This window comes from Dermacentor variabilis, chromosome 3 (assembly GCF_050947875.1).
Source record: "Dermacentor variabilis isolate Ectoservices chromosome 3, ASM5094787v1, whole genome shotgun sequence".
NCBI lineage: Eukaryota > Metazoa > Arthropoda > Arachnida > Ixodida > Ixodidae > Dermacentor > Dermacentor variabilis.
In genome coordinates this window covers 169,973,427-170,045,515 of record NC_134570.1, presented here as the reverse complement: position 1 = coordinate 170,045,515, position 72,089 = coordinate 169,973,427, and positions in this window count along the sequence as shown.

Here is a 72,089-nt window from a genome sequence, read left to right as displayed (position 1 = left end):
CTACCAGGCGCGCTTTTATGCATGGCTGTGGCGCTCGTTGAGCGCAGAGATGCGGCAGCTACGACAACTCCGAGCTCGTACGTCGCTAGTCGCAAGCAGCAGTCGTCTTGTAGGAGGGCGTCAGCGATTGCCTTTGCGAGGTAAGAAAGGTTAATGCAATTAGGCTTGATGCAAAGCAACTTTCATTTCATGAGCGATAGACGACGCCAGTTTAGTGGGAGCCCCGACGATGCACTTACTGAAACACATGCCCCCATAACAGGAGCTCTGTTCTCTATTAGGCCAAAATCTCGCGTATGCTGCTCGTGGGCCAACTCCAATTAGCTCGTTGAGATGACCCGCCGCATGTTCCTGACGATAATGATCTGTAATAAGATACACAACCAGATCGGTAGACTGCAGAAGAACTGTGCAGTACATTAATGAAAAAAAATCGCAGTTCCGCCCGCAAGGCGAAGCACCCATTGCGATAGCAAATTAGTAGATAGTAGATAGTAGTTTTATATGCCGTATAAACTTGTAAACCTTCACTTACGAATTAAATTAAGAATGATATAATGTGTAAGCACGACTGAACGTGGGCGTAGAGAGTAACAGTCACGTCTGCGTGTCCGTGTTTTTCTACGTTCTCGTTCAGTAGCACTTACACATCATATCATGAATTCAAACCGACTAGCCTGCCAACCTGTTTTAACTAAATTAACAAGCACGGTGTCACGCGCACACAGGTAAACATGAACACATCTGTCTCAATGAGCGCAGAAACTCCTTTCCAGAATGCTGGAAGGAGCAATCGCCGCAGCAGCAGCGATCGACTTGACCGTCGTGCATCTCTCGCTTCAACACGAGCTAAATGTAGAAAGCAGAGCGCATACGAAGCTACCGGCACTACGCGCACTATGCAAACATCGAAAAACGCTTTGACGATGAGGCCAGTGCGGGCGCACACTTTGGCCAAGTCGCAGGTCGCTTTCAAGACCCCTCTCCCTTGCCTCACCCCCGTGCCTCGCGCGCGAAAATAGAGGGCGCGCTTCTGGCCCACCTTCGTCGCTCGCAGACGCCAAATTCAGCCGCGTTCGCCAGCTCACCCTTGCACGCTTTCACTCTCACATACAGCATACGGCGCGCGGCGACTTTATCACCCTTGAACGTTATACGGAACCTCACGGCGACGGCAACGGTAAAGACTAGGCTGACGGCAGAAATGCTCCTGGAGGGTCCATATAATTGCTGTCGCAATAAATGTTCCAGTTTAGCCCGAAAGGTGAAACATCGATAGCGAATTCGTAGACAGTTACACGAAGTAAGGATAGCAGCTTTATCAGCCGTATAAGCATGGAAAAATTTTCGAACTAAATCAACAAACACTGCTTCAGCGCGCAGATGCAAACATGAACACATTACACTCTATGACCGCGGACTCACTGTCAAAACGCTGGCGTAAGGAAGCGCTGCCGCAGCAGAGCGCGAAGTGACCTTCGTGTTGTCTATCGGGGGAGAGGGGGATCAACGCAAACTGAGCAGAAAGAGCACTGCCCTCACAAAGGTATGGGCCGTATGCAGATAGCTGTCAAAATAGATGGCGCGCCACCGCGCGTGCCTGCGCACAGCACGCACTTGCGGCCGGAGTAGAACGCGCCCTGCTCCACTCCCTGCTGCGCAGCCTCTCCGCTTACCTCCCTTGCGCGCGCGAGGTTGAGCCGCGAACGTCGCTTCCCCTTGCGCACGGTAGCGAAATACGCCGTTGCTGCCGTATAACAACGCCGCCCCCTACCGCCCCTTCCCTCCCTTCCATCCGCCTCGGTCTTTCACGCGACGGAAGACAGCGCGCTTCCTCTCAGCTTTCCTCTCATGTAGAGCCACGATCGTCAGCTCTGCGGACGCGCTTTCTCCCGCACATACTGCATACGGCGTGGAGTGACGGTGTTATCGTCCTTGGATTTTATACGGATCATCGCGAGGATGGTGACGCCGACGGCAAGAACGCCCATGGAGTGTTCACTTAATCGCTATCGCACTGAAATTCGCAATTACGCGCTCACGGTGAAGCGCTAATAGCAATAACAACATATCCCGTTGCTCTTGAACTCTTCGGCAGTGTTCTAAGCATACGTGGGCGCGACAACACACAGATGTCACATACGTGTATTCGCCGGGTTTTCTGGTGCCCTTAAAGTCTTTATGACGCCAAGCAAAGCACGGAATGACATCGCTAAGGCGCCACTTTGATGCCCCTAAAGAGCGGCGCCAGTGAAATTACATCACTTTCAGATTTAGAGCACTGCAATTTTTTTGCCCTGTTTAGTAGTCGGAGAAGATTTAAGATAAAAGGAATGCGCTGTAAATTGAATGTTATATGCGTATTCCTCACTCCCAGAAAACGTCGAAAATGCTGAGAAATATCGGCCAAGGATCTGTTTGAGCAACTTTGGTGATTCAACTTTGCATAAAATATATAAACGTAGCACACATATTCCTAAATATTTGCGGAATATCACGACGACGGAGAAAATCCGACGGGAATTCAAGATATGTTTGCGTTCGCGATACGTCTCGGAACCTTGGTCAAGCGGTACTGCTACGTCTGTTGAGAAACGCCGTCATTGTTTAAAGGGCCCCTCACCAGGCCCCATAGCGAATTTCCGTTATACACTGTAAGTTGTTACGTGTACTCTAGGCAGCATTCTGCTACAGGAATTTTTGAAATCGGCCCCTTCAATGGCCGAGATAGAAATATTTCTTTGCCACGAACCCATCATTTCAGCAGCCGGGCTACATGCCAAGCAAGACGCTTGGCAGTGGAGCCCGGCTGCGTTCCTTCCCTGCGTTCCTTCCTTCCCTGCCTTTTTGTCCCTGCGTTCTCCCATACCGGACCTCGAGGATGGCGTGACGCGTACGTCAGTGGCCTAGACTTCTTTTTTTTCCCTCCTCGCTGCGTTTTTTTTTTTCGGTGCTACGTACTCCGCCGACGGCGTCGTGCGCGAGCTGTTGTATTGTTCGCGAAGCGCCATTTTGCACGCTGTGAACAAGGAAGATGACTACCGGTATGATTCAGTGCTACACGAATACTGAGGCAGAACAAGCGGATTGCAGAGCATGATCACGCGCTGGAAAACGGTAGAGAATGGCGTAATTTTGGTACCTGCGCACGTGACCGCACGACCATGGGAACAAGCAGGCGAAGCGGAAGTCCATCTCTCTTGCTTCGGTGCGAAGTGAGTGAGTGAGTGAAGAAACTTTGTTATGAATGCCTGCAGAACGGTTAGCCTTCCCCTGTTAGGGAGGCGTCACCGTGACGCGGCCATGACGTCATCGCGGCGTGTGGCGCCTCTACTTCGGCCGCGGCCGCACTACTTCCTTTGGTCGACCGCGCCTGCCCCTCTTTTAGGGTGGCAGCCTCCCTCCGGTTTCGCTCGGTCGTTGCCTTTCGAGGGCCGCCGAGATCTGCTGGACGGCCTGGGCTTGGACATCTTGATCATAGCACCTCGTTGCGGCCTCGAGCCGCGGCGGGATCGTTGTTATCGTTGCAGCTTCGTGCGGATTCTTAGCACAGTCCCAAAGGATGTGAGCTGCAATGGCTCTTTCCTTTTGGCACACACAGCACAGGTCATTTACATAAACACTTGGACACACGTGCCTCATCAGCACCGGGGTGAATAACGACCCCGTTTGAAGCTGTCGATATAAAGCCGCTTCCTTACGGGTCAAGCCCGGATGAGGTGACGGCATAGTCCTTCTCTATTCTGTACCACTTCACAATTTACTTGTAGGAAGTCATTTCGTCCTTCGTTTCCCAGCCCCACGGCGGGTCGACCGCAGTGGCAGCGGCGCGGTTGGCTAGTCCTCGCGCCGCCGCGTTGGCCGTCTCGTTGTGGTTTGCGTTGCCGCGATCCGACACATCACTGCCCATGTGGGCCGGAAACCACTTTATCACGACACACCGATTTTCACTCGCTAGATCGACCGCACGCAACACACGCGCGGCTTCACCACACACCCTTGCTCTGGAGTAATTTCTCGCTGCCGTCCTAGAATCACAGAGCGCAGTCGTGCACTTGGGATCGGCGATGGCCAGGGCAATGGTGCGAAGTAAAACAAAAACACGCAACAGACATTACGTTTGTGTGTTTTATTATTTCTCTAAACTTCTATTCGTCAATTCAAGCAACAGATCGCACAGATAACAGATGTTGCCTCGAATAATTCTCGAGGTCACATGTCACCACGAGCGACGTCACACTGCGGACACCAGTACGTAGGCGCAGGTGTCATCCTTCTGCTTACGTCGTACTCCTGTTGGAGCGCGGCGGCCGCGAGGAGAAGGAAAAACGGCGTTAGGTTTCAAATTTTAGATCTTGCCGCGGCGCGTAGCGATGTAATACTTTGCAGACACGATCGTTATCGCGCAATGTATGCTCTGCGCGTGTCAGCTCAACATGACCAGACTTAGTGAGAGGCCCTTTAAGAATGCATTTTCGCGGTCGCGTCGCCACTCCGCTCTACGGTGTCTATACAGCAGCGCGTCTGCTCCGCTCTATGGTAGTGATAATGATCTGAAGAAAGGAAGGACGTTTGATTCTGCAATCCGTGATCGCGCAGTGTGCGCGCTCTCTCTCTCTTTCGTTGCCTGCGGGGCACAATCCCGTTGTGCGCGCTTCCTCTCGTAGCTCGTGGTGTTCGCGCTACATGTGCTGGCCTGTTCCTCGTGACGCTGGATCTGCGCATGCGCTCTCTCTCCTTTCTGGCGCGCCACTCGCGCTACGCGTGCTCTCTCTCCCGTTACTTGCGACGCTAACGTTCTACAACAGGAGTGCGTGGACTGTCTGGGAAATGGCAACGATACTATTTGTCAACCATAGCCAACAACGATACCTTTTGTCGGAAACTGTCGGACGTTGAATGCCAGTTTTGCGGAGGCAAGACCAAAAATACGCGGGCGTCTCAACTGCTTCTCATTTTAGGACGTTAAATAAGATGTGCACATAAGACGGAATTCAAAACAACCAGCCACATAAGGACGTCAAAGTAAGCAGTCCGACGGTGTGGCCGGCCCTAATAACTACCAGCTTGGAACGCCAATTTTACAATGACTAAAAAGAAAGCGAGAAAAAACAATAAAAAGAAGATTACACGCGCGGTTTCACTCTATAATGTGGTTGAGAACAACAGCCTGCGCGCATGCAAGCAGGTGACGTCCTATTGTTAGCAATTATTTACAACCTCAGGTTTGTAATGTGTACTGAATAACTGAATATTTTTTAACACGCAAACTTGAATTTGTGGCTGATCTCTGGCTGTGGAAGGAATGGAAGAATCGGATTCTGCAGTTAATCAGCTTCTGCGGAATAAATTGTTGCGAACAGCAAGTACAAGCCCTCAACTCCTCTATACGTCTGTAGAAGCCCGCGGGATCTTAGGTAGAGTTCCTAAGCATTCCTGGAAAGCACGGTAACCAGGAAAATAAAAGAACGCATATCTCGTTAGTCGCTGAGTATTAAATATGAGCTCACTTTCACATAGAATGGTAGGAAAAGGACTGATGCATTCTTTTTTTTTAGAAGGTTATGCTTTGGGAAAATGTACTTCTTTCGAATGTCATCGGCAATATAGAATACGAAGAATGCCGTCGGACTGATGCAGTGTTTAGCAGTTTGGTTAGGTACTGAGAGAGAAAGAGTTAAGATGTAATGAACTTTCTGGGCTTGGACCGACGCTTGACCACGGTCCTGTGAGAGCGCGCTAAGAAAATTGCACAAATGATTGCTCTTGTTTTCATACGGTTTGCGTCCGCGAACTTCAGAGGTATATGTTCTTGGCATCCAGCATTTCGTCTGTGACAACGGCATCGATTCCACCATGCTAAATTAGCGCTCTTCAAAGGTAGCGCCGTTTGGCAATGTGGGGCAAGAAAAGTAAAGCGGCCAGAGAACCTTCCGAAGCGTTATTGTTAAGCAAGTCATGTGATTACCACAGAAGGAGTAAAATATATTTTGCGGTTGGACACTAAAGTGAAACGCTTTCGAAAGTTGGACACTGCTATGGACGTTTTTAGTTGTCATTTGGAAATATTCGGTCCCTGTAGTTCAACTAGGCAAGGGGCAGCACTTGTTAAAAGAACAAGTTATGGCGCTCACTACGTGCATACCGATCATTATAATAATTTTCAAGCATTAGTGATGCGCGAATGTGTCGTAATAAGCTACAGCCATGTCTGCTTTCGGCTATCGCTTTTGGTTGTTTCCAGGGTCAAGACGACGGTCTCATTGGCAGGGAATGTGGCGCAACCGACGCAGGCGACGAAGAGCAAGCAGACGAAGTCGATTCGGGACTTTTGCGTGGGGCCGGAGGTTTCGGGCACGAAATGTAATGCGATACTGAGGTACAACGGCCGTAAGGCCAAACGAAACACCTGGAAAATAGAAAAGCAGCGACCAGCAGATGCCAATGCCAGTTCTAGAGCACTAGAGGCTCATTAATCCAGCACCCTCAATAATGCGAAGGGCATAGACGCTCAACCTATGCGCACCAGAAGTCGTGTTCGGTAATAGTTGTGGCAGCAGGAAATGCCATACGTGTTTCTCAATACGTGTTTTCAGGATACTCTTACTTGCTCGTTGCGTCGTCATGTTGCTACATTGTGAAGGCTCGATGTATTTAGGAATCTGTTATGTTCTTTGTTGAGCCGCTTTGTGAGGCTTTGTTTTCACGGCTTAATGATGCAGTCTTTATCTTGTTAATTTAATTGTTAGCTGCTGTACCTAAACTATGTTCTCCAAAGCAGATCGAATCAGCTCTATCCTCTTGCGCATATTGTGCCGCTTTAAAAGGATTCTCGTCGATTCCCTAACTATTATCCCAGTGTTTTTATCGAAACGCTTTCAATAACAGTTCCAGGTAGCTATCCTTCTACTAGTAACTACTTGATATCAGTACATAAGTACTGTAATATTCAAGTTCTATCCAGCGCAAGCAGCGGACACGTAAGTGTCATTTTCATTATTGTTCACCTTTTTAATAATAAGCAAACTACACACGTGCACACTCACGACTTATATGTTTATGGAAATTAAACAATGTACCCCAAAGTCTAGAAAGACTTGCTTCATGATAAGGATAATTTTTCAGCTAAGAAATTTATGACGTCGATTGCCAAAAATAAGGGCTAATTAAGGTAGACAGTGCCCAAATTACTTTATCGGTACTTTTTTAAATGATAACAAACGTACTGAAAATGAAATTTGTCAAGCAAAGTTCTGTGCCACTTCAGAAAAGTTACTTTATTCAAATGTCTTCATGGGTCAATCGTCATCTTAGAATTTTTTTTACCACGGCGTTGCAATGCAAAACTGGTCGCAGTGACCTCTTATACTTCTATTTTGATGCCAGGGGTCATTTACTCCTGTGCTAAGCTTACGCAAAAACATATAGTGGGTGTTGTTTGCCTAATTGGTCATAAAATCTTGTTTAATTAAGCGATGTCTCTGGAACTACTCTTTTTACCTCTTGTTAAAGGCATTTTGTGTTTGTGTTGTGTGTACTTCTTGTCGAGATATTTGAGTTGATTTTGCTTCAGTAAGTAAAACTTATATTCACTATCGTATTTCTCAAATTTGCACCGCGATGACATTATGTTACTAATTTTGCTCCAGTGTACAAAATATTGGAGATAGGGAACTAGTCAGGGGCAGAAAAGAGCGGTTAATCCCTGTTTTACTCGGTTTCTTTTTCCTTTCACTTATTTTTTTCTGTGCTCTACGTGAATTTAAAACGAATAAACAAACTAAAAATAAAAAGAAAGCAGAAGAGAAGAACCTGACGTTCTCTACATTCTTCTTTTCGTGTTCAGGGAGCGTCACGAAAAAAAAAGAAAATTATTACGCTAGATGAACTCTTTCTATGAGCAGGCGCATTGTAATCGTGACGTTCGTCAAACGATTAGCATACGCGTCCCACCGATTTCAAACAACACTTACGAAGAGCAAACATTTCGCTTCAGTCGTTTTCCCAAATTCCAATAAATGCATATATCATCACATAATGTGATGCTTAGTAGTAGTATAATCCTCTCACCAACCACGTCTCACCTTTCGTCACTTTGTCATCAGAATACATTTAGCCTTCAATCACTTTCTTCTGGTTCTTCTCTTCGGACATTAATGATTTTCTATAGGTAACGATATAAAAATCTCTCTGCATTTATCCTTCTTAATAACGCTTCTGTTCCTTTTTGTCAAAGAGGGTAGCCTGATTACATCTCCAGTCCAAAAAATATATATAGCTGCCGATGGTTGTTCTTCGCATACAAGAAAATTACCTCAATGAATACTGCCACGCATGTTTTCTCACATCAACCTCCTGAAAACCTGTTTCCTTAATATTGCACAACGGGTAATTCAATATTCCTTTTAAATGTTAACTCGAGAATGACTGTGCATAAAATATTCATTCCGCATGCGAAATCCGACGCCACGTCGAACTACGAACACTGGTGTTCTTACATTTTGGCCACAAGCTTTGCAGAAAGTCAACAGCAATTTGACCTGGAAGCGTTTTCCTGCTGCCAGTAACGACGAAGCGCACCCGTGAACTGCGTTTCGAATACCACGAGATCACGTGAAAGTTACAAGGGAGCGTCAGCAAGCCAACCCTCCACGCACTGTTACGTATTTATCTCTGCGCTTAGTCTGCGAGAGAAAGAGAGAGTGAGATATATTAGTCGACAGAGAAAAGGAAAGCCTGCTGGCCGCACCATCAATGCTTAGCGCGCGGCTGGCACCAATACCAGAACACCAGAATCAGCAATGCGGATAACAAGAGGAGATATGGAAAGCTGGCCGACCGCGGTAGCCCAGTGACTATAGCATTGCGCTTGAGTTTGAGGTCATTGGTCGAACAGGAGTGGCCAAACCGTCCCGAGTTTAGCGGGACAGCCTCAGGTATTGTGCAAATGCCTTCTGTCGTGACTATCCAGTCGAGACGTCAAAGTGCCAAAAATTCTGCATTTTTCCCTACTGAATAACAATACATAGACGACATTATATTTTTATAATGCCTCACAACTGGTTTGAACTTGCTCTTTTGTCTGTGTTTTGTTACATTCTCGTAAAGATGAAAATGGTTTGACTTTCATAGTGGTACTAGTTCTGTTGTAGGCAATAACCGTTCGCAGCGTCTCTGTTCGTTAGCTGTACGTGTCAGTCAGCCAACTATACTACACCTTTGTTGTATGTCACGACACGGTTGAACTTAAAAAAAATTTCGACAGAACTCATCTCACGACGACTGTCGACGGTGATGCGTTTAGCATTGAATCAATACTCACCTTTTTCAAGGAGCAGTTTGTTCTAGAGACAAGAGATGACGCTCTCAGCGGCATGCCGCACATTGCATCAGCAAAGGCGCACGAATAAGAAACCATTACCGCTTCATCCTCATCTCAGGGTGACCAGCTGTCGGAAATGCCCCAGCTAAATTCCCTAGGTCGGCTTTTGCCATCTAGCGACAAGTTCCTCCTCTCCTACCACGCTTTCCCTTGCGGCTCGCGTCGGTCGCCATGTTCTTCCTAACGCGCTTTTTCTTCCGCGCATTCCGACGGCGGCGGCGGCTGCTGCGACTGCTGCAGCAGCAGGCAGCAAGGAGCGTCCGGGAAGGTACGCTGACTTCCAGCAAACAGTGACAGATATGTAGACATCACCTTAGCTGAAAATCTGCAGCCGACACAACTGCACAAGCAAGAAAACATGCGTGCTGGCGCCTTCGATCTCAACAGCTGGACTGGCCCAGGAAGAACATGGCGGACAGAAGCAGCTCTCAGCAGGAAGTTGGCGCTGTTCATTAAAGTGCTTCGGCGCCACCGCAAACGTTTACGGTACTTAGCTTTTTAGAGCGCAGCTCTTTGGCGTCCGTTCCTGGGTTTCGCGTCGTCGTCGGCGTTGTCGTCGGCCTCGTAACCAGCTCCGCCCCCCTTTCATCCCCCCAGCGCTAGCAGCGACCGACTGATACCGCTGGATGCCGCTGACGCCGCTAGAGAGTCAAGATAACGTGACTGCATAGAACACCGTCGCCGCCATGCAGAAAGAGGAGGAAAGGGTCCCCCCCCCCTGTTCTTGTGTGGCGGATAGGGTGCTCTTCAGTTGCCGACGCGCCGGTTATTTCACGTAGGCCCCGGCACGTCGACGAATACGTGACCACCTTCCCACGGCTAGACCTGGTTCTTAGCGCTGCGGAAGCGAGGGTATCATATTGTTTGTGTCGGCATCGGCGGCGTTGTCCCTGAAACCAACTCCGCAGCTGGGGTTGACTCACTATCGGCGTCAGCGGCATCAGTCAGTCGCTGCTATCTCTTCCCTCCTCCCTTTATCGTGTTGTCCGCTTGCTGCGCGCGCTTCTGCCCCCATCGTTTGCCGCTGGGTGTACACGCCGCCCCCCTCCCCCCTCTTCCTGCGAGTCTCCGGTTGTCAAAGCGCCGGCTCGAACTTAATTCCTTTCTTCGCTCCTCCTCCAATGCAACCCCTGTGCGGTGGCAATCAGAGAGCCAGATCGGTGGCGGCGGATCTGTATATGTGCACCGCCCGAGCCGAAATTGCCGCTGCCGTTCGCCCTGTGCGGTGGCAATCAGAGAGCCAGATCGGTGGCGGCTTGACATAAAGACAAACAGCAATTTCCCAACACTTATGCGGGAGAACATCCCGTTCCTCTCGCTCGTAACGCGTCCCACGGCTGTGACAACCTCGCGAGGCACTTGTATAGATCTCGTCTTTGAGAATCAAGCATTGGTGTACCAAGTCGAACATATATCAGTCTATTTCTCCGACCACAAAGCTTCCTTCATGACTGTCAAGAACTGTTAGTGGAGTCTTTGTTAAAGGAATACGTGTGAAAAAAAAATTCTGTGATAGCGCATACATGTGTTGCTCGATTTCTTTGCCTCAATCTATCGAAAAGGTGAAACAGCTTATTTGCTGCGCTCAAATTTCGCATTAGGAAGTAACGTAATCGTCGGTAATTTTTTTAAAGAAAAACTCATAAAGCTACTTTAGCCCCTACGTACCTTTCGAGAGCTTAGGATACAGCTTACAGACACCGGGTCGCAGAAGTTGCCTATGTTTATTTCGGAGCAACCCAAAAAGGCGCGAAATAGTGGTTTTCAGTTCGGCACGTAGAGATACAGCGCTCTCGGGGTTAACTGCTTTTTTGCGGTATTTATTTCAGCAATCACATCATCGCCATTTGTCTATATACATCATGCAATACGTGACTTGCAGTGATCTTTCGTAAGAGAATAATGTTCGTCTATTTTGTGTACGAGGGTGTTATTCTGTGTGTTGCCATATGGTCACGCTGGGCCTTTGGGCTCCCTGTATTGTCTGACAGTGACCCCGTGGGTAGGAAGAGCACGCGCTTTTCGACGACGGGAGAATCCTAGAGCGCTGGATGGACAACTCTGTTGTAAAAATTGCAAGCGCGGTACACGGCGTATAGCCTACATCGTCTGCAGACAGATATGCGTGTGCGCAGAAGAGGAGGGTGACAGGGCCTGGTCGAGATGCTGTTGCCCAATATAACTGCTTTATGGGATACACTGGACCAGAAGGATGCAAACGTAGCCGTCTACCAGATGACGATTCGTGGTAAGAAATGGTGGTTTTCAATATTCACTTGGCTTTGTGATGTTGTCATAAGCAACAGTGGGACGCTTATTCGCAGCACAGGGACCAACATCACTCAACTGGAATTCCGGTGGCAAATAGCCCCAACCTGTCTAACAAGCTAGAACAGCAAGCCGAAAGGACCTGGTCGTTGAAAAAGATGTAAGCCTGGTGACTTCGCTTTTTGTAGCGGAAAATGTGACAAAGTGACCCACTTTGCTGGAGCCGTACCTGGCAAAAGGTGCAGGTGGGTTGGAGACAATTGCAACAGCGCAGTGCCAACACAGTGCTCTAAATATGACATCGGCATGTGCATTCCGTTCTTCGAACTGTACCCCTGCTCAGTGGCTATGGTATTGGGCTGCTGAGTGCGAGGTCGTGAGATCGAATCCTCGCCACGGCGGCCATATTTCGATGGGAGGCGCAATGCGAAAACACCCGTGTGCTTTAATTTAGGTGCACGTTAAAGAACCCCAGGTGGTCAAAATTTTCGTAGTCCTCCACTACGCCGTGCTTCATAATCAGAAAGTGGTTTTGGCACGTCAATCCCCATAATTATTTTTAACTATACCATACTGAATAAATGTCCCACAACTCTCTAATTGTGTTTGTTACGATGTAGCAAAGACTGAAATAAAATTTGCCGCCTTGTGCTTTTTGCTGTAGCCTAGGGACCCAGCGTGACCATATGGTCACGGGCCATATTTTGTAAACTAAAAGCACGTTCACAATGAAAGCTTTTATGTGACTAATTAAGATGCAGATGCGATACACTATGACATTTGTTGCGGCGAAACACACACACAAAAAGAAATCGATCCTTAATGGGTTAAGGAATGGAATAATCTGGGTGACAATTTCCCGGGCCACTGCCTGTGTTGTCCGTTAGTCGCTATGCACGACTTTCCTTCACGATAAAAAAACTTCACTCATCCACGAGTGTTGTATCGCTAACGTTGACGGAAAGTACTTCGACTCCGAAACGTCGCCAAGGGTGAGTGCCGCTCGTTATGCAATGACAAAGGGAGTAGGTCCGCTTCCTAGCAGATCCGATTTCATGGACGTTATCTACACACATCTACCTCAACTCGCACGCAAGCTTACGCACGCTCTATTGCCAACGTATCAATAAGTGGACGGGGGCACACTTGAATCTATGCGCCGAATCATGTGTGACGGCGAGTACACCGACAGCACACCAATGGCCGAAGCTGAGTGTTTTGCTGCGGTACGTGGCAGTAAGCGAGGTATTAGCACTAGTACATCTTTTTCAAAGCTATTACAAAGTAGAAAACTGCCACGTTCCAAATATTGTGCGCAAGAGCGACACACTTATACCAAGTGAGTACTCCCGGGAATGATTGGGCTGAAAATAATGACATCATAAGGGCACCGAGGAAGTTTGCTGAGTCAAAAACAGGACAAGCCCCTGCTTCAGAGTATTTGCTAAATAAGGACGAAGAGACAAGCACTGATCTTGATTCAATTCGTAAACGGAATGTCAGAATAGCTTCGAAAACATTTATAGCCCCGCTTTTAGAGCAAGCATCATATACGCTGGTCACGTCGTTTGGACAAAGCTCTCAAAGCTCTTTTGCATGTTCTCTGAAGCTGTGGCTGAAGCGTCGTGTCGCCCACGTAGTCACCGTCTATGATATCCCCAGAAACCAAGGTTTGCTGAACCGCACCGCGGGTCGCCTACATCTATTGTAAGCACGAAAGGAACGGAGGCAGCCTAGGCAAGGAATGGATGCTTCACCACACGCTCAAACATTGCAGCGCCCACGGGATCGCCGCAATAAGGGCGTATAGCAACACAATGTATTGCTGCCGTCTAATCGACTCATGTATAAGGCACTGCAGAGGGGCCCCACTTTCGCGTTTCCTTAAGAACACTTGGCGCCATCCAGCGGTGCCGCCGTAAAGCCTGCGCGTGGCGTCCGAAATGCATAGCGCGCCGGAGCATGCGAACGCTGAGAAACGCGTCATGTGACAACCGGGCTCTACTCTCAAACTTCTTTCTCTACACGCATCGCTATCTAGGTGGAATGTCGATAGGTCCACGCGCGGCCTCCCAGACTAGAAGCGTGGCATGCCGCTACATGCGAACGCTGAGACTTATTCCCTCGCTTATCGCATGCTCAGTGGCACGTACTCTGTGGCCGAAGCTGGCGAAGCATTAATTGAAGAGTGGCACATATACAGCGCATTCATGGCGCAACTAGTAAAGCGCTAGTGTACACGACATTCATTGAAAAGCGGCAGATACATAGTGCATTTGTGGCACAGCTTGGAAATGCATCGGGTTGCTGAACTTGGGGAACCCTTGTGATGAGAGTGCGACTCCGCTCAGCATTGAAGAAACTTAAGAGAGCTTTTTCGTCAGTGTAGGGTACCCCGTTCCCAGTGTTACCCAAGCTGGCTTCAAAGACATTAGCTAAAGTGCGGCATGTTCTTACTGGCACATACCCAGTGATCCAAGTTGGCATCAAAGAGGTTCGTTGGAGACCAGCACAGACCGGGTGGCGCGTACCTAGTGTTATAAGTCGGCATCAAAGAGATTATTCAAACAGCGCTACCTCCCCACTGCCTCGTCAACAATGACCCATGTCGGCGTATATTAGGCTCGTTGAAGAATGGCCCATTGCCACATACCCATGTGACCCAAGTTGGTCTGATGGTTAGAGTGAAACCCTGTTAGCTCAGCCCAGCAGCCGCAAGTGCTACTTATCTAACAACGAACTATTCAGAGAACCAGGCAGGCCGGAAAACGGCTAGATACAGATAGATAGATAGATAGATAGATAGATAGATAGATAGATAGATAGATAGATAGATAGATAGATAGATAGATAGATAGATAGATAGATAGATAGATAGATAGATAGATAGATAGATAGATAGATAGATAGATAGATAGATAGATAGATAGATAGATAGATTTTGGCACGTGCCATGGGCACAGGAATATCATGCATAAAAGAGCTTCAACCGCTGACACCTCGGTGGGTTAAGTTGTGGCTCAGTGACTGCTCCACAACACAGCCATCTAAAAGGCCCCTTACCAGGCCCCATGGCAAATTTTGGTTATACGCTGGCAGTTGTTACGCGTCCTCTAGTGCGCGTTCTGCCACAAAAATTTTTCAAATCGGGCTCCAATAATGGCCGAAATAGAAATATTTCAGTGCCGCGAACCCACGATTTCAGGAGGCGGGCTCCACTGTAACGCGAGACACTCTCTCCATTCGCCCCGTCTATCCTCCGCAAGTGAAATTGCTTTCCCGGGTGCTCACATACTGGACCTCGAGGATCGCGTGACGCATACGTCACGGGCCCCGCGTTAATTTTTTTTCACATCATTTTCTTTTTTACATCGGTATTTTTCACATCGTTTTTTTTTCCGGCGCTGCGCCCTTTTGCTGACGGCCTTGCGCGCGAGCTGTCGTAATCTTCTCGCTTCGCGCAGCGCACGATTTTGCGCGCTGTGCACAAGGACACATGACTAGCGGTATAATTCACTGCTACACGAACACTGAGGCAGACTTAAGCGGATCGCGGAGCAAGATCACGCGCTGGAACACGGTAGAAAATGGCATAGTTACGGTATCTGTGCAAGTGACTGCAGAACCGTGGGGACAAGCAGATGAAGCGGAAGTTCATCTCGCTTGTTTGGTGAGGAGTACAAAAAAAACACGCATGCATTCCTGTTGTATACATTACTATTTCTGTAAACTTCAATTCTTCATTGCAAGCAACAGATCACACAACAGATGTTGCCTTGAATAATTCTCGAAGTCACCTGTCACCACGAGCGACGTCACACTGTGGACACGACTACATAAGCGCAGAGACACGAGTACGTCACCGTCCAGCTTGGAGCGCGGTCGCCACGAGGGAAAGGAAAAACGGCGTTCGGATTGAAATTTCAGACCTTTCCGCCGTGCGTAGCGATGTAATTATTTGCAAACACGATCGTTAGCGCGATTGTATGCTCTGCGCCTGCCAGCTCAAAATGGCCCGTTAATGCACTCGATGCAGATCAATGCAGATCAAAGCATGTCCACTCTGCTAAATATCAATTATTTCCTGGTGCAGTTTCCGAACACGCACTGCTGCCTTGCTATTGCTATTGAGTGTGCTCGTGTAATTCCTTTCTTACTGATATTACTATCTTACTGATATTACTTTCTTACTAACCCTGGCTCTAACGGGAATACTGCTGTACTGGTTGAGCTACAGAAGCTAAGTTCTCTACAGAATCAGTTGATTACCGAGATACAGGTCTTGACAACCCAGTTAAACACGAAGCATAAAATCATAACAGATCTAAACAAGCGAGTGGACGATCTTGACAGTCACTACCAAACACTTCTTCCCATCAGAAAGGTATCAAAATAGTGCAGACTAACACAATCGACCTGGCTAAAAAGACTAAGGAGCTATAAGCTCACCTACATGACTCTGAAAACAGGTCGCGGCGGAATAACCTCCTTTTCTGTGGCTTCCCTGACCCCGCTAGCAATGCAATGTGCAGTGAGTCTGAGAAAAAAGTCATTGATATTTGCCGCAATCATGCAGCCTAACGACAAAGAAAGAGCACTTCGTCTCGGTAATCATCCATTTGATCGAACACATCCCATAACAGTGAAATTCTTTGCTTACAAACCAAAGACGCACTTTTATCAAAAGGCCATAAATTGAAAAAGGAAGACTACATTTCAGTTCTTGTTGCGATTCATGTTGTTAACAGCGCATCCAATATCGAATCATTACGGCTCATCTGGCACGATCCCCCATAACAGTTCTGCTTTGCGTTTGATATAGGCCTCCGCAAAATAATACTGACTTCCCACGTCATCTGAATAGTACAATTCATAAATTTGTTACCACTTACCCAAATGTACGCATTCTTTCTTTTGGTAATTTTAACTATCTGGAAATTGTTTGGCAAAACATAACTAGTTTTACATTAGCACGTCATGCAAAAGCGAAAAACTTCATCGATATGTGTTTAGCTTTTAACCTCAAACAATTTGTCGTCCAACCAACCCGTGTTTCACGAGGATCAGCAAACATACTAACTAATAGTCCCAAGAACCTATCATCCATTTGTTACCTTCCTGAAATCAGTAATCACAAAGTCATACATGCTATATATTCATTTACATCCACCCAGAAACAAACATCCGCTAAAACAATACGTCTCCATGGTAAGTGCAACTATAACGCAATATCTGAAGATCTAAACACCTTTCATTTCAAAGTACGAATCCCCGCTTCACAGTCATTCAATTCATCAAAACTGGTTAATCTTCACGAACAAATGCAATCATCTCACTAACATGGCTAGCCATCCCGATGGCTACCTTTCAAACTAATTGCAATAAACCGTGATTTACCCTGCGCTTAAAGCAACTCGCAAACTAAAGAAACGATTGCTTCGTATCGCCAAATGCGACGGACCTGCTGCAGTGGAAAAATACTTCGAAGCCGAAAAATCCTACTTACTTTCCGTTCGTAATGTATATACTCGTCTCAACGTAGCGACTTACTAAACCTATTAATCACGAATCGCAAGCAATTCTGGCAAGTTTTAAATCCTACGCATTTTCCCGATATCACACTGACAAACGATTTGCACGAAGCAGTTACGGGCTTCCATTGTGCAGAAATATTTGGTAGCGCATTCGCATCTGTCCTCACTGCTGAACTTGGTGCGTCTTCAAAGTGACAATCCTTTGACTTAGACAGGGTGTGAGACCGGGCTAGTTGGTATTCCATGCTGAAGTTACTAGCACAAGAGTGGACACGCTAGTTACTTCAGCTTTTAACTTAGAAACGTTCATGCCGGCTGTCACCTTCTTCGAAGAAGGTATTTAATTCATAATTCACAATATGGAGCGTTCTTATAGGCAGCTGGTATGGACCTTATTAATCCGAAACTCCTCAAAAACGTCGAATCGATTTGCGCAGCATATTTGCTTCTCATTTTTTAGTCACATGCAGAGGAATTATGCGAGTTTACTGGAAAACGGGCAAGGTCGTTCCAGTCTACAAGTCAGGTAACAGTGACTCACCCTTGAATTACTGCCCCATTCCAATAACTAGTATGACTTGTAAAATCATGGAACACGTCATCTACTCACAAATGATCACCTTCTTGGACTCCAACGGATTTTTACATTCTTCATAACAAGGCTTTCGTAAGGGCCTCTCTTTCGAAACCGAAGTAGCGCTATTCCTTCATGACTTGCAGGGCGTCTGCAAAAGGAGGCGTTTGGTGCGTGGCGACACCACGTACCCGAGCACACGAGGGTTGGACCCTCCCGCGTGTAGCCGTGCGTGGCTTAGCCGTGTCCGGGGAAAGGGGAATCCTGGAGGTTGAGCCGATGCCGGGTGTTCGGACCGTTAAGGCTCCTCGGCGGATGCAACACACCTCTTTGGCCTCTGCTTCACGTAGACGGCATCCCCGGACTGACTCACCCGGGGGAAATCGGTAGTTGCCTTTTCTTGTCTCTCTCTCCCTACAGCCTTCGTCTTTTCCTTACTTTCCACCTTTCCTGTCTCCTTCTCATTTCTTTATTACTTCCGACCTTCCCGGCAACAAGGGTTAACCTTGTGTGAGTAGTCAACCTTGGTTATGTCATATTGGGTTATAGTGGCAACGTACAGCTGGCGTTTGCAGGCCCTCTTTTTCAGGCCCTGTAGCGTCCCCTTGTTGGACTCCATGGTGGGTGGCTGGCGTTGCTGCCGAAAACTACGCGTCCACACATGGCTGCTTCCTTCCCTCCACTACCTGATCGCCCTCAGAAAAGAGGGCGCACCGATGAAGTCTTCCAATTTTTCGGCCGCCAAAAAGAATCCTTCCCGCGTTTCCATGTCATCCATTCTGCAAAACCAGATAAACCAGTAAGAACTATCTCACCCTTCCTTGTTTCGAAGTCATTGACTGAAGTCTTTGGTCCTGGATATAAGGCGTCGAGGATGGCAAGCGGTTATCTCCTCTTGGAGCTGCGCGATCAAAAACAATATGAAAAATTGTCAACACTAGTGTCATTTGGGGAAACCCAAATAATCAAAACCCCGCACCGCACGATGAACACCACCCGTGGTGTTGCCTCTGACGATGACTTGATGGCGCTCACTGAGGCTGAACTCTTGGAGGGCTTCAGTGACCAGAATGTTATAAATGTTAAACGAATTAAGATGAGGCGAGATGCAAAAGCAATCAAGACGAAACACCTGATACTCACTTTCGGCTCAAGCGTCCTTCCCGAGTCCATCGAGGCCGGCTATATCGAACTTCGTGTTCGGCCATACGTTCCCAATCCTCTCAGATGCTTTAAGTGCCAACGTTTCGGCCACAGTTCACAGAACTGTCGAGGCCGGCTGACTTGTGCCAAGTGCAGTGACAATGAACATTCCTCCGAAACGTGCCAGAACACCCCACATTGTGTCAACTGTGATGGCGAGCATGCCGCATACTTGCGGTCCTGCCCGTCCTGGAAAAGAGAAAAAGAGATTGTGACAATCAAAGTCAAAGAAAACATATCTTTCAAGGAGGCACGTAGGCGGGTGTCATACCTGTCTAATAGCAGCTTTGCTGATGTGGCGCGTAAGGGGGCAGCGTCACAACGGCCTCCGGCGGCTGTCCGACCCACAGGCAGTGAGTCGGCAGTTACGACAACTGCCCCCGTGGCGGTTGCAGCTAGCGCTGCTCCGTCAACACAGCAGAGGGGACCATCGACCCCGAAGGTGGGCGCAGCCGAGGCTGCCCCAACCTCCCCGGCCCCTTCAGCGCTGGCAACAGCCGGCGCAGCCAAATCCCGCAGGGCGCTCCATCGACATCCGGTCTGGCGGGCGCAGGGGTCTTGCCCTCCAAGGAGGGACTCTCTCTTGTAACTCCTCGCTCGCAAGAGCACGTGTCCGGCGCCTCACACGAGGCAATGGACATTACACCTGTCCTCAAGGCGCACCAAACGCCTAAGGAGCGGCGAGGCTCCCTCGAACGCTCCAGAAAGGGCAGAACCCCCGTTACACGGCCTCGAAAGAACTCTGTAACCTAAGGCATCACTTCCGTTTCCATAAACACAGCACCAATTTTCTTTAAATATGGATACACGAATCATTCAATGGAATCTCAGAGGTCTTCTTAGGAATCTTGATGATGTGCAAGAACTCATCCATAAACACAATCCAAAAGTGCTGTGTTTACAGGGAACACACTTAAAATCAAAATACACAAACTTTCTTCGACAGTATGTTACCTTTCGCAAAGATCGCGATGATGCTGTCGCATCATCGGGCGGTGTTGCAATTGTGATTCAAAAGAGCATAGCGTGTCAACGTTTACAGCTACGAACGGCCCTTGAGGCAGTGGCGGTTCGAGTTGTTCTGCTAAACAAACTTATCACTATTTTCTCGCTTTATATACCCACCCCCCATTACAAACTAAGTAAACATAAATTTCAGTCCTTTATAGATGAATTGCCAAAACGCTATGTTGTTCTTGGCGATTTCAATGTACATAACTACCTGTGGGGCGACCATCGTATAGATGCGCGAGGTCGTCCTGTTGAACAGTTCATTCTCTCTTATGGTGCGTGTCTGCTGAATAAGAAGGCACCCACATAATATTCTCTCGCAAACAGAACATTTCTTCAATTGACCTCAGCCTAGTTTCCCCGTGTATGCTGCCCGAACTCGAATGGGAAGTTGTCAACAATCCTTACGGAAGTGAACACTTTCCCATACTGCTAAGAACACCTACAGAAAACGAATATCCACCACAGGCTCCTAGGTGGAAGATCGATACAGCTGACTCGGAGAAATTCCGAGCTCTCACTAGTATCTCATGGGCTGATATGTCTTCGCTAGAAATTGGTGCTGCTGCGGAGTATTTCACAGCCTTCATAATAGATGCCGCATCTAAATGCATATCGGAAGTAAATGGCTTGGCGTGTAAACGGCGTGTCCCGTGGTGGACCGACGAATGTAAAATCGCTAGAAAGAAACAGAACAAAGCGTGGGGGCTGCTAGGCGCCTCTCCCACTGCGGAGAATCTTGTTAACTTTAAGAAAATAAAGTCCCAAGCAGGAGAACGGGCCGACAGGCCAAAAGAGAGAGTTGGCAAAAGTTTTTATTGGGCATCAACTCTTATGCAGATGAGGCCAAAGTCTGGAATAAAGTTAATAGGATAAGAGGGCGACAAACATATTCACTCCCTTTGGTAAACACACATGGCGATACCCTGCAAGACCAGGCAGACTCACTTTTGAGAGCCTGGTTTGGGAGCATTTTGAGAGCGTGTCAAGCTCAACAAATTATTCACAATCCTTTTTCAAATTCAAACAAAGAGAAGCATGCAAGCCACTCATCGGAAAATCTCGACAGAATGAACCATACAACCGTCCTTTTAGCATTGCCGAGTTGAGAGCTGCCTTGAGTGCATGCAAGAGCTCTGCACCGGGATCTGACAGAATCATGTATGAAATAAACAAAAACTTGCACACTGACACCCACGTTACACTACTCGCACTCTTCAACACAATTTGGGCTGTGGTATACCTTCCAACCGCATGGAAAGAAGCCATTGTCGTCCCTGTTTTGAAACAAGGCAAAGTCCCTTCTTCAGCGGCAAGTTACCGCCCGATAGCCCTCACAAGTTACCTTTGTAAGGTATTTGAAAAAAAAATGATTAATCGGCGTCTCATTCATTTCCTTGAACAGAGGAAAATTCTTGATCCCTATCAGTGTGGCTTCAGGGAAGGGCGCTCCACAACTGATTACCTTGTACGTATTGAAGCAAACATCCGTGACGCATTTGTACACAAACAGCTTTTCCTATCCATATTCCTCGATATGGAGAAGGCATACGACACAACGTGGTGCTACGGAATCCTGAGAGACCTGTCAGAAATGGGAATCTATGGTAATATGCTAATCCTAATATAAAACTATTTGTCCACTCGTACCTTCCGGGTAAAAGTCGGCAATGTCCTCTCACGTCCTTTTACGCAAGAAACTGGTGTACCCCAAGGAGGCGTGCTCAGCTGCACGCTCTTTATCGTGAAGATGAACACGCTTCGCGCTTCATTACCACGGGCCGTCTTTTACTCTGTCTACGTGGACGACATTCAAACAGCTTTCAAATCTTGTAACCTCACAGTCTGCGAGAGACAGGTACAGCATGGCCTGAACAAAGTGTCAATGTGGGCCGACAAAAATGGATTTAAAATCAATCCTAACAAAAGTTCTTGTGTTCGTTTTACAAGAAAAAGAGGCCTGATCTCAGACCCTTGCTTAGAACTATGTGGACAACAGATACCTGTAAACAAAGAACACAAATTTCTAGGTATTATACTTGACTATAGACTCACTTTCGTCCCCCACATTAAACACCTTAAAGAAAAATGTCTGAAAACAATGAACCTAATAAAACTTCTATCCCAGACTACGTGGGGTAGTGACAGGAAGTGCGTAATGTATCTTTACAAGAACTTGACTCGGTCACGATTAGATTATGGCGCCGTGATCTATCATTCTGCCGCCCCGACTGCGCTAAAGATGCTAGACCCTGTTCACCATCTAGGTATCCGCTTAGCCAAGTTTATATGCACAATCGAATGAGTGGTCACTTCATCTCCAGAGAACATACATCAGCCAAACATATTTTCTGAAAGTCCTCTCTAATCCTGAACATCCGTGTTATAATACCGTTAACGAGATGACATGTGCTACAATCTTTCATAACAGTCCCTCCGTAAGACAGCCTTTATCGCTGCGTGTGAGGGAGCTTAGTCATGAAATGCATGTTCCACTCCTCGAGCTTCGCCTAATGCATCCAGCCAAGCTGCTACCTCCTTGGGAGCGGCAGCTGATACAATGCAATATATCTTTCATGCAAGTTACAAAACACGCTCCAGAGATTGAAATCCACATGCATTTCCGGGAACTCCAGCACAAACACTCCTGCACGGAGTTCTACACAGACGCATCGAAGTCACACGGCGGGGTGTCCTACGCAGCCGTCGGTCCATCCTTCTTGGAAACCGATGTACTGCACCCGGAAACTAGTATCTTTACGGCTGAGGCCTACGCACTATTGTCGGCTGTGAAGCATATCAGGAAATTAAAACTCCAGAAATAAGTCATATATACGGACTCCCTTAGTGTTGTGAAGGCCTTGATGTCATTCTGTAACCACAAAAATCGGGTAATTAATGAACTCTATACCGTTCTATGTCAAGCGTATATAGGTAACCAGCATGTCATCATATGCTGGGTGCCAGGTCATAGGGGCATCGAAGGTAATGTTCTGGCGGACCAGATGGCCACGTCAGTTGAATCGCATTCTGCTAATCCCACCGCTGCAGTTCCTGTCACAGATCTGAAGCCCTTCTTACGGAGGAAACTACGGCACCACTGGCAACGCCTATGGGACGCGGAAACAAATAATAAGCTCCACGTGATAAAGCCACCGTTAGGTTTCTGGCCCTCTGTAACAAAATCACGCCGAACAGATGTCCTATTCTGTCGTCTAAGAATAGGACACACATTTGGCACGCATAACTTTCTACTCACCGGAAGTTACCCTCCAACCTGCGGTAGATGCGGGGAGAGGCTTACCGTCCTCCACGTCCTCCTGGAGTGTCGGAAAGCCGAATCTGAAAGAAAAAAACATTTTCCCTTAGCATACCGGCAGCACATTCCCCTTCATCCAGTAATGTTACTCGGCCCAGAACCGCTATTTGACACTAACGCAGTCCTAGGTTATCTGAAAGATGTTGTGTTGCATGTTGTTAGCCCCACATGTTCGTAGCGTCTCCTCTCTTCAGAGGATGCCGCTGTGATAGTTCTTTCGTATAGCACGTGCCTCAAGGTTCTTGTGTTTCAAGGGCTCCGTCGAGGCAACAGTGCTCCAGGTATTTTTTACCATCTCATATATTTTCTATTCTTCGTCATTCCTTTACGATGGATTTTAATGTTCATAGTATTCGTCATTAGTCATCGCCATAATGTTATAGCACGTAGATTTTACGTACTTTAGAGCGATTATTTTAGGCCACTTTACAGCCAAGTCACATCTTCTTCACAGGACCCATCATTCCACCGCGAAATCACTAACACTGTCTTGGCGCTCTTTGGCCATATCTGGCCCTTGCGTCACTAAACCACACACATCATCATCATCAATCATGACTTGCACAGTAATATTGACTGTAATGTGCAAACTGACTCCATCTTTCCTGATTTTGCAAAAGCTTTTGACATGGTTCTTCATCGCAGTCGGTTATTGAAACTTCTGAACCTGAACCTACATCCTGATATTCCTAAACGGACTGAATATTTCGGAACTAATTATTCTCAGTCTGTCTATATTGAAGGCCACCTGTCACAACCCCCCACTTAGTCTCAGGCGTTCCACGAAACGTCTTCGGTGGCCTCCTATTCTTAACATATATTAACGACGTGCCATGTTTACGGCAGTATTCGAATGTCCGCTGATGATTTTGTTATTTACCGCACAATTACTAATTCTCCCCCCCCCCCATGATCAACATAACCCTCACACAAATCTTAAGAGCGTAGTAAATTGAACTTATGATTGGCTAATGTCCCTCCATTCTACCAAATATAAATTCATGTCTTTCTTTCGTCGTCACAATCCCTGTTGTTTTGATTATTCAATTTCTAACACATCGACTGAGCTAGTACAATCATATACGAGGTTGTATTACTAATGTGAATTCAGAAATAATGTCTAATCCTTTTTTATGCACTGTATGTAAATATTTCTTATGCTCTGTGTATTATTATATAGCTTTGTGTTCACTCTTGCCCATTCTGCTAGGGCCCACACTAGGCCTGTAGTATCCTTTAAGTAAATAAAAATAACATATTTGCAAAATGAGTATACTTACAAAAATAAGTATGTTTGCAAGGGAATACGCCGCACTTGGCCAAGAAGTTGTTGTTGTTGTCCTGAGTGGGCGTGGCACATACCCACAGTGGGGGATTGGCCAAGAATCGGGTGGTTCAATTAGGTGCATAAAAATAATAATGATAACAAGGGCAAGCAACAGTCCGCGCTAGCCTCCAATCGTCGTCGTCGTCTTCTCACTGCTCGCCTTTTCGTCATTGTAAACACTGTTCCGTAGCAATATAAATATCTAGGAATGACCATATCCTGCAATTTAGCATGGTGTACCAATGGTAACATAATTTTAGCAGCGAACAAATCTTGCCGACCGATTCATCCATTCCTCACATTCATACGACGTCAATATTCCTTTAAAAGCATACTCCGAACTACTACCCTTTTCCTGCCGTCGCCCCATCGCTAGCTTCGCCCATTTTCACGAGTTTTTCAAGCGAAGCTTGTATTGCCTAACTTATGTCGGCGTCGGTGTTGGCGTACGAAAAAACTTAAGCCGCGCGAAAATGAAAATTGCTTGTTGGGCTGTGGTTTTGAGCCACCGACCTCTCCATTGCGAGAACACCAGGCTAACCAATTCAGCCACTGTCAGTTCACCATATGCGACCTTTAAAGTGTTGTTTTATATTCATGGAGAAGTAGAAGCAGACGCAAGTAGAAGGCGTCCCCTCCCTCTGGAGGAGGGAAAGGGTGTGATGTGTGTTCACTCGCCTCGCGCCCTTCCTTAACCGCCAGTTCAGGCCCAGCAGTCAGATGGGGAAACCGCGTTTGGTTCGTGCTGCCGAAGAACAGGCTGTATTGAAGGAACGGCAGCGGCAGCGAGCCACGCGTCCTGCATTCGAAGAGACGGAGTTTCATTAACACCATCGGGAACTCGCTCGAGAAAGGGCTCGTCGTCGAAGTGCCGACCTCGCCTAGGGAGCGCGAAGCGGAGGCGTTACGACAACAAAGAGCCGCGGCGGATCGCGAGCTTCGCTTGCGACCCTCTTCACAGTAGTGAAAGGGCGGTCAGCTTTTAAAGCGAAAGCTTTGCTGGCAGCGAACTTGCGATTTCGCTGTGCCGGTGCTCCGAGGAGGCACACGACGTCAACACGCGTTCCTCGTCGTTGCGTTCACCTCCGCTCGCTTCGCCAGCTGCGTCGCACGCCTGATAACATGTCGGAGGATTGGAAAGGAGAGTTCGCGTGCGCCGCAACCACAGTTGAGGCGGCAGTATGGACGGAGACAATTCTGATTAGCAGGAGGAGGCCTGGAATCGACATCGGAACGAGATGAAGAGGAAGCGAATCACCCAGGAAACAGACGGAGAGCGCGCCGAATGACTGGTTAAACCCCGCAACATAGCTTGACAACCAGACTAACCTGGACTTGCAATGAAGATTAACGAAGGCTAACCATGCAATGCCTTAGCTTTCGCTACGTATATCCTGGCATAGCCGACCTAAGCCACTGCCATTTATTTTTATTCTTCTTTCAATCAAACGCCTCACATTACAGCCGTCGAACGCGTATGCTACCAAACCAGTCATCCACTTCAAGTTATACGCCTGCCATGGCACTCTACTACGTTTTCCGCTTCGTTCAATTTTAGAGCTGCTATAGAATGGAACCGCCTATCTTATGACATCGTGTCCTTCGCTTCATCATTTGCTTTCGAAGAACGCGCAACTGATCATCTTCAATGTTAAAAAATCTTCGCTATTCATTATCATATTCGCAATGCTAGGAAATACAACTGAACTGAACTAGATAGATAGATAGATAGATAGATAGATAGATAGATAGATAGATAGATAGATAGATAGATAGATAGATAGATAGATAGATAGATAGATAGATAGATAGATAGATAGATAGATAGGTAGATAGATAGATAGATAGGTAGATAGATAGATAGATAGATAGATAGATAGATAGATAGATAGATGGATAGATAGATAGATAGATAGATAGATAGATAGATAGATAGATAGATAGATAGATAGATAGATAGATTCCGAAAAGTGCGTAAACACTCAGAAAGTTATGACGCACTAAATATTTATTCAGCTTTGTTGCACGTACAAGGTGACGGCTCCTGGCACTGACAGGGGAATCGCCACCAACTCACTGCCCCTCCTCGCCTCTTACCGACTTCGCTCATTCCAGAGTTGACAAACGCAGTTCAGATCCGGCAACGTTCGGCTGCAATTCGTTGGGGCGCAATACAAAAATAATCGGGCATCGTGCATTGGGTGCCTGTTAAAGAACTCCAGACCTGTGATAAAATTAACCCTAGCCGTCATTATGGCGTGCCGTGCGAGATGCGTTCACACTATCATAGTGATCGTGTACCCCGAGTGTTGTCCCAAAGTGAAGGTCGCGGTTTCAATTCTCGCCTCCGCGGCCGCATTTCAATTGGGGTGAAATGCAAAACCGCTCACGGTACTTAGATTTGGGTGCACGCTAATGAACAGCAGGTTGTCAAAATTAGTCCCTATAGTCCCTAACTACAGCGTGCCTCGTAATCAGATCGTGGTTTCGGAACGCAAAACCCCATACTATAATTTACAGTTACTCCAGGGTAGTCTTGATGTAGATAAAGAATAATATAGCAGGATGGCGCGATAGCAGTGCCATCCGATTTGGTGACTATGGGCGCGCTTGTAGTCTTCACCGCTACTGATCTGTAGTAATTTAGGGGCACGAGTTCCCCTACCAAACGGTTTCCTTACAAGTAAGTTGTTTGCATGACTGGCTGCCGGACAGTACTCGTAACTACCATGTGGTCACACAATGCGTTTCGCTAACTCATCACAGCAATTACTGCTCTGAGAAGCAGCACCCAAATACGTCGCTCGCATCCATTCCATTATCCTATTCATCATTCAAGGCGGCAAAACGGAATTAGCCGACTGCTCGTTGGATTTCGCAACGACATACCTGCCTCTGCGATTGACATAGCACCACATGACAAGAACGAATATATTTGCGCAACCACAGTGATTGCATCCAAAGTGTTTACACTGATCGGCGTCTACTTGGAACCAGGATCGTCTTTCGGCGTGACAAGATTGGAAAACTTCTTGACAAACACTCAGTCTCCACATATTATTTGTGGCGATTTCAACGCACATAATGAGATCTGGGGTAGTTCACATACATGTGCTCGGGGTGCTAAGCTGGCGAAGCTACTTGCAAAATACAATATAGAGCCCTTGAACGATGGCAGCATAACATACCTGAAAAATCCGAAGACTGTTAGCTGCATTGACGTCACATTCCTATCAAGTCAAGTGGCCCCTATGTTCGGATGGTGTACAGATTTCGAGACTCGAGGTAGTGATCACTACCCGATCCTAATTTTCAGATCCTTCATTTTCGGACGTCGCCCAGAAAAGTGAAACAACTCGGTAGACTGGGAAGCTTACACAGCAGCCGTAGACAAAGAGATCACAGCCTCGACTATGAATACAGCAATAATACCGACAAAAGCTCATTGCCTCAAACAGAGTACCCGCTCTGCCACTAAGTATTTTAATGTACCAACTAACGACGAGGAATCTGAAAGGTTATGTGCCGTTCAAGGCGTGCCGAAGGGAAGGCTCTACGTACTAAGAATATCGAAGACCTCAGGAATTGTCGAAGGGCACAAAGACATGTACGACTTTACCTCACCAAACTGGACCGAAAAAGGTGGAACGACTTTTGTGGGACATTGGACATACGCCAACCGCTGAGCAAAATCTGGCGAGTCGTCAGAGGCATTCGCAAAGAGCAGCAACAGCTTTATCCTTTTATCGCCCTCTCATTACATGAGCGCGCATGCCTGAAAGAGGTGGCAGAGCAGTACTGCAGGCTCCTTTCCAACGGGGCACAACCTTTTCGGCAAATTGCAACTCATCAGCCTAGTCCACCTCGAGCTACCCTTCTTGACTTAGAATTACCATTCACCATCGAGGAACTCACGGCAGAAATCGGCGACGTAAACAAGCGATCATCACCTGGCCATGACGGCGTGAGTTATGAAGCGCTCGCAAATCTATGCCACACATCTCGCCTACGCCTTCTGGAGTACTACAGCGCCTCATGAGGAGGGGGGGGGGTGCATAACTGGGGAGGTTCCTACGGAATGGAAGCTTGCGAAATTTATTCCTGTATTGAAGCCAGGGAAGCAGCCAACAAATTACACTTTCTTCAGGCCCATACCTCTGCTTAGCTGCGTAGGGAAGCTATTCGAAAAAATGATCTACAAACGACTAAATTGGTTCCTGGAAACTAAAAAGGTTTACCCGGAGGAAATAAATGGCTTCCTGCAAAATAGGTCCGCAATTGATAATGTCATTGCCTTGGTCTCATCAATTGAAGAGGAATAGGTCTCTGGAAACATATCTACTGCATTATTTTTAGACATTAAGGCAGCATATGATTCGGTCTATCATAAAGCAATACTTGACGCTTTGGAAAACCTTGGTCTTGGAGGACGGCTTTACGCATGGATTGAAGACTATCTTCAAGGACGCCAACTTTTCATGTGTACCACGGATGGCCCCTAGCCGCTTTATGCCTTCGAGAAGGGAGTGCCACAAGGTGCTGTGTTAATTCCCGTCTTTTTTTATTTTGTTCTCATCCATTTGAGAAGAAACCTGCCCCGCGGCGTCAAAATCACACTGCATACGGACGACATCTGCATTTGGAGTGTGGCACGTTCCCGCAGTACCACCCAACAACGTCTCCAGATAGCGCTAGGAAATATATCTGCCTACCTAAATCAAAGGGGTCTGAAATTGTCCCCCGACAAAAGCGTTGCCATGGCTTTCAAGCGGAGGTGCACGGAAAAATACCCACTAGTGTTGGGTGGTCGTGCCCTTCCATACGTCAAGACGCAAAGGTTTCTTGGAGTGACGATCCATAGGAACCTCACATAGTTGCCCCAAGTAAAAAAACTGAGTGAGAAGATTTCCTTGGAGTCACACGTATTGAAATTTTTAGCCGGATCACAGTTGGGCAGCAAGTGTCGATCAATGGTGCTCCTCCATAAGTCATACGTCGACGGAACACTGCGATATTATTTCCCGATCCTGCACAATATGTCTCCCACAAGCAAGAAAAAACTCGTGGCAGCACGAATCAATTGCCTTCGCGTATGTCTTGGCCTTCCGAAGGGGTCATCCCGCTCAGTAACTGTAGCAGAAGTTGGATGCCTGCCTCTCGAAGGGCTATCTTCGCAGGAGACACCTCGGATTCACCTCCACCGCCACATCCTTCATAAGAAGACTCACTTTTTAAATGATATTTCTAGAACCCGTGCTACATCTAGCTTTGGGCAGGCCTTCGGAAGTATATCTATTTCGATTCCTGCTCAGGCGTCACAAATTATGCCGCGAGACATTTCACCATGGACACTGTCCCCACTGGAAATCGTGCTATATATACCTGGAATCAGTGCGAAAAAGAAAATGTCTCAAGCAGTGACTTATCAGATAGCTTTGGAATATATGCAAGAAGAATACGCAGCCGCAACTCACATTTTCACAGATGGCTCTACAACTCCACATCGTTCATCATGCGGACTTTTTGTTCCCTCTACAGGGCAACGATTCTCGTTTCGGCTTCAGCGAGCGACATCATCTACTTCAGCGCAGCTGTATGGCATTAAGGAGGCCCTTGCAGGGGCGTAGCCAGGGGGGGGCTTATGGGGCTTCAGCCCCCCCCCCCCCGAAATGTTTTTGTGCTGTCCATGCGCCACCGGCCAAAACAACCCCCGGCGACGGCAATAATGCTCGATTTTGTCTAGAATGTCCTTTTCACGCTCGAAAAAAACATTTTAGTGCGAACACTGTGAAATCGGGCTGGATTTCGCGGCAACGCCCATGCACCGGGAGTCACATATCGTAACGCGAGGAGCTCCATCCAAGCACAAAGTTCCAAAGACGTGGTAGGCGGGCTCGTCGAGGCATCTCGCTGAGGCCTCGGAATCGGGAGCGCTTGGATGTCAATTCTGAAACTTCATTGGTATAAAGTTCTAATAAACTTTTCATGCGAAAGGTGCATTGATATTTGCAAAGTAGTACTTTAGATTTTCAATTCCGGAACTTCGTGGGCTTAACGTTGTTATAAGCATTTGACACCGAAGGTGCATTGACTTTTCTAAAGTCTTATATCGGAACATACAACGAGACAAGCCAAATCAACACACTATCAGACACGTTGACAAAACACGCAGAGAGATACAATGTGACGTAGCATTGTGGTGCTTCATTTGTGCCGTCATGTCGCATGAAGAAATAGCAACATTTTTTTCATCTACGCCAAAGCATCCATATCGAAACACTAAAGCCAGCAAGGGTAACTACGTTCTTATATATTTTTTCTACTTTGACTTTTATTCATGAGGACACATTGAGCCTCTTATTTTTTTTAATTCTCGCTACCCTACCCGCGGGCTGCCAGAGCCAGCCAAAGCGCATGCGCTTTTCTTGTGTTGCCCCGAAACCACCGCGCGGCATACTTCGGTGCGCCTGTGGTTTTCTCTGGCCGAGTGAATTTTCGCCTGGCGGAGTTTTGGACGCCTTCTGGCTAGCAGACGAGAAAAATAAACAATGGCCGCTGACCGCCATCACTGTGAAGACTCGACGGATTACATCGTGCTCGCTTTAGCGCAATTTCTCTGGAAAGTCTTGTCTCGCCGGTGTAAAATACCAAGCACTATGCGTATGGTTCTCGGTGGACCAGGCGTCTCACGTTTTCTTCGATATTCATTTGGTAGCCACATTAGGTGCCCAAAGTAGGCATTGGATTGTGGGCAACATACTCTCCTTTGCGTTTTCTTTTTTTCATTTCGGTGTCCTGCCCCACAAAAGGAAAAAAAAAGATACATTGTTCCGACGTAGCGAATTGTCCCATGGTGACAGTTTGTTACTTCTTTTGTGGAAAGTAATCGGCCATGGCACGCTTTGGTTGCCGGATACTATTATTATATTATTGTGATAGCAATTATATGAAGACTCCAGGCGCATTTCCGTTGTCGCCGTCGCCCTCATGTTTCCTATGAAGTCTTAGGGCAATAACGTATGCTGTATGTGCGAGTGAAAGAGTAGGGGGGTGGAAGGAATGGGTGAGCTGACGATGGTGGCTCAGTCTTGCGTGCGCAAAGGAGAAAAGCGGGGAGCAAGCGCACCGCCTTCCGTCGCACGCGATACATTAGATGGAGTGGATGGAATAGGGATGGGATCTAGGATTCTGTGAATCTGAGATTGCGCTACATGTTTATTTGCCTTGTTTGACACATTATATACAGTGCTTTTTTCTTAGGTACGTAGATTTATTGGATACTTATTCGTAAATTTAAATATCTTGTGGCGAAGTTTTGTGTATACGTGCAGTGAACTTTCTTTCCAGTGATATTTTTTGTCCTTTATCAAGCATTTGCATATTCCATTGTATCTTAGCATTTCTAATGAACGAGGGCGAGTTAAATGAAAGTGAGCCTACCCACCCCGCGCAATATTGGTTTGGTTTATTATCTGGGAGGCATGCGTGTTGCACACAGGCATCTTTCATTTACAAAAGTGACACGCAGATGTGAGGGTAAATGTTCTTTAATGCTCTCCTACACTGGATTGAACATGGTTGCGCGACGTAATGGACACTTACGAGTTGAGCAGCGGGGTGCCGTGAGTGTTTTGACAGCTGGAGGTGTTACCAAAAGGAAATTATTCGCCGTATGGCTGCCGTGTACGTTGAACGTTGCATTTCATTGGCAACTGTGAAGCATTGGAGCAAACGGTTGAAAAAGGACGTGAAAGTTGCAAAGACGATCCATCATCATCATCATCATCATCATCATCATCATCATCATCAGCCTGGTTGCGCCCACTGCAGGGCAAAGGCCTCTCCCATGCTTCTCCAACAACCCCGGTCATGTACTAATTGTGGCCATGCCATCCCTGCAAACTTCTTAATCTCATCCGCCCACCTAACTTTCTGCCGCCCCCTGCTACGCTTCCCTTCCCTTGGGATCCAGTCCGTAACCCTTAATGACCATCGGTTATCTTCCCTCCTCATTACATGTCCTGCCCATGCCCATTTCTTTTTCTTGATTTCAACTAAGATGTCATTAACTCGCGTTTGTTCCCTCACCCAATCTGCTCTTTTCTCATCCCTTAACGTTACACCTATCATTCTTCTTTCCATAGCTCGTTGTGTCGTCCTCAATTTGAGTAGAACCCTTTTCGTAAGCCTCCAGGTTTCTGCCCCGTAGGTTAGTACTGGTAAGACACACATATTATATACTTTTCTCTTGAGGGATAATGGCAACCTGCTGTTCATGATTTGGGAATGCCTGCCAAACGCACCCCAGCCCATTCTTATTCTTCTGATTATTTCCGTCTCATAATCCGGATCCGCCGTCACTACCTGCCCTAAGTAGATGTATTCCCTTACGACTTCCAGTGCCTCGCTGCCTATTGTAAATTGCTGTTCTGTCCCGAGACTGTTAAGCATTACTTTAGTTTTCTGCAGATTAATTTTTAGACCCACTTTTCTGCTTTGCCTCTCCAGGTCAGTGAGCATGCATTGCAATTGGTCCCCAGAGTTACTAAGCAAGGCAATATCATCAGCGAATCGCAAGTTACTAAGGTATTCTCCATTAACTTTTATCCCCAATTCTTCCCAATCCAGGTCTCTGAATACCTCCTGTAAACACGCTGTGAATAGCATTGGAGATATCGTATTTCCCTGCCTGACGCCTTTCTTTATTGGGATTTCGTTGCTTGCTTTATGGAGGACTACGGTGGCTGTGGAGCCGCTATAGATATCTTCCAGTATTTTTACATATGGCTCATCTACACCCTGATTCCGTAATGCCTCCATGACTGCTGAGGTTTCGACTGAATCAAACGCTTTCTCGTAATCAATGAAAGCTATATATAAGGCTTGGTTATATTCTGCAGATTTCTCTATCACTTGATTGATAGTGTGAATATGGTCTATTGTTGAGTAGCCTTTACGGAATCCTGCCTGGTCCTTTGGTTGACAGAAGTCTAAGGTGTTCCTGATTCTATTTGCAATTACCTTAGTAAATACTTTGTAGGCAACGGACAGTAAGCTGATCGGTCTATAATTTTTCAAGTCTTTGGCGTCCCCTTTCTTATGGATTAGGATTAGGTTAGCGTTCTTCCAAGATTCCGGTACGCTCGAGGTCATGAGGCATTGCGTATACAGGGTTGCCAGTTTCTCTAGAACAATCTGCCCACCATCCTTCAACAAATCTGCTGTTACCTGATCCTCCCCAGCTGCCTTCCCCCTTTGCATATCTCCTAAGGCTTTCTTTACTTCTTCCGGCGTTACCTTCGGGATTTCGAATTCCTCTAGGCTATTTTCTCTTCCATTATCGTAGTGGGTTCCACTGGTACTGTATAAATCTCTATAGAACTCCTCAGCCACTTGAACTATCTCATCCATATTAGTAATGATATTGCCGGCTTTGTCTCTTAACGCATACATCTGATTCTTGCCAATTCCTAGTTTCTTCTTCACTGTTTTTAGGCTTCCTCCGTTCCTGAGAGCATGTTCAATTCTATCCATATTATACTTCCTTATGTCAGCTGTCTTACGCTTGTTGATTAACTTCGAAAGTTCTGCCAGTTCTATTCTAGCTGTAGGGTTAGATGCTTTCATACATTGGCGTTTCTTGATGAGATCTTTCGTCTCCTGCGATAGTTTGCTGGTATCCTGCCTAACGGAGTTACCAACGACTTCCATTGCACACTCCTTAATGATGCCCGCAAGATTGTCATTCATTGCTTCAACACTAAGGTCCTCTTCCTGAGTTAAAGCTGAATACCTGTTCTGTACGATCCAAGACGATCCAAGACGATCCAAGACCGGGCCAAAGCCATCGTGCAATCACCCCCAACACGAGTGCAAAAGTTGATGAGCTGATAAGAAAAGAACGGAGGATAAACATCGGTGAACTGGCAGAGCGTGTGAACATCAGTCGCGGTTCGGTTCACGCCATAATTCATGAGCATCTCGGTCATCATCTCTTGTGTGCGCAATGGATGCCCAAAATTTTGAACCACCACCAGAAGAAGGTTCTGCGCTGCCTTGACTGATCTGATCCGGTAACACTATGAGGGTGACGACTTCTTGTCTGCAATTGTGATTGGTGACGAACCATGTTGCCACTACTACTAGACTGAAACACAACGGCAAAACTTACAGTGGAAACATTCAAATTCACCGCCCCCAAAGAAATCAAAGGCCGTCATTTCCGCCGGAAAGGTGTTGTTTACTATTTTTTTTCGATCGTCAGGGGCCATTACCGATAGAATTTTCTAAAGCCGGAGAGACTATCAATCGTTTCCGATATTCTGAAACGCCGGATCGGCTGCGTGTCGCAATCAAGAACAAACGACGTGGAAAATTGACGAATGGGGTCATCTTGCTCCACGACCTGGCTACGATGTTGGGCTGCTGAGCACGAGATCGCAGAATCGAATCCCGGCCACGGCGGCCGCATTTCGATGGGGGCGAAATGCGAAAACACCAGTGTACTTAGATTTAGGTGGAAGTTAAAGAACCCCAGGTGATGGAAATTTCCGGAGTCCTCCACTACGGCGTGCCTCATAACCAAAAAGTGGTTTGGACACATAAAACCCCATAATTTAATTTTTAATTTTTCCACAATGCCCGTCGCCACGTTGCTGATGTGGTTAATACAAAACTGGCGAAGTTCAACTTGGAAACGCTGCAACATCAGCCATACAGCTAAGACCTGTCGCCTTACGACTTCCACGTTTTGGGGCAAATGAAAAGAAAAAAACAGCTTATGGGAAACATATTCGTGTCGGACGATGACGTGAAAGAGTGAGTTGCAGATTTGTGGAAGCAGCAACCTAAGGAGCTTTATGAGACGGTAATCACCCGACTGGTTAGTCAATGGGATAAATGTCTAAATGCTCATGGAGGCTACTTTTAAATTAAGTACCCCGTTTGTCATATATTTGCATTGACTCACTTTCATTTGACACGCCCTCGTCTATTTTGCAGAACGGCTTTATATAGGTGATCTCTGTTGGAACAATAATTTCGGTGCAATTACTCACGATACATGACCGGTGACAGCTGCTCCTGCGTAATACATTGGAATAAATGACAGCGTCATTGAAATTTTTCTATGGCCGTTGCATATGTACAAAAATGTAAACAAGGTTGTTGAATGACAAAGTTTCATTAACATGTTTGTCCTCAACTTGTTCATTTCATGGCCTTTACATTTTTCATATCAGTGGCATGCATTGCTTTGCTGGTTTCGAACTGATATATTTCTAAGGATCGTGTGATATTTCTTCTACTTATTAAATAGAAAAAGACATGGAAGCATTGATATCTGTTATTTTGAGCACAATTTCTGGCACATACGAGTATATCTTTTTTATTAAAAAATACATATATTACTTGTTTTGACAGTGCGTTGCGTTCAAGAATTCGTTTGCAGCATGTTTGGCAATGGCAATTCAGTTATTATTCATGTATTTGATCTCTCGACAAATTGTTTAAAAAGAAGCTTTAGCTCGGGCCTAACTCCGACGCGGCCTATTCAAATAAATGTAAAACGCAGGAACGCTTTTCAGAGATAACCCCTGGATAACTTTTAATAAAATTTGTTGAATTTGAGAAAGTTAACTTCTAGTATCCGTTGGAAGCGGTAGTTCGATTTAGGGCCTGAACTTTGTTTAAAATATTTTGAAAAATTTGAAAGTGCGAAAAAAAATAGAAACACGACGCTTACAAACTAAAAGCTCTTCATCAAAAACAGATATCGTTGTTCTTCAAACGGCATCGATTATAAGAGTCAAAGCGGACAAATTCGGTATGTCAATTTGTATCTTACGTGAATTAGTTACGTGATGCACAAGGGATCTGCAAAAGCCGTATTTCGATAATGCTAAATTGTTTGAGTTCATTTGCAACATATCAACTTTGTCCGCTGTAGATGCACTATTAGATGCGATTCACAGAATTGTGGTATTATTTTTCATTGTTGAGTTAGAGTTTTAAACGTAATAGTTTCGTTTTCTGAAAATTTGGGATTTGTGCCAATTTTTATAAAAAATTCACAACCTAAATGAAAAATTTGAAACCAGAAAACAGTAGAATTTAAGTTTTTCTTTTAAATGCAACAATCCTCATCAAATCTTGTGAAATGGTTGCCGAGAAAAACTACTTCACCTTCTACATGTATTTAGATAGGAGCATCCGAGATAAAGCTTCCTCTTAAGGAGGAGGCCAAGCTGCAACGTGCCCCCCTCCCCCTGAAGGAAATTTCTTGCTACGCCACTGGGCCCTTGTGTATGTATTTCAACAGCAGCCGCCAAAGACATGGGTGGTTTTCACAGATTCAAAAGCAGCCCTACAAAGTATGTGGAACCGGCACAAGCGTTGCAATAATCAACCTGTAGCATTTGACATTGCTTATCTTCACCACAGGGCTAAGATTGCTGGGCATTGCATAAAGTTCCAGTGGATACCTGGCCATGCCGGCATTTCGGGAAATGAAAGAGCGGATGAAGCTGCCAGAAATGGACTACCATACGTCAAGTTCAAAAGAACGTTTTTTACAAAAGCCGACGCTTCAAACATGGCAAAAAAATATGCCTGTCAAGAAAAAGACCGCATCTGGAATCTGCCACTTCACCAAGACAACTTCCTGCGCTACATTGACCCAGAAATGAGACCGAAAATTCCACGTCCACTTCCACGACACTTAGAGACATTGTACCATCGTCTTCGACTGAACGTGGCATACACGGACAATTATGTGTACCGCATAGGGCTTACCACTAACCCCTACTGTGATAACTGTCACAACTTAGAGACAATTGAGCACCTATTACTAGAATGCCCCGCGTACCGCGACGAGAGACAATTTTTTGAGCAACAAATGGACATGATTTGCCACGGACCGTTAACGTTAACGAGCATCTTAGGTCCAATGCCCGGCCCTTCAAAACAGCGACGGGTTTTGGATTTATTGTTCAAATACCTGACAGAAATTGGTCTAATAGGAAAGCTTGAAAAATTGCACAGCTCGTATACAAACGCCTAAATTTACCCGCCATGTCACCTGTAAATATTAGTATCAGGTCCACTCGGACATTTCATATTTATTTCTATCCTCTTTTTCTCCCACACTCTTCTGGAATCTTTTAATCCCATTCCCCATCCCTATACAGAGTAGCATGCCAGCGGTTATTTACGCGCCGGCAGAATTATCTGTTTTTATAGTAAAGAGCTCTCTCACTCTTCCTTTGTCCTAGATATAATGATAAGAGCAGTCGAATAAGGCAAAAAAATTGCCCAGGAATTTTTTAGGCCGTCCTGGAGCACCCCGTTTAATTAAGTCCAGAGGTGGCGCCGCCCTCAAATTGTTTGAATTCTGAAGGAGATCGGAATTCACGCTTCTTGTCAACAACGTAAAGGCAAGCCTAATTTATTCATTGCGCCGAAAGAAAAGGAAAGAGAAGGAACGCTGCTGACGGTTGTGATGTGTCTCCATAGAATTGCGACTATTATCCTTCTGAGGGGATCCTTCGCGAGTTTCGAGTATTTTTCCATCATTATAAAAGAAATCAATGGTAGAAATCAACCAGGTCCAACTACGTCCTACGTTGAATCAAAACAGATCATTGCCTTACTATGTCCATGGTTCCACCACTGTGAGCTCGGCTACATCAAGTGTCGACAAAAGCCTATCACCTATTAGCATGGACGAAAACTGAGTGCGATGCTGTAATGACGGTAACGTGGAAAAGTTGCCTTGCTTTGTCTTCAGAGGTCATTTGCCGCTAGTATTCTGTTTCAGTCAAAAACGTTTTGCCAATATTATTCGTATTGAAAGAAGAGGACGAGCGCGGTATACTTCGTCTTCATTTCTTTTCAAAGCGAGAGCCTTGTATCCTGCCAAGGAGCTTGCAGGACCAAGGCTGCTGAATCTTCAGGTACTATCCGGGGAACGACGGCACCGTCGAGACAACTGCGCTGCGCCTGTGAGCCGCTCTATCAGCACGCGAACCTTTCGCGTGCTCTGACGACGGCTCCGCAGCCCTAAGGGAGTCAGCGGCGTAGCTTTCACCAGGCAAGTGACCTTCGCAACCCGTATATGCTGTAATTAGGTGGTCTGTCTTTCTACTCTATAGGCATCAGTGATTCCGTAAGGCTTACCTTTTTTTTTTCTCGAAGCAGCGCGAAACGGACGAAAGATACGGGGATAAGCGCACACATGTAGGTCATAACAGTGGCAATGCGGGAAGTTGTTGAATCCTTCAATGTTTGATTTGTGTCCGCAGTTCAGGAGCATTTGCCAGAATATTTTCGTTGAACTCTTCGCAAATGCCTAAGTAGATAACGTGGGCGGAGAGTTTTCATATTGCCGGGGTTAAGGGCGGGGAGGAGGGCGGAGGGCCGGAGAATTGCCCCTCCTTTTTGTGGCTGTCTCTTTATATATATATATATATATATATATATATATATCCGTTGTGTCAGCCTGTTGTTGGGTACATCATAGCGATTAATATCAATTGTTTCTGTGGACTTCTTGTGAGGCGCATATGTATTAATGAAAAAAAAGTACAGCATGGCTTGAAAAAGGCAGTGAAATTATATGCAGCCTGCGGAACAGGTCGTGTTCCCACAGCAACTACCGTCTTTTCTGCACAGTGACAACTTTAAATATGTTCAAGCTGCAATAATGTTCAGCGCTATCGAGACTGTAGCAAAATACATTCACAATAAATGTGAAACAGAACACCAGTCCAATACGCCTCAGATTTTTAGGCCGCATGTTTAGAAGGGGTGCAAAGCATGAAATTTCCAGCAAATTTGTAAGATTTGCATACAGACAGCTTCTATGTTGCATTGCAGCTGCCAAAACGGCTATTGCGATCTTTATTAGCAAAATTTACGTAATCACGTGCTTGGTGAGTGGAGTGGTTCGCGCACGTAATGTCCCCGGCGGGAAGCATAAAACAGGCCACATAACTCGCATTCGCTTCTGTATGGAAGTGCCGAGGCTATCGTGCTATCGTTATTGATAAATGTAAATAACTGAACACTTACTTCGTGAGCCGTTAGCAAGGCCTACTCGGAGAAGAAGTAACAATGTTAAGCCACACGTTTTTCACGTCTATTTAAACGTTGTAAACGACTTCCCCGTAGGAATCACTAACGTCTCCAGGTTAATGTTTCCACAAGTAAAAAATGTAGCAGACTTCTGCACCCTTGCGGAACCACGGGCTGATCGCCAGTGATGCTGTTTCTTTCGAGCACTCGCATTACAAATTTCACTTGCTCGTCGAAAATCACACATTGTAAAACATTGTCCGGATAGGACTCATGCGTTGACACTGTTTTCCGTAGACTATAACGCTTTCTGAAGCTCAAACGCTATTTATTTCTTATTTCCGCGTTGTTATTAGAGCTGTTTCATCGTGTTATTGTAGCATCTCGCCCAGAGCTCTGTACTTTTGTTATGAAAATTTTAAGCTAAGGCTGCACTTCAACCACGTGCTTTTACCTTGGCATGACTATAGATCACGATGTTTCCTCATCCACCAAATTTGCTATCGGTGACTTCTTCCAGGACGGTGGAGGTAAATTCGACGCTGTAATTGAACTACAGACTTTGAACTTAGCCGCTAGATCACCCATAACGTTCCCCTCTATATCCACAGAAGTAAAACAAGGAGACTCGTTCATTCATCTAGGACACCACAAGCGTCCTACACAACGCATGAAAACAAGGAGAAAACCACGGTTCCGTAATTAGTCACAAAGCTGCTGCATAATTTAAAAACGCTAACGCTTCTTTAGACATGGCACGTGACACGCCCACGAATTTCAACAAATGTGATCATGTTGTGACGTAGAGTCCTGTCGGGACATTGGGAAACAACGTATTACAGCCGTGTACTGCGTTCGAGTATTGTTCAATGAATTTTGATGAAGGAATGACAAGCTCGAGACGCGAAAGCTTCCAGATGAGCTTGGCTTGTTCTCAGTTTTGCACTTCGCCTACACATTGCCTTAACATTCCCCTTATCTGCGCGGAATATAAATAAAGTATCTGAATTAATACAACGACACCATCGGGAAAACCATGAAACTTGTATAACGCATCAAAAAAAAAAAAGGAAAGAAAAGGAATCCTTTCTTTGTGCAAAACTAGTAATCAAGCCAGGGACGTAAAGTTTAGCTACATATTGCCCTCAACCTGAGCCTCTGTTCTGCAGGAAACGTAAACTCGGCGCGATGTAGAATTATCGCGCGACACTGGGAAGTAACCGATAGTTACCTTATAAATAAAGCTTTCGATTGAAGAATTTTTCGCGAAGGATGCAACCACTTTATGCTCGTTGGACATTTTCTCTGAATCACGCATAATATGCCCCCTACTGCCTCACAATGTCAACATTGTGGCACGTTCAGCTTCTTGGCGACATCGGGCAAACTCCTTGCCCGGTTCATAAAATACGCTTCTTAGGCTTTCAACGCACGTCACCCGTAACGTGGCACCCATTCTGTGCAAATATAAATCGGCATCACCTTTGCTTCTTTCAGGATGGTGGGGAACCTTTGTGAGCTTTTTGAACAACGCCCCTATACAGCCAAAAAAAAAGCGAAGGTTTAGTGAGTCATTAATTAACCAAGACATTTGAAAATTTCTCTGTGTATTAGCGCATTCAATCTATATATAGTTTAGTTATATGAGCAGCATACTTTTAAAAACACGGAGAGAAGAATATGAAACACTGAAACAATTCTGCGCTTGTTGGGTGTCCTCATTGTTTGTGTCCGTGTTGTTTTCAAGTGCGCTATTATATAATTGAGTGATTCATTACCAACTCGCTTATCAGAACCTCTTAAGCTGCGATCATCATCAGCAGCACCCTATCTTTATGTACACTGTAGGATGAAAACAAACTCCGTGAAATATCTACTTCTTCAAGGCGTCACTGTAACAAGCATATAGAGTTTTCGAGAGCTTCTAGTCTCACGATTTCGATGGCTCTGAAAAATTCCAGAGCCATGTTGTAAAGAATGTGAACATTTGCCAAAATAGTTATTATCCAGGTAGAAGCTGCCCGTATAGCATCAGAAATGAAGATTAGGGCGCTAAGTTCCTCGTTATCGCGATTTTTCCTTGAATACGAGCATTCGCAGAAATCAGGAGAAAATATTTGACATAAAGCTCAGCACGCCTGCTCGACAAATAAATTAACAAGCTTCTAGTCAATAAAAGGATGTTAAGGGAAAGTTAGCAACAACATTGAAAAATAAATAAACTCATATGTGGGCGACAGAGACCAGGCAATTACAAATTATGGCGGGGAGAGCAGGAGGGGCCGGCATCGGCAACGCCGCGAAAACTTTCGAGGGGGCTGTCGCCTCCTCTTTCCTACGTAGTCGGCCCACATACCAAAGAGTTCGATCTAAAGGGTTTGTTGCCCAATCCACTTGCTGCCTGCCGCCTGCGTCAGACAGGTCACTGCCCATGCTGCCCACGCTACAGTGAGGAATACACCCGGCTAATATATTTCAACAACGCGAGTATCACGTTTATGTAATGCAAAGTCGGAGGCCAAAATTTCGTCGCCTTTCGAAACTGTTTGCAGGTCAGGACGTTGTGCGATCCTACGATGTTTTTTTTTGCAATTCTTTCTACAGCGAAGCTCTAAATGGCTAGCCAATTCGTCCGTCCGTCCGTCTGTCTGTCACCTGTACGCCGAAAACTCCTCCGGCGCAACCCCATGTGCATGCACGAAAAAAAAAAAGAAGAGGCGCGCGCGATTGGCGGCGCCAGTATTGACGTCGTTGGTCTCCGTTGCAGCCGAGCGCGCGCGGCAGTTTTTCTTCTGCTTCGAAATGGGCAGGCACGCGTAATACGTACTCCTGAGGAGCAGGCTCCTTTCTATCAGCAAGGCCGCGAGCAGAACCGGAAACGAGCTCTTCTACGCCGTGCCGATGCTGCAGCCAGGGCACAAGAACAGGCTCGTGCAGCCGAGCGGAAGCAGCAACGGCGTACCGAGGATCCGGCAGCCTGACAAGCCCACGTTTAATGAACTGTCGCATTAACGCAATGATAAACACCGGCGACGCACGTTACGGCTTTGCTGGTTAACCATCTTGTACTGAGTGCTTGTACGGTGATTTTTTGGTTGGCCACAAGCAACCTGTTACGTGATTTCGGGTGTTCTCTTAGATTCGCATTTAATGAATGATAGTGCAAGTGGTTTCAAGCCTGAAACACTTTCATGTGCAGCCTTGATAACGTAACGCTTTTTTTCTATTCCATTTGTTGCTTTTTTTCTTTTCAGGGTTATTCAGAGGTCCGCGCAGCGCAGTGTTCATGCCTTAAATCACAAATATAGGATGGTCATGAGCGTTGGAAAATAAAGAACGAATCAGCAAAGCGAAATCAATCTTTACGTTGCACTGCCCCACATTAAACTCACTATCTGCCCTAAGTAGATGGTAAGGGAACACACCTACTTGCAATGCATGCTCACTGACCTGGAGAGGCAAAGCAGAAGTGTGGGTCTAAAAATTAATCTGCAGAAAACTAAAGTAATGTTTAACAGTCTCGGAAGGGAACAGCAGTTTACGATACGTAGCGAGGCACTGGAAGTGGTAAGGGAATACATCTACTTAGGACAGTTAGTGACCGCGGATCCGGATCATGAGACTGAAATAATCAGCAGAATAAGAATGGGCTGGGGTGCGTCTGGCAGGCGTTCTCAGATCGTGAACAGCAGGTTGCCATTAGCCCTCAAGAGAGAAGTGTATAACAGCTGTGGCTTACCAGTACTCACCAACAAGGCAGAAACCTGAAGGTTTAAGAAAAGGGTTCTACTTAAACTGAGGACGACACAACAAGCTATGCAAAGAATGATGGGTGTAAAGTTAAGGGATAAGAAGAAAGAAGATTGGGTGAGGGAACAAACGCGAGTTAATGACACCTTAGTTGAAATCAAGAAAACGAAATGGGGCGGTATGGACAGGGCATGTGATGAGGAGGGAAGATAGCCGACGATCATTAAGGCTTACGGGCTGGATTCCAAGAGAAGGGAAGCGTAGCAGGGGCGGGAGAAAGTTAGGTGGGCGGATGAGATTAAGAAGTTTCCAGGGACAAAATGGCCACAATTAGCACATGACCAGGGTAGTTGGAGAAGTATAGGAGAGGCCTTTTCCGTGCAGTGGGCGCAGCCAGGCTGATGATGATAATGATTATGGTCTCACTTTCTATATCAAATGGGAATATTTGCCTTACCTTCTATGAACTCTAGTGTGGCGCGGCAGTTTACGGCCATCCGACGCTGCATTGTCAGCTGTTCACGCGAACATGGGGAACGAGCACTCAGGGCGGCAAGATTCTTTGCTGCCTACGCATATTGCACGTCATTAATAAACCAGAGGCATGATTTCTTGAATGAAGCAATTAAGCAGTAGTAATGTTCGCGTGAGTACAGACTATTGATCAAGTGACTGTGACCTTCGTTTGGCCGTCCTTTTTCATGTGCCAAGAACAATATGTCGTTGATAGCGCTTTCAACAGCTATATATACAGGCACCTAATATTTTCCAATAATACCCTTAACGAAGGTATTTCACATGCTTGTCAGAGATGGCTTCTTAAAGATCACACATCTAGCAGAACACATTCTTATATATAAGTGCGGCAGAAACGTAACGCCAGTTACACGCACTTGCGTCATATCTAATCAAGGCTGTTCACCCGGCTTTTTGTGCAAGATGAATAAAACCTCGGAGGTGATTGGCCCTCTAATTTTGTATATTCACGTCCTGTCGCAGGAAGTAAGGCGTTCCCCAAGCCACAGCCATGGCGGAAGAGTAAGTCCACGTCTTCCTTGTACCTTGCTAGTCGAGTGGATTTTCCGTAGTTCAAGCTGCCATTGCAAAACGAGGACGCGCAAGAAGTCTTCTCGAAAGCGAACACCTAGTGGAGATACGGCACAGTGATGACAATGCGAAAATGTGGAGATTTCGCTTCGTTCGCGGCTATATTTGAAGACTTCGGTTTAGACCGCAGAACATATTCTTCAAAGTGTCTGCGCCGTTACCTCGGTAAAGGAAGAATGTGACAGCAACAGCTCTTAATGCTTATAATCTCCAGTATGAAGCAGAACAAAGTACTAATTTTGGCTCTCATCAGTACCAATTTGCATGCTCTCATCAGCTGGAGATTTGTCCTAATTTGGCGCCTTCTGATTTCAGCAAAGATGCCACCGCCGCATTATTCGCAGCTATGCAAGCGAATGTGGGGAGCAGGTTTCACATATTGCGCGTCTGCCGTAAAAGAGGCTCATGGAAGCCTTCACGGGCTTTCATAGGAGAGGTTCTGGCCGCCTCTCGTATTTACAGAGTGCGTATGCGAGTCGGAAGGATAATCGCCGTGTCGCAGTGATGCACACGTATAGAGCTCCAGGACACTCTTGATGATGCAGTGCACGAATCACCGCGCAAGTGGGTGCTCCTGTGAACGTTTCTAAAATGCTATTGAGCTGTAATACTCTAAAATCTGCATGTAAAATTAGCTCTACCTATAATCTGGTGGTAGCGGTCACGCTAGTCAGCACACATAGCTTCATATCAGAATAGTATTGCTGCACCAAGGCATGCATTTCAGCTACATCAAGCATGGCGGTGGGCATATCCTGCCCACATATTTACACTTCAAGAAACTAGTTCACTACGCGATAGTGAATCCACGCGATGAGCGCCGCACGACTTGCCTGTGAGTTTCGACTGCCAACAAACGTTTCACACTGTTCACATTTCCCGTAATGTATAGCAAGTGAAATCGTTAGCTGGCTTGCACTAGCACCGCGTTTCTGTACGCCAGCGCTTTAGACAGTAACTACCTAGAAGTTAACTCGCCTATCTGTGCAAACTTTGCGAGCATGAGCTTAACCAAGACTACTCCACAGTAAAGCGCTTGAAAGCAGAAAAGTCAGCGCTGGCTTGAGCTATAGTTACCGATTTTCTCGGTTCTATGCATGAGAGAACACAGTTATGATGATCCACAAAACTTTCAAGTATTCTTCGGTATCCCAAAGTGCTATTGAAGGACTGCGAGCGCAAAAAAAGAAAAAAAGAAGCACAGCACTGGTAAGACAGCAGTATTCGGTGTGCGCCATAACTCGTATCACGCATCAGTTTCAGCGCCACCATGTGCGCATCAGGACAACGTTGGTGTCCGATACCCGCCTGTGTGGGCAGTCTAAAGAGTGTTGCTGGGTGATTGCAACTGTGTGACGAGAAAATGTGTGCTTTCATGCCGGCACAAGCTTGCACACTTCTCTCGCCTGCGTTCGCAGGAGCATGATGAGCGGGGTGGAGGCCAGTGGCATGCAGAGCGGCATGCAGAGCGGCATGGAGAGCGGCGTGGAAGGCGGAGGAGCAGCGGGACCATCGCGGCCCTGGCTCTCTCCCAAGGGCATCTTGGTTTTCCTCTGCGTCTTCCTCATCTGCATGTGCGCCATCATCGGCTTGGTCATCTACCTCATCATGCTTAAAGGTGCACACCGCATTCCTTTAAATTGACTAGCGTCGATGTGCAGTGTTCGAGCCGTGTGACGGCGGATGCAGTAGCCGATATACGTCAGCCTACGGGTACGCTCTCAGTCTCGTTCCAAGTGTGCTTCGCCTAGGCGAATAGATGTGCAAGCGTGTTTCACTTACAAAGTAGAACCTTTGTGAAACCAATGTCCTTGATATTCGGCTCTTCTTCCGCTGGACCTTGTCGCCACCGCTACTGCATATAACATTTATTACCTTTACTTTTTATTTGGACCTATAGGTTCAAATTATCGCCACACAAGAAGGCATCTTGAAGCACCTGGAGGGGGCGACGGCACAAAACATGCACAGCAGAACTAGCGCTGACCGACAACTAAGTTTATTTGGGAAAATCGCCAGCCATTTAAAATCGTATCGAAAACAGCAAGCGTACGATCCGGTTGCGCGTCATGCGCTTTTGGTGACACTGCAGCTCCGAGTGCTTATGCAGAAAATGTCAACTATTGTTTTGATAGGCTTAGTGATACTGCTCTGCCAAACTTTGTTTCTTTTTTCATGCAGCAAACCACGCCTGAACATTTTTTTTACAATGGCAAATATAGTTGGCTCTGAAGTCTTGTCTTCTTGCGTGTTTTCTGTCATCGTACCACCACGTGTATTGAATATGGATTCAGCATGAACACACTCGCGAATAATAACAAATACAATAAAAAATTGTAAACATTATTAGAAATTGTTGACATCACGGTATAGTACATAATGTTGGAGTCTAGATGCAGGAACTGTTCATAGCGACAGCTTCCCGAAGCTGCAGCCCCCCACGTTGATAGCTTGATGTACAGCGATATGTACATTCAACCCGAAGAAAATTTTAGGCGATGCCGGTGGAATCGTAAACAGAATAGTAAGTGAACATTCTGAGCCAATAATATTTACAAAGAAAAGGTGTTATCAATTTAAAGGGATCGGGTGGACATATATTGCACACACTGGATAATGATTTCGCGGTCGTTGTAGTAGGCTATAGTGGCGATACGCAAATGCAGCAACGTGCCAGGATGTTGGAGAAATTTTCAGAAACGCATTAACTTTTCATATCCTGCGTCCTTTTGTTTAAACTACTTTTCGTAAAATGTTCTGCCTCGTAAGCTAAACACGAACGCATATGCTGTTTCATGCTTCCTTTTTTGGTACATGCATAGCGGCGTATCGGATGCATGTGTTCTTGTATCGTCCCAAAATAATTCCGCAGTTGTGAAGGTGGCAAGCCTAACAACAATGTTATGCTAGACTAGCGATCTTAAACTTGCAGGCAGCCAATTGCCCGGTGGTAAGGAGTACGCAGAACCAGAGGGACCAGAGCGCTAGGGTAAGTGGTAATTACGCAAACTGACATTTTTCTTAAATATGTCTTATTAAATGACTTATGCAGCTTTACAGAACATTTCAGCCGAACTAAGTTGATTCGCAGCATTCAATAATGCATTCATCATTTAATGAAATCAATAAATATGCTGTGTGCTGGTATCTATTCAGCAAGAAAGGAAAAAAATTGTCTTTATAATTGCGCCGACAGAACACATCGACGTGTAATAAAAATTTGTATTGTAGCGCACCGGATTGACCCAGTAACGCAGGTGTCCACTGCAAAAGCCGTAGCATCGGGCTAGCCGTTTCACCCACTCAGCTGTTCAGATTTTATTATGTCTGATCATGTAAGTGTTCCTCCTTGGGTAGATTCTAGCCTAACGTAAACCTGACTCAACTAAACCTAACCTAACCAAAGACTAGCCTATCATAACGCATACTAACCTAACCGAGGCAGATAGCACACGTTCATCGAACAGACAGACAAGTTCAGTGAGGTCACGTGTCACTAGCCACGTACCTCGTTATAGCCACAAGTATGCTTACAAAAGTAAATTGGTCAGGCGATACGCTTTCTTTAAAACATATTTCTTTGAACTATGAGGCACATGGGTGAAATGTGCGTCGTATTCATCTGAACGGCGTAAAAATGTTATTTCACACATTGTAATAATACAGCAGCTTCTCTGACAATTTTTTTATTTTTAAATGCGAACGGATGCGTCAGAAAAAGCTCGCAAAACTGCCGTTTTTGGCACCGTAATTCAAGAAAGCACGGCCGTTACTGCTCGCTGGACCTGACCCGAATACCCGATACGTTGACTAGAAGCTCGGTACTCGGGCATAGCCTCCGAGATCAGATGGCACCGGTAGCACGCGGCAAATCAGGGAAGCCATGTTCTGGGATTTCTATAAGTCTACTAATCAGCAGGTGGTCGCGTCGTTCATTTGGATATTAAACAGGGTGATCAATTTTAAGTTTTACAGAATTTTTAAAAACCGGGTCCGGCAGACAGCATATCTCTTGTCGCCGAGCTGGGTTATTCGCAGAGGCGGACATTACTAGCACTCGAAATCTAAACACATATTCAAATAATTAGCGAAAGTTCACTAACTATCTTCTTCATTACAATACGGCACATATTGCAATCAACGAGCTGTAGCCTGTGAGTTGACAAGATTCATCCAACTGAAATGGGTTTCCAGAATTAGAGTAGTTTCGAGATATTATTTTCCGAAGTGTGAGACGAAATACATGGGCGTTCTAGTTACATCTGTGCTTCACTGCGTAAAATATCGTTTGGTGAAAGGTGTAGGTCGACCAGCAGCGCACTTTTACGGAGACATTAAAGGCGCATATCTCCAAATTGGTGCCATTCTGGAAATGCATGCCAAGTCGATACGCCTGACAACGTCAGCGGCTACACTTCGTAAATTGAAATATTCGCCACAAAAGTAATTAATTAGGAATGCCATTAGTGAAATTTCGGTAATTAGTTAAGTAGGTATTTCTATTTTTCATGCAAGTAATGTCCACCTCTCTGAACAGTCAAGCTCAAGGATTAGAATTATGGTATCTTCAGCAGGCGATTTTAAAAAAAACTACAGAAGACTTAAAAATAATCACCTGTACAAAACTTCTTATGATAATTAGAAACAACACAACAACACCGCAGGGATTGTCTCAAGAGGTTGCTTCTAGAGTGTTCGCTATTAAATAAAAAGAATTTAGGCAAAATTATATATTTTGTGTCATTCATCATTTAATAAACTTAGGAAGGTTTCACAAACAAGGAGACAGCTCTTGCGGTGTAGCTCGCCACAATAATTTGGCTAATTAAAATGTAAGCCACGACGATTCTCTCCGCTATCTCTGCGATAGTGGAATGTCTACGAAGAGCCCGTTTTGGCACCATCGAATACGAATAAGAGTCATCCAAGTGTTCGTGTTTTCACCAGCGGTGAAACCAACTGAGCATAGGCAGTGTGACTTGAGTTGACTTCTCTGCTACATTTTCCATTTCCGCATGACTGTACTTGGGGAATGGGTATGCTAGCGGTGAGTGCAAGACATGTGGGCAACTGTGCCTGTTGAGCCTATAGGAACGACTGCTTGCTGAGCGTGCTTCCTCAGTGTTCTGTGATGTGCCGAACGAGGCGATGTCCGCTAAACGTTATTTTTGGCGCACGATGGCACAAGGACACACATGCACACTCATACACATGCTAACAAAAACACGCACGTACATACTAACACTTACATCCATGAAACACGCTCACAGAGGCAAATACACACACACATACATGCACGAACACGTACACACACAAACACACATGCACATACACGCATACATGCACAACCTATATGCACACACAAACACGAGTGTGTGCTCGCACTCACCCGCATACGTGCATAGAAACATTGTTTCTGCATATGTGGTTTCATTGACTATGTCTTTTATTTGTGTAAGAAGTAAAGAATGTCCCCATTTGTTTGCGTAAATAATGCTGAATCAGACTATGTTGATGTTATTTCTGGTGTGCCACAGGGATCGGTTCTGGGGCCAACTCTGTTTGTTGTATATATTAACGATTTGTATACAGGTGTAGAATCAGGGGTTACAATAAGGCTTTCTGCGGACGAGTACGTCATATACACCCCTGTTAAAGCAGTCGATGAACAGACAAAGCTTAACAAGTCTCTACAAAACATCGTTACATGGTTAAAAAAATGCAACATGCGAATTAACACACAGAAAACTATGGGTATGACTGTAACACGTCAAAAATAGTCCTTAAATTTCACATGTAGAAATATAATACTTCGTTGGAACGAGTAGACTCAGTTAAATACCTAGGCGTCACAATAACAAGATCGTTGAAGTGGGACGTACATATCAATAACGTTTGCGCACGTGCGTTCAAACAACTCGCATTTTGACGAAGACAGCTAGCGACAGCCCCCACCTCGGTGAAATTAACTGCTTATAAAACCTTGGTTAGGCCGATATTAGAATACGGCAGCACAGTATCGAACCCGCATCAAGAAATATTTAAACTGGGCATTAGAAAAGATCTAAAGCAGGGCCCTCTGACCCATATATACACAACGTATTCAAGGTACGACAGCGTAACTGTGCTTCGCGCACAAGCAGGCATACCAACAATTGGTGGTTGTTTGAAATTGATTTATCTTCTTTACCATTACCTGATAAACTTAACAAAATCCGACTACTTGGCGCCCCCCCCCGGATGTCACTCCAGTCGAGCTAACCATGATAAATGTATTAAACCATTCTTTTCGCATTGCAGCACACTAAAATACTCTTTTTTTCCTTCAACAATAGATTTGTGGAATTCCCTCCCAAAGACCTGCTCCCAATATGTGCACTCATTCATGTGGGCACTCGAATTGCACCTCGAGTCATTATCGGAATGATGAACGCACTGTGGTCGTCTTGGCTGAGCATTCCTCAAAAATTTGTCAATGACGTATTGCCCTGCCCCAACATCTTCCACATGCGCCGGTGTCCGTATGCTCTTTCGTACTATTCTGCGCTTGCTATGTTAATATATATTACACTTGATACTGTTTCTACATTACACGGCACACCCAATGTGCATTTTTTCAGTAATAACTGCTTCTTACACTTTACATGGCGTACGCACTGTATTGTTCGTTTTTGTTTCCTTGTATTTACTTCCTGCTTACATGACGCGTTGATTGTAACCATTGCCTTTTTGTTTGAGTTTGCTGCACACCCCTGGATGACAAAGCGCTACGCTTGTGCTGTTCGTATGTACACTCCTGTACGAGCCTTTCAAGGCTTGCAGTATTGATAAGTAAAAAAATAATGTCCGGCACATCTCACCAACTTCCTCAAGGACAAGTCGCTTTGAAGATGACGTCAGTCACATAGAGCCAGCAGCTTTCGTAGCAGCGGCTCTGATTTCTTCATAAAAGAGTACGACGAAGCCTGACATGATACGTGACTTCCGCCAAACTTTTCGCAGTGCATCTGGGATGGTAATGGCTTCTTCTTAACTTCATTTTGCTCTACCGAAACTATAGTCGTACACGTTATGCGGTATGATCAGACGCCTGCTGAGCCTAATAATCGTGGACAGAAATGATGGGGACCACGCATAGCCATGCGCGTCTCATCCTGCTATTCTGTGCGCGTTTATAGAAATCATCGTGCGTTACTGTGGTCAAACAATTCTTCTAGCTACCAATGTCGCGTGGGATTATTTTCTGGGGTGGCTGCTATCGAAAAAAAAGTGACATCGTAGAAGCTGCGAGGCAAGAAGTCTGCGCCAGAGCAGCCCAGCTGTGCCTTACGTTCGTGACAGGTTCAGGAGCGGCATATTTTGGGAGCCAAAGAGGGAATTGCGCTTAACCGGTACTAAATCTAGTTGCTTCACAGAGGTGCATAAAGTCTGCTAAAGTTTCATTAAATTTCTAGGGTTTATTATTTTTTTTTGTAGACATTGTATCGAGTATGGCATTGTGTGAATTCTACCCGTCGCGGTGGCTTCGCGGCTATGGTGTTGCGCAGCTAAGCACGGGGTCTAAGGATCAAATCCCAGCCGCTGCGGCTGTATTTCGATGTTGCAGGAAACGCAAAAATGCCCGTATCCACTTGGAGCCCGTTAAAGACACCGGGTGGTCAATAATCCGCAGTTGCCGCTACGGCGTGCCTCGTAATCAAGTCGCGGTTTTCACACGTAAAACCTAAAAAATAATCAATTAATTGACTCAATTGAAGACTTGAAGCACGCCATTCAAGCGTTCATTAGCGGTTGCAGGATTACAAAAAAATTGACATTGCTAGTTTTTACCATTTTATTGAATTCTGGCATATTTCACGCAGTAAAATAAAACTGAACAGCCGAAGAGCGCCGCTATCACTCCTACAACAGACGCCCATGAGTGATGTAACTTAATCTGTAAAAGTTAGCGGCGTAATGGTATTGATGAGAGAAGAGAGAAAAGGGAAAGGTCTTGAGAATAGTTACAAGCTCCTCGAGGGTCGCACTTGAAGTCTTCCAATGGGAGAAATCTCATTTGTGTTTTGGGTAACAAGTTAATTAGTCTAACTTCAATAACACTTGAGTGATAATTATTACATTTAGTCATGTTCAGATGCATGCCTTTTGAGGTAAATGCAATCCAGAAGAAACCATTCAATTGTCCAGCAATAACTAATGCCTTCCGGGAAACGCCCTGTATCGATCCCTTCTTTTCAACAATGTAGTTGCGAATACATGTAGGAAGGCGTTTTTCGAAATTCATGGTTTTGGCACCTAAGACCTCAGAATTCATTGTGTGAATTTTCTAACTTCATGCGCTTTTGCTCCTGTATAATTTTCTGCCACCACTCCTTATTTGGTTGGTAATACATGATAACCATTGTCTAGAAGCAAATAAATTGGTCTTGTTTCTCGTAATCGCAATACTTCGCCGTCGTCACTATCGTATTCCTCTCCACATATTTTTGATAGATTTGTTCCTGCCTCTCTCTCGTATTCCTTTTTGTAATATTCAACTTCCCTGTTCGTGCTTCCTATTTTACATTTTATTTCACGTGGTACGTTTTCTTTCCCATAATTACTGCACTATTACGCATGCTTCGTGGTTGCTTATGGCACTATGAGAGCATTTGGTGATTGGCTGCCCGTCTTTCTACAATATAAGCGTACGAAAGCTGGAATAGTGCGAACAGCAATCACACCATAATATCATACTTAGAACCAAACGCCTTTACAACGGTCCTGACCTTGTGCTGGATCTGCTCGCTGAAATGACGCTTTCTTTACCGCCTTAACTGCAATAATGTCGCCCACGTTCCGCGGCTCAAGCCGTACCACAGTCCTCTCGAAGTTGACCTTTAATAACACCGGGTTAAGGCTATACATGACAGTTGCAGACAGACTTGACTGCTACAGACAGCAAAACGACGAAGCGGTCTTGTGCAAGAGGGACTCAATCTTCCTTAGCGCTGCGTATATTGTATAAAATTATTTTGTAAACAGTCTTGCGCCTGTATATCATTCAATCTAACAATGTTATTATCTCTCTACTTTTGTAGGTTGGCCGGACGTCAGCAATTCTCAAGGAGTGGCGAGGACAACTGTCTCGAAGGAGGAATATTGTCCGCAAGGCAGACCGGAATTGTGCGTTCATCAAAGGAACGAGGAATTCTTTTTTATTTCTTCGAGGGGGCCTCGAAAGGGGCGTTTTGTCTGAGCACTCATTCCCTAGACTGTTCGCCCAGCTGATCATCTCCTGTTCGAGAAAGAAAGTGCATTATCCTTCCTCAATATGTCTTAACGTCAATAAAGGAAGCTTAAAAACACGAGGACTTTTAATTGTTCTTAGCATGCTATAGAAGGGGCGCTGAGGGTGAAAATTGAGACTACCAGGAAAAGACACGAATAAGAGCAAATTTGGAACTGCCTTACTTTGCGAAGCTTCACTGCATATAAACACCAGAGATGCGCATAATGACACAAGGAATGACGGAACAACAGGCACAGAGGAAATTGTCAAAGCCGGTCTTCGTCAACCTGTTCTTACGTTATTCGTTGTGTCCTTATGTGCATGTGCGGGGCTTAATGTAGTGAGCGGTCGGCGAACAAATCAGCTGTAAGCGTGCGTTCGTTCCTTGTCCCCTCTTAGTCCTTGTGTAATTTTTCCTTCTTCCCATTCTAGTCGGGTATCAAGTAGCCGAACGCAGGTATCACTAGGCTTTCTCAGAGTATGCTAAAAATACGTCGCGTCACTGCTACGTCAAATTATTTCGTTGCAGCGAAATAGTTGCGAAGAAGCGCCCAAATTTGACCCTAGAGTTCTTCCGGATAAGTCATCTCTGTACAAGAGCGCGGCATGGTACACGCGAAACGGTTTGCTAATAATGGCGACGTTTGAGGTATAAATACCGGAGACAATGTTCACCAATATACAGGAATACAAACACTGGCATTTCACGAAAACGTTCACACTATCGGTAGATTCCAACTTCGCAAATGAGTCCGTAGCATGCTCATCGATATTAAGTAATCGCAATAAAGCTTGTTCAAAATGTGGTTCACCGTATTCCGTGTCCGCATAGGAATTTGCATTAAGCCGCCGGTAACCTTTCGTGGTTCTTTTTCAATCGGGACCAGAACTTTTCTCAACATGTCGACGCCGAATAAGGCGGCAAGCCTTGTTGGTAAAGTGCGACAACAAATAGGGATAGCAGTTGAACCATGATTTTAGGAAGTCTACGGTGATTGGTATAACTCTCTTGAGATCTAGGATTTCGTAAAATGCAAAAAAAAAAAGGAAACAACGCCTTATTTGAACGCCCAAATATTTTACAGTGAGAAGGTCGGCTTATTTTGCCTTTCCTACGGTTTGTCGGCAAGAGGGTTACGCACCTCTCGTAGCTCGTCGGGACGATGAAAGGCCTTTGCCCTCTCCCTCTTCAGAACTAGGAAATCGCCTGAGGCCCACGGCGTCCATGAGCTTGCCAGCTTTCGGCCCGTGAGGTTCGCTTGCGTCCGTAGTACGCCTCTAAATGGTATTATGCTTCTTAATGAGATGACTGCACGGTTTGCACTCGTACTACCATTACGATACCACTACACCCTGCAGGGCAGCTCGTGTTCTGTCCTTTTTTTTAAAGATAATTAGTAAGACACTTGTGGAAGGTGTCACAAGTGCACCAGGTACATAGCATTACATGAAGGGTAGCAGTTACTTGCAAAAGAAAAATGCAATACATTTTAACAAAGCTCCACTGATAACCTTTAAGAAAGACCAAAAAACCTTTTCTAGTGTTTCTACTCAAATTCTGCGGACAACGTGTTACCTTGTCTGCACAAAACATGCCGACAGTCTGGTGACTTTCTGCCACCCTTTGGCTCCTCCCTGCTACCAATCTGAATACATTTTTCTGCAGAAAGTCGGCAGAACTTTGGTGGCCACAGGGTACCGAAAGTTGACAGGAAATCTGCAGAATGTAAATTTAAAGCAAATAAGCCAGGACTGCAGTAATCAGCTTGTTCTGTGGCGAATTTCAGCCCCAGGAGTTCAGTTTATTCTCTGACATTGTAGTACAAAAACTCAGGGAAATGTACACACAAGACCAAACCAACAGCTTCAAACGTGTACGGGACATGTCACAGAAATCAGGCATTTCTTAATCTTGAGAAGTCTAAGTAACCACAACACAGAAACACTTTAGAACCACGGAAACGCAAAACTTACCATTGACATACCTCTGAAACCCTGCGCATCGGCGATAAAGAAATAGCAGCAACGCTATCGCTATATTTAGCCGCGATTTCATGAACTGCGTCAAGACGGCCAAGTGATCAGCTTCCTATATAATAATTTCATAATTTTCACTATTATGATTCTCACCTTTGGGCACACGACAACTGTAACGTAAGGTGTAAGCCAGTACATAACTGTTAATACCGGATCAAAAGTAAAGAAATAGAAATTATGACATAATCTTTCAATACTATAGTATATTGTGATGGAAACAGAGCGCATTCGTGCACTGACTGCATTCGCAGTCAGAAATTAGTGAGTCGAAATTAGAGCAAGCGAAGAAATATTAAAGTTCGTACTTCGTTACAAAATTAACATCATAAAGAGTAGTCGCAGTATAGGAATAACTTCAATTACAAGCGAGCCCGGCGTGTAGTCCAAAGTAACCTCAAAAACTGCGAATAGTTACATGTTTTCGAACGCCATACTTTATACTCGTCCATGCGTGGCCTCTCAGTTCTGAACCGCTGCGATATGATCGATCTGCCGAACCATTTCTCACAGTCCGACCCATCAGGTATGCTCCCAAATTGTGTCTGAGCTAGAGTACAACGGTAAGGCAAAAACTTGAACGCTTAAGCTTCGCCTTTAAGAGTGGTACGCGATAGTATTCAAAGATCCCTGACTGCTTCTCACGCTTCCGGGAAACTGCAGCTTATACGTAACCGTAATGTTTACTGGGAAACGCTCGCGGTTAAGCCCATGCACGAAAGCGAGCTTCCTGCCAGAAACGCGGCCTCCTGCGTGAGCTGATTTTCTGTTATTGTTTCGCACTTTTGATGTTTCAGCCTGAGAAGATTTAACCCTAGAGGCACGCGCTGTCAGTGCTTTGTTTCATGGCATTTGTTTCTGGGCTGCCATTCTCAAAATTCGAGGAATAACTTTCTAAAAAGAGCGTCAGACCAATTATGATTAACTTTAGTGATAGAACAACTTTAGTGCCGTATATAGAATATCCGTGGTTCGGGATGGTTTTCTCGGCCGCGGACGCCGCATGTTCTGGGACACGGGGCTCCTAACGCTATCGCGCTAATATTCCAAGCTACGACGTAATAGAACCCTCTGATAACCCTCCGGTTTATATCTAGTGCACCAGTTCTTCGCTGTGCCGCTCGGCTCAACACGCACCGCCGTGACCTTTGACACAGACATCGGCTAGACAAGCTTGTTTTCGGTGCAAAATATTAGCCGCTGGAATAAAGTGATGCCCAAGTTTTACTATTTGTGAAAAGAAATGACCACTGGCAAATGTTTGGCACGAACCAGACCGGCGATACAAGCCGCGTTGAAGCCAAGTTCAGCTACACTGCATGCATGCGCGGAGACCACTGGCCGGTGCACGGCGAACCGGCTGGGTCATGGGCGTACGCTGCGGGACGTCGCCGCGAATGCTAGCACATTTCCTTCTTTGCGTAAAATGACTGCGTGGATGGCGTCACGGGGCAATAACCGTGAAAAAGAAATTGCATCCTGTGAACAGCAACTGTTCTTTCTGAAGCGCCGTCGATCCGCTACCACTTTGAAGCAATGAGGACAGGCATGGTGATGATATCTACTCCGAGCGGTCGGCGACCGTGAAGCTGCTGGTGGCACCGGATCGTAGCCGTGGTAACCACGTAGTCCTCTGTTGCCGATTGCGTTGGTCGCTTTGGCGGTTGTCGCAAAAGAAAATAAAAAAAAAGCATGGGCCAATTCTTGCCGATCACGAGCAAAGCTGCCGCCGGACGCCGGTTCGCTAAAGCCAAACGCACGCTAAAGCCAAACGATTTGGCGAGCCGCTAATGTGGATGTGTCTTAACAGGTAGCGTTAGCTCCGCCACAGTTATCTTTATACATGGGAACCAGAAATTGGTTTTCTAGGCAACCACTGTGCCAAATCTGATTAGGCTTGTTGCATTTAAACGGAAAAAGTAACAATATAATGACTGTTTGTAGGGAGCTTTCGATATGGCCATTGAATGGTTTTTTTTTTTTGATTGCTGAATATCTCAAATTTTCCGAAAACGAAGCTATCAAATTTACAAATGTAACTCGGGAAAGAAAAAGCATATCGCAGTTTTGGAAATTGTATCTGATGGAACATGTAATGCCGTGAAATTAGATTTAGTATACGTGGTTATCGAGTACACCACAAATATGTGAATAATCATTTTGCATAACATTCGTAAAATTTGTCACAAATTGACTTATAATATAAATTGTCATATCAAAGTTACCGCTTTGGATATACGGACGGATGCAATTTACAGAACTGCATTATCTGTTCCTGGCGCTAAGTCCCGTATTTGTAAACTGCGTACTTCAATTTTCTTCAACCTGACCAATTGTATGGAATTTCATAGAAAGAATTCAAGCCATAAATAGAAATTCCACTTCAAAGAGTAACTAGAATTTAACTTTTACTATCACGTCCCACAAGTTACATTAATTTCGCTACAGTTGTTATCTGGGAAAACCATTTCTGCGTTGTAGATGTATTCAATTATGAGGTCGCAGGTTCGGTTCGAAACTTGCCACTGCCAACGGTTCTCCTTTCGAATTTATTTTCTTTTATACATTAATTTCTTCATAGCGATTCGTCTTACGTGACGGACGGACATATTTCCTCGTTGGGTAGGTATAGAATCGCTTACGCATTTAGAAAACGATGGTACGCTGGTAGGCGTCCTATGTAAAGGAGCTTCACCAACTTCCCCCAAAAATACCACGCACTAGTGAATTTTTCAGTGTGGGACAGAATATCCGAGCAGTGCAGGCTATACACGTATGTGATCAAACATGACAGGTTGGATATAAAAGGCAAGGTGGAACGCCTCCTAGTCAGTCCATATGTGGTGAAAAACGATGACAGCTGCAGTAAAACGTAAACGAACGAAGCTTCCTGCTAATCTGAATAAAAACAGAAATATCCCCACATGTATATTTTTTTCAGCTTGATTCGCTTTTATGGAAGACTCATATCGCGGACGATTTTCCTGGCAAGTGGATGCGTCCGTATTACCTACACGTGACCGTATTGATAAAGTGAACAAATAAGCTTCCTGAACAGGTGCACTTAAATAAGCTCAAAACATGCGGTGCTCCTAATGAGCGGATTGCTTGGAACACCAATAAACTTGTTATGCCTGCGCGACTTTACCCTTCAGAACATGCTCCTTTTCGCGGTACTGCACGTTTCCACGGTTGCTCATGAAGAGGACACTCGATATTTGATGTATCTGTGCACGCTCCAGGGTCGTGATTTGACAGCTGGGTCCCGCTCGTGCAGGCTTGTGAGCTCTACCTTTCTTTTCCCACATGCTGTAGCATTTCATGACAGGAGGTCTCTCACGCATTGCAATGTTCTTCAAATGTGTGTCGAGCTACTAAAATATACTTACCGCTTTTCCAGTAAAATTAATTGAAAATGTGCGGAAGCGGTCTCAGGCAAGTCGTAAGATTGTATCACGCAAAAAATGGAAAACTTAAGGGCACCGAACCCAGCTGGAGAGATATCCAGCAGTCCTAGATATCATGCAATGTCATCGGCGGATGCGATAATAAAACAGCATTTAATATTAGACTTCCTATTTCAGGCGAAGCTTTGTTTACTAACTTCCCAGTTCTGGCGTGGTCGCCGCTGAAGGGTTCCTTGGTGTAGCGGCAAATATATTTGTGAATATATATGCGAAGGTAATATGTGCGCCAAATTTACGTAGTAGCAAACGGTGTTTAGGCATATAGTTAACAAAACTAACTGTAGGCCTTAAATTAAATCATGTATGCTGACCGACAAAGTACATCTAGTAAGTGCACCTGCGTTCTGCTTAATAAAAATAATTTTCACGGAGAAAACGAACATGACTCATGAATCCTTCTAAAGCACATCAAACTCTCAATGGAAAATGTAATAACATGAACAAATTTTTTATTCCGTTCATTTTCTTGGATTCAGCAGTTCGGTATGCTCGACTGGGTGTGTGCCTAATTACGATCTCTGCATCTACGGTCCGCCGCCGAGGTAGCTGCCGGACTTCATCGAAGACCACTTATTGTAGATGTACGTGCATATAACTTGCACGTTTCACATGTATCATAACCCAGGACGAACTTTCGAATTAAGGGAAGAAACCAAGAGACTGGGTCTGTGCGCATCCTTGACCAAGCCTCCAGAATGCGCATGCATTGCTAAGGCACTAGAGCTACAGAGCCGTTAGATGAAGCCAGATGTACGTATACGTCGTATTCGTCAGTGCGTGCGCCTCTCGTCGCCATTATTCCCACGACAAGCCTCGTGCGTCGCCTTGGTTCTCTTAACGTCACCGGGTCGGCGTCTCGCACGTGAATGTGCCGAATTTGGTGTTTTTATTTCTTCATAGATTCTGCGCGGTGAAGAGCATTAACACGCGAATAGCAAGAGAACCTAATTGTGACTTTTGTGGTGGACAAAAAAGTGTGCATTTTATGACCTTATAGACATCGAATACCATTACAGTACATACAGTTGCACGCATGGACGTTACTTGATAGCATTTAGTTTGGCTATTCACTTGTGTTTAGTTGCACATAGATTCAAATCTGTGTGTTGAATGATCATAGATGTCTGCTTAACATGCTCGTATCCGCAAGTATCTGCTGTCCGACGTGTCGACAATAGAACGTGGAGCAAGGGCGTGCAGTGTTGGTCTCCCGTGGCTCATCATCGCTATTTTACTCTGTGTAATGTTCTTATTGACCAGTATTAATTGCTGTATTTCCTGGATATGCGCGCAACAAGCTGAATCGGGGAAGCAGCATCACTGGTGCTGCCTCGCACGCTAGTTTCTACGTTGAGGCAGGCCTGAACCAGAGCTTGGAAATTTGCTCGAGTTTCTTCTATGATATACACTCCTGTAACATTGCTTTATAGCCTGTCTGAGTCGCATTTCCACTTTTTCACATTTCATTTCTCTCTAACCTATCATCGCTCAGCCTACACATATGGAGTAATCCATAGGCTTATCCACACGGAATAACAGATACGGAGTAACTTATATATATATAACTTCGAGCCTAGTCAAAATAACAGAAAGAGTAATTCGTATCCGGCTCCATGATTTCACTTCTTTCAAAGGTATTCTTTGCTTGGCACAACTAGAATTTAGGCCTCATTGTTTCATATGATGAGCTCACGTTGGCTTAGAAAGCTGCATTCGATTCGAAGGACTATTAGGAGAAGTTTAAGCTTGGTAACTTTAGACATTGCGAAAGCACGTGACAGTGTTGCGGCTGGACATTTATTTTCAAGATTAGCGAGCTGTGCTGTTTCAGGCTATCAAGTTACCTCGATAGAAGAGTTCCTTTGCGATAGGCAAGTTTTTTGCTTCAAAGATGGGGTTGCATCGGGTACATATGAACAGACGAGAGGCGTACCACAGGGATCTGTTCTTTCTCCCCTTTTACCTAACATTTTGTTATCGTCTATCCCAGTGCATAAGGATGTGCTACTTAACCTCTGTGCTGATGATATTGCATTTTTCTCCTCATCACGGGATATCAATATGCTACACCAAATTTTGTAATCTTATTTGTGTGCACTCGAGTCCTGGTTGAACGGACTGTCTTTTTCCCTTAACGTCAAGAAATACTCGTTACTTGTGTTTCCAATCGCACATACCATTTTTATTTCTCTTCATTATTGAAATGAGCCGATACCGCAAGTTGCAGCTTTGAAGTATTTAGGGATAACATATGACGGTACGCTAAACTGGCAACAGTAAATTGAAACAAAGGCTAGTAAAGGAGAACGTGCAATGGGATTGTTGCGCCGTCTCAGTAATAAAAAGACGGGTATGCGTAGGGCTGCGTTGTTCATGATTTATGAGCTTCACGTCTTCCCCATTCTCAAATTCGGCTGTATTGTTCTTTCAGTACGTGCTGCATACAAGCTAAGACCTTTAATACTAATACAAAGGCAAGCTCTGCGGCTATTTCTTGGGCTGCCGCGTTTTGTGGCTAACGACGTGCTTTATCTGGAGGCTGGAATCCTTCCGATTGAGTCCACATTTAAGCAACTCACTGTCCTGAATTTTCTGAAGATATGCGATGCACCCCTCTCCCGTTTGCATCAATTCTCCCTATTGATTTTTCATGACACACTGGCAGCATTATCGACGACCAGAAGTGATTTTTGTTCAGACGCTGTTACCAAACTTGATGTTCGACTACCGTGCCTTATTTCTCCACAAACTAATTAGTTAAAGGTGAAACTAATTTTTGAGAACATTTTTCCAAAACATGCAAAATTTCTTCCAGCGCGCATACGTGAAGGTCTTCCTCAAGAACTTCGTAGTGTTTCCGTCTCAATTGATTATTTCTACGGATGCAACACAAAATTTAGAAAAGGCTGGAGTTGGCATCTTTTCATATGAGCTTCAACCGTCTTTTGCTTTCCATCTCGCTGATTATACCTGAATATTTCTTGCAGAATTTCTGGCAATTTTCTAGCTATGAGAAAAATGTGTCCATAGATATGGGTGCATAGAAATCCATCGCCTAGGAAACCGAAAGCCAAATAACGATGACGCAAGTAAGCAGGCCCGTAATTCTGAAGTTATTTGATCATCGTGACAAAGTGACTATTCAAAAGCGATGTTCTAGGCTAAAAGGGTCCGGCTACTCAATCGGCGAAGATTTTTCGCGACCTATCTGGGAAGTAAGAAAGAAGTTGTGGGAAAAAACTTAAGCGAACCGTGACCGCAAGGAACAGGCATTTCTAGTCTACGACAAAGTCCCCATTGACGACCGCCTTTTCCCTTGGGTAAACGATCCAAACGATATCGTAGACTGTAAAAAGAGAACGAATACATCAGCATGCGGACGCGCAGCGCTCAAAACCGCAATCAGCTGCAATCATAAATATAAACGCGCTCAGCCTAGTCAACAAATTCCACGAACTGGAAGCTGTTCTACTTGCTTACAAGCCTCTCGTTCAAAGACGCAGGCGATGCAGCTATCATGGCCTACCTAGCCTACAAATATCGAGATTTTTTTTTTACCTCACTTCAGGCCAGCAGTCTTCTGTTGATGTGGTGTGGACCAAGTTTAAAACCATTTTGACGCACTGTATAAACACCTTTGCTCCACGCGTTCAAAGAAAAACTACAAAACGCAGTCCTTGGATATGTCGAGATGCACTTAAAGCGCAAAATAAAGAGACTTAGGAAAAGGAGAATATCGCATATGTGTAAAAAAGTTGACTCGGAAATAACACTGCTAACAACGTCATTAAAAAGTAAAATACGCTGTGCCAAAAACAGTTTCCTCAAAAATTCTTTACATAGCTTTATCAGGAACTCGCCTCAAGAATTCTGGCGCTACCTAAGCGTGAAACGCTCCAACGTACCCTCTGAATGCTCAGGAAAGTAAGGAAAAAGCTAACCCATTTAACAACTACTTTTAATTCATTTTCACCGTCGATAACAGTTCCTTGAACCATTTCGTCCCTAGGCACTGCCAAGAAAGCGTTTTGGGCACCCCAAAAATATCACAAGCTGGCATATTATCTCTGTTGTTGAATTTAGATGAAAAGAAAATCAGTGGTCCAGATCAAATTCCGGACAGTTTCTTGAAAAGGTACGCAGAACCAGTAAGCAAGTTTCTTCATTTAATTTCCTTAAAGTCACTCCGTGAGAGCCGCCTTCCTGAAGAGTGGAAGGTTGCAAATAATAATTCCCATACCAAAATCAGGTGACACATCTTGCCTGTCTAACCACCAACCAATTTCACTAACATGTACGTGCTGCAAAATACTAGAGCACATAATCTTGGAACACTTAACAGAATTCACGGAATCAAATAATTTAATCTATTCAAACCAGCACGGTTTTCGAAACGGTTTATCAAAAGTCACCCAACTCGTCTAAACCCTTCACGACTTAACTCGAAGCATTAATGTGCAACTACAGGTAGACATAATCTTTATAGATTTCTCTAAAGCGCTTGATCGTGTTTCCCATGTTAAATTGCTTCACAAACTTAACCGCATGCTTGGTAACGGCTCTCTTGTTTGTTGGATCAATGACTTTCTGTCAAACAGCTCCCAATAAGTAGAATACCATGATCACCTTCCTGATGCTGTCCCTGTTTTGTCCTGCGTTCCCCAGGGCTCTGTTCTGGCCCCACTTTTGTCTTATTGTATATAGATGATATAACAAACCAAGTCGACGTCACCACTCGCCTCTTTGCAGACGATTGCCTTCTTTACATACTGTGAGTAACCACTAAGATCAAGCAAAACTGAACAATTCCCTAAATAAGGTAGTGCAGTGGTGCGCAGACTGGCAAATGGTGATAAATTCCTACAAAACTGTCTGCATGTCGGTCACAAACAAAAAATCAAGTCTGCAGTTCCCGCACTGATTCAACGGCACTGTTCTCCATAGCGTAACCCAGTATAAATACTTAGGCGTAATCATCTCATCCGACCTCAGCTGGAATGCATATTTACAGTACGTACCTAAAGAAGCCCTAAATGAACTGTTCTACCTCAAACGCACCTTATCGCATTCCACCAGTCAGATAAAGCAACTTGCTTACGTCAGCCTTATCAGACAGGTAGTATGGTATCCACATACCAAAAAGCACATTCATGCACTCGAACGCATACGAAGGACAGCTGCCCGATTTATCTATAATCGTTTTAAGCGCACAGATTCACCAACCGAACTTCTTTCTCGCGCAGGCCTCGCTACTCTCGAAATTCGAGCTAAGTTTCAACGATTAACGTTCCTATACTTAGCATTTCAGAGTGCGCTGAAGTTGGATCCCACCGCCTTTGTAAAGTATGTACATACACACCAGACCGACTCGGCATAAGCACGCTTTCACGCTAGAATTTCTTTGTAATAACAATACTTTTTTCTTTTCATTCTTTCCGCGAGCTATGCGAGAGTGGAACTGCTTAAACCCTGCTATTACTGCCTACTCCCCCCCCCCCCCAACATTAGAAACATTTACAAATCATTAAGAAGAAACAGTTGCGATCACAACTTAGTTTCTTTATTTTTTTGCATGAGCAGTTGTGTGTAGACGAATGCGTTACTCATTGAATCTAAGTGACCGTGTTTCTTACGCTAACTTCTTGTTTCTTCAGTGTTATTTTGGTCATATTGTACTTTTATTACCACAATGTGCCCGCTCCTGTAATAATCCCTATCGGGATTGACAGTATTGGGAAATAAAAAATAATATATAAAGTAATAGTTGTTACTCATGCGCTTTAACTTCTAATAATAGTTCGCGCGTACTGAGTATATTTTCGACGCTTGCCCAGAACAAATTGTCTGAAGTCCGCTTTGCCTGGGTCCCCGGTCATAGTGGAATCCTTTTAAATGAATCAGCTGACTCACTAGCCTCCTCATCACTAAATGGCCTAGTCATAAGTAGTCTTCCTGATTTCACTTTTATAACAGGAGCTAGATGCAAGCGTCTTTTATTTTTAAATTGTAACGATCCATCCCTGCTATCAACAGATGATTTCCGACACTTAAATTTCCGATGGAACATGAACAAACGCCTTTCACGACAATGCAAGGTGACCTTAACAAGTTTCCGTTCAAGAATTCCCCACCTTAATTTTTACCTCCATAGATCTGTTTTATCCATAACTAAACTCTGCTCTTTTAGCAACGAACCGGAAACCATTCACCATTTCTTTATTTCTTGTCGCCGGTTCTCCTCCCTCCGCAGAATGCTCCTCTCATTTCCAACTAGTAAGCTAGGCTTAGCGTTTGCTATACCAAACATCCTGTCCTTTGGCGCCTGTCAATTAGGCACAAGCCAAGGGTCAACGATTAGAGCTTTACAGAAGTTCATTGAAGCGTCAGAGAGGTTTATTTATTATTTTCGCTATTATTTTCTACTCAATTCTATTAGCGTTTAGTTGCTTAATGCTTCGTTTTGAATGAATGCCTTCACACCCTTGATATTTTATTAGATGCATTTTTAAATCAACCCAGTATAGCCAATCACCCCCTTTGGGTACGAGCCACGTTTTGAGACTACAACAACAGCACGGTTTCACTCGCGCGATAACAGCAGCCAGAATTCGGGCCCAAGAAACTTCCGGTCACGAGCCTTATCAGTTGTTAGATACGGGACCTTTTCCTGAGCCTCCTTCGAGTTCACCAGACCACATCGAATCGCGCCACACTTAAGTAAGGAACGCAGAAGCAGATCTACCGCGTTTGAGAGCCGCGGCACGTGCAAACGAGTTGGCGTCCTTCACTTCGTGCGCCGCAGGTGGAGCTATTCACTGCTTGACTCTTCGCGAAAGTGTAGCGAGAGCCTGGCACTGTTCCAGGTAACGTGGGTCCCGAGGCAAGACGGCTGTAATACACCGTGAAGCCCTGGCAGCAATCCCCCCATCCGCCTTTGTGAAGGCAGTTGCAGACCGGGAAGGCAATACCGCAAAGATAAGTAAGCCCTCGGACAAATGGGGCCCAAGGGGCGACCGTGTGCGCCGGGTGTAACACAATCGCACGGGCGCCTACCATTGGCCGAAAATGACGACACCTGAGCGGGCTCGCAGATTGGCCGAACGTGACGTGACATCGAGACACCGCAGGGCTTAAAAGCCAGAGACCGGGAGCAGCAAGAGAGTATTCCTTCATTCATCTCTTTCGAGCTTCTTGCCACGCGCCGCAGCGTCCGAGTTGCTGCCAACCCGTAATGACTTTATGACTGCTAATTTCTTTGTACTCTCACTGTAAATAATCTAAATAAACCTCCACGTTTTCATCTCAAAGTCCTCCTCAACTTCGTCCAACTCCCGCACTCAACGGCAAGGTCCAAAATCTGGGGGAAAGCAATTGGGATTGTCCAAAGAGATCCAACAACCGGTTGACATCGGTGGGATCGTCTCCAAATGCAACACAGTCTACTGCTCCGGAACACAAAGCGCGTCTTTAATTTGTTTTAATGTGCGAAAAGCTTATTTTTAAGTTCGGAGATAAAAAACATGCTCATTATGCCTCAATACTGATACATCAAATTTTTCTATAACTTTAAGCTACATGCACTTGTAAAATTGCAATTATGTACAGAGGAAAAGTGTTGCCAATGTGCGGGCTTAGATTTTAACGCATTCCTGCTACTCATTATTGCAGTGAATGCCATTCTTATTCGCTAAATTTAGCGGGCTACGTCAATAAACAAAACCGGAAGGCGTCCAGGGCCCATGTTTTTAAACAGTGAAAGGGTCTACAGAAGGACAATACGGTGCACTAAAAGAGAAAGAAGAAGATGAAGAATAAAGGCAGCGTTCGGGCGAATCCCCCATCGTGGGTAGGAGCCACACGCGTCATAGGCCGCAGCAACAACAACAGCAACAACGACGACGACGACGACGACCGTGCTGTCTTCGCCCGCAACACATAAGCAAAGTCTGCCCGGCTCTTGGCCAATCCCCGTGAGTGGGTAAGCGCCAAACTCAACAAGGACGTCATCATCATCATCATCATCATCAACCTCCTGCTAACGTCACACAAGCCGACAGGATAACGACCTGGCAGCCACCTTATTAACCGCACATCAACATATAAGTAAGTACTCAACACGACGCCTTGGACCTAGAGCACACAGCTCCACCACCGATACCGACCAGCATCATTACCGCATCACCGCAAACCTTGGGAATACCCAAGTATACCGCATCAGCGGATGATGGACCGTTGGAACACTGGTTTCGCCTCTTCGAGTTCCACCCATCCACTGCATCATAGTCGAAGCGGAATACGGTCGCCTACTTCAATGATTACGTCACCGATGAGGCATTTTGCTTCTACCTAACGCACATATGTTATAACGAAGAATCGCGGGAGCAAATGAAGGAATAGATGATCAGACAATTTAAGGTATACGCTTCAGACTCCCTCATTCACCAACAGCTGGAAACATTACAACTGGGTCGCCGCAGTCCCCCACCGTGTCCACGTAGCGATCACCATCAGTTCCAACCAAAGCCACATATGAACAGATCGTCGACAACTTTATCCTATCGTCATCCACCCGAGAAGAGGATGCACAAACGCATGCCTTGCGTAATGATAACGACTGCGGAACCATTTCTACTCGCTCGACATTTGACGTGCTCACACCGTTGTCTTGTACACGCGGCCCGCCACCGGGTGTCTCGACACGTGACACTTCAGCGTCTGTGAAACAATGCCCCATCTCAAGCGCGCGTATTGCTTATTCTGATGAAATGAAGCCAGCTTGCTTACTGCCAGGACAAAATCAGAATACAAGTACCTGCACCAGCGCACATACCTTTCAAGGCGAAGAAAATTTGGAGCCATATACATCTAGAGATCAAGCTGCTTCGCGAGTTCTCAAGCTTCTTCATGCGTACTAAACCTCAACAAGATGCTGCCAGTGCAGAAGCGTCGCAGATGCAAAGCAGCATCACGCACTCTGTAATTAGAGAAGCGCCCCTTCGTCATGTCGTTGTGGCAGCCTCGGAAGAGCCTTGTGAGAAGTCTGCCGCGCTGCACTACTCACCAGAAAAATCTGACGAAAAAGAAGCTGTGTAAATGTTACTCATTCATCTCCACGTCAATGAGCGCCAGCAGTCAAAGGCATGTTAAGAAAGATACGCTACCCAACATCTGTTGCAACAACATCCCAAAGATCAACATTCGCAACTTCAAGAACAACTTCAGCGACCGCGAAGGCAACTTCGAAACAGGCGACGACAAAGAGCGGCGCCGAAAGCACAGATACGACGAGAAGAAAGAAGTCAACGCGCAAGCCAACACAACCGAAGCAGAACTGAACGAATACGACATTTTCGCAGCAATAAACGTCGCCGAGGACGGCTTTGGCAACGACCAAGACTGTGCCTCCACCGAGAAATTCAGCGGCGGAGCAACACAATACGATGCGAAGGATGCGGACCGTTTTCTAGTAAGATAGTCCAACAACCATTGAAGCGAGCACACTTCTCCCAGCTGCGATAAGTAGATTAAGGTCAAAAGAACGTGACCAACAACAGACATGAAACATGTATAGGTCACACTATGCATCATTGAGTCCCTAAAGACGTCACTCATAAGCTGATATACCCATGCTACGTGGCGCCCCTGCCTCATTCATTTGCGACCAGAGTGCGCACTGTGACACCCGCTGTATTCATGTACGGGGCACTCATATGTCGCCCGGGACGCTACAGCCAGCATTGTGGTTATAATTTACAGAAGGAAAGTTTCTTGGAAAGATTGTAACAAAAAATGTGGGCAGTTTGAAGGGTATAAACCACTTATCATTGAGTGTACAAATCAGTTATTATGTTGAATCATACCAGCCCCTCCAGTGAGATAACATCGAGAGTAACCCTCTTAACGTTCAAATAACGCGCAGGCGAGTAGATACGCACATTCGATACAAATTACTAGTGTATACGGCTATCTATAACTTGAAGTATCATGCTTGAGGTATTATATATATTTTTTTTTCAGGTAATGTTTGGAAATTTCCTGGCCAGCCCTGATTGTCAACTATTCGCTTGCTCTGTCACCATGGTGAAAGAAACTAACCATGGTGACGGTGAGAGTGACACACTGCCGCACTTGCCCATTGGCTATAACGCTCTCCTATTCAGCACGTTGTCGTGTGTTCAATCTGCGGCTGCGGCAACTGTGAATAAATACCGACGCATTGAAATTCCGGAGCATTTCAAAGAAACAGGTATTCCAAAATGTCAGCTAATCCGTCTATGTGGCACGCAAAAGCAGGTGAATGTGTTCCATAACTGCGTGTCGTGTCTTTCATTTAATTAAAGCACATGACATTGTTGTTTTCTTTTTTTCCTAGCTCACCACGCACCTGCAGCGTTGTCTTCTTTAATAGTTCGTTGTAAACGAGCGCATACCTTCTACAGTAGGCCTTCAAGTGTATGATGATGATGATAAACTTTATTTATCCCTCTTTAAAGGGAAGGGGGCAATGGAATAGAGGGTAGGGGGAGTAACTACTTGAAGTAGGCCTCCTTTATCCCCTAAGCCCACTCCAGGATAGCCTCCTGAAGATGGGGCCTGGAGCTGCGCAAGGCAGCCTCCCACTGCTCCTCACTAGATAATAATTGCTTGAGGAAAGGAGGAAGGGGGTGCTTAGGGCACCCCCACATGATGTGGTTTAAGTCTGCTTTGCGAGAGAAACAGAATTTACAAGAGGGAGAAAGGTAAATGGCGGGATGAATGCGTTGGAGGAGGTAAGGGGACGGAAAGGTGCGAGTCTGCAGCTGTCACCACAGAACTTCACACCTACACGGGGATTTGCCCATGAGTGGCGGAAAGGTTAAGCGGTCTGTACATTCTGCGCAAACTGCTGACTTAAGGTATTATATTCATCTCGATTTTCGCGCGTGCAACACTGTGACGGCCATGGGGACAATAGGTCTGCTGCGCTAACCGAAGCAGCGCTATTATTTATTTATTTATTTATGTATTTATTTATTTATTCATGTATTTATTTAACCTAATATGGCGATAGCAATTATATGGGCACTCCTAGCAAATTTGTGCCGTCGCCTTGACCGTTGTCGACGTTGTCATGTGGTTCCGTATATATTTTGGTATATAGCACGCCAGGCTATATGACGTGCGATATATGCGGCTTATATTGCCACACCGTTCTATCATTAAGGTTACTCCCACCAGGCCTGACATTCTTGACAAAATTATTCCTCAGTATTTGCATAATGGGAGCCCGCAATGAAATGTCACGAAACAAAACGCCGACGGCGCATGCCTTTTATCTTAAATCTTATCAGATTTGATCATTAAAGGGGCAGAAATTAACAGAGCTCATGCCTCAATATGATAAGATTTTATTGCGGCGGTGGTGCTCCCGGATTGGCCTAGGAAATAGGTCCCAAACATACCCGGTACGGACAAGAGATGGTCAAGTCGCTAAGAAAGACTTTGGCTTTAATTGATAAACATGAATGACATTCTCCGATGGCACGATTCAAACAGAGCGCCCCTAGTACAACAGCTCGTTTTTCCTTCGTCAGCTTACGTTACTTTAGTTTATACTGCCATTACAGTTACGAGTCGTACACAGTTCGTGCTTTATTCTAACGTGTTGCTATCACATTCATTGCTTCGCCCTCATGGCCGAACTGCGATATATTTATTTGTTTACTTATTTATTTATTTATTTATTCATGCATTCATTTTGTCACTTCATTTGATGGTCTGTTCTTTAATTCGTTATTATCCAGACCAGTGGGAGGCTCTGCTGGTGACGCAAGACGCTGACAGCCAGCTGCGGTTGGTGAACGGGGCTCGGGTGGCGGCAGCGAGCCATGGCTACTTGGACTGAGGAGGCCACCCACCTTTGGGTTCAAGAAGCCTGGTCTCACAATAAAGTTTATTTCTATCTCTCTCTCTATCCAGTCTTAGTCGAAGCTACACTGCCACATATGTAGGGAAAAATTCGTACAACTGCAATTAAAGCTATCTATGTGAATCATCTTTCACGCGCTTAAATTCTAAGTACAGCTCGTCAATCTACCCTTAATCTAAACTTTAGGTTTTCATGCCGCCTTCTACGTTCAGCCGCCGGCTTCCCGGCTGATATACCGCAGTGGGCAATCGCCACGGTTCGAGGGGCAAGCAAGCCAGCCATCGGCGAATGCGTGCGGTGGCCGGAGCGCGCGCGGACCTCGGCAGCTCCCTGTTCCTGTCGAAGCCTGGGCCGCCGGACTTCGGTTGCGCCAGCTGCACCGATCGGGTCCGACGGCCGCCTCCGGCACCGCTTTCTGCTCCCAGGTGAGCCCGGCTTTCCCATTTTCGTCCCACAGCCGGGCCCCGAAGCTCGCAGACACAGCAACCACAACGTCGTTGCGGCGCTGCTGAGCCTACGTATACGATCGGCGCTGTAGATGTCGCCTTTCGGACAAACGCGACTTCACAAAGCGAGCCGCTGTTCTTCACCGCTGTCAGTCGACTGCAGGGGTACGAGTGATGCACCGCGAGTTTGGTGGGCAATGCATAGTACAGTATCCAGGAAAGTATGCTCGTGTTAGAGGCGCAATAGGGGCTATTTCTTACTCCAGCCGTTTGATGTTTCCTGGCCTGAAGTATCGTGGATTTGCTGGGTGGAATGTGTTGCTTATCATCTAAGGTTCGCTTATCGTCCATCTTCGCGGAGTGGTAGGGCCTACTATATTCCGGATCAAATAACACGCAGCAAGGGCAACTCTAAA